Source organism: Dama dama, chromosome 5 (genome assembly GCF_033118175.1).
Source record: "Dama dama isolate Ldn47 chromosome 5, ASM3311817v1, whole genome shotgun sequence".
NCBI lineage: Eukaryota > Metazoa > Chordata > Mammalia > Artiodactyla > Cervidae > Dama > Dama dama.
Window position 1 is genome coordinate 84,421,662 of NC_083685.1, and position 72,089 is coordinate 84,493,750.

The window sequence follows — 72,089 nt, forward strand, 5'->3', positions numbered from 1 at the left end:
TTCTCCCGACCTACCAGGTGAGGAAACCGAGAGGCTAAGTTTCCTGCCCAAGTCACACAGCTCAACAGCTGCAAAGCCCGACTCCCGTGGTTCTGACGGTTTCCACCAGTGTGCTTCCCCTCAGCTTCCGCTGAAAATGCCTTTCCTTGCCTCCAGGCCCTGCCGCCCCTCCCCAGAGGACAGGCAACAGACACGGCCACCTGAGCGCCTTTGAGCAGAGGCGCGGTGCCTCGTGCATAAGCTCTGATGTTTGAGGCATATGTTGGTGGCTCAAGCATTTGAGAATGCTGGCAGTGGGAGTCTCTCTCCCCAAAATGCAAGATCGGCAGACACTGGGGACGTACCTGGTGTGTTAGTTTTTCACTCCAAGACCAGCTTGTTTGCAGCAGGCCCAAGCTCCACTGGCATGCCAGGACCCTGTTCTGATGGAGACTTAGAAAGTCAGCATACACATCTCTACTGAGGCTGCTCCTTCTTGGGCCTGAGAAATCCAGGGATCCCCTCTTTCCTGCTCTTGTCTCCTGGTTCCTCTGCTTCTGGTGACGAGGCAGGGACAGCTTGGAACAAAGGCCATCATCATTTCTGTTGTGAAACTGTCCCAAGATTTTGGCAACTGTGAATTGTTTTTTTTAATCAATATTCATTTCTCTAGTGAATTTCAACAAGGTTAACTCTAAGAAAAATAAAATTTAACATGTCCATTCCCTGTGAAGGGTGCTGGTGAATATGGAAAGAGAAGTTCTGAAGATGAAATTGCCTACCTCTGAAGGGCGCATGCAGGAGTCCTGACCAGGGTAAGGGTGAGGAGACCCACGTTGTGGTCCTGACTCCCTCCTGCTGCCTGTGCATCTTGGGCAAGCTGCTTGACCTGTCTGGGTCTCCATGCTTGCTAAGGACTCTTTCGGTGCAAATATGTTATTATTATAAATAGGGAAAGAATCCTCTCAATTCTGTAGTTCCTTTGTAGTGCTGACTTTCACACATTTGCCATGGACAATGGTACTTAAATTATTTCCAACAGCGACTCTACGTCTTCGGGTTTGGTAGGTCCATCAGGCTATAGCATGTGTGTTCAGTCACTTCAGCCATGTCCGACTTTTTGCCACCCATGGACTGTAGCCCGCCAGGCTCCTCTGCCCATGGGATTCTCCAGGCAAGAATATTGGAGTGGGTTGCCATTTACTCTTCCAGGGGATCTTCCCGACTCAGGGAATCAAACCCACGTCTTCTGAATCGCAAGTAGATTCTTTACTCACTGAGCCACCTAGAGCCGTATGCATTTTACATTGTAAAAATACTTCCCATTTGCTTAAATTAAAATACTGGACATAAAACATGGTGCACACAATTCATGGTCTAAAGATATTGAAATCATACAGAGTCTGTTCTCTTATCATTGTGGAATTACGTTAGACATCAATATCAAAAGATTGTTTTATGTCCCTGGCTATGTTCCAGTGTCTCCTAATTTATAGTCCATGGGAAATTGAATAGAATTTATATCCTACTGTTGTGTGAAAATTGTGTACATCTTAATTATGTTGGAAAAAAATAAAATCCTAGAGGTGAAATGGTATGTCCAAATTGCTCTGAATTGTAGCCTCAAAACTAGAGAACCAGACCATGTGGCCCTCCTCAGTTTATAGGTGTGAGGGCCCAGCATCAAGGAAAGAAGAACCCCAGGACTCAGAGAATTTAAACAGAAGTAAAGCTAGAACCTGGGTACCATCACGCCCAGTCGGGGGCTTCACTTGTGTCCTCTCTGTATGCCTAAAATCAAATAAAAGCCAACTGGAAGAGTAAGGGATCAAAAATATCAGACTGTAATCTTAAGAAAAACTTTAATCCAGGTAAATACAGGCCCAGAGATTTTTATTTATATTTTCAGTTTAACACGCATCAAAACACTGTCATCTTCAGACACCGCTATGGACATTCTATTTGCATTTCCTGAAGCCACCCCAGTGAGCAACTCTGAAATAAATTAAAAAGAGTGGTCAAGCCTGAATGCACACAGAGGTTTCCATGTGCTCAGCTCAGCAGATTCAGGTATGACCCCTACAGAGCTTGGACTCTGGACTGGCACTTACATTCTCTACGCTCAATGACCATTTCACACAATGAATTCATCTGTGTAATTGTGCTTAGCTGTCCCCAGATTAACTCCATGTTTGCATGAAGATCAAAATGCTTACTTTAAAAAGTTTGGTTTTCTTCCATTTCTGTCTTATCTGGGGAGGTATTCATGCTTGGAATTTCTTGGGCTTTTCTTTTTCAAATCTCTTCTAGGGATTGAGACTGTGAGGGTGTGTGTGTGTGTGTGTGTGTGTGTGTGTGTGGTAGAGGTGCTTTACCTTTTATTGTTCTTTTTTAGAACAACTGGCAATCATTCTTCACTATTTTGATGTCCTCTTGTCAAAGGCAAACCAGCACGTTGGGAGCTTAAAGTGGATGGCAGCACTCTTGATTGCTTCCACTCCTAGATCCTACATTAGTTAGGATTCTAGAATTCTGCTTTATTAAACGTTTTTACCCTGGGTTACAGTGTACGTAAAGAGAACGCACCGGAAGTGTGCCTTGTGGTACACTTTTATATGTGCCTGTACTTCTGCTTTGCTCATACCTTTAGTTACTGTTTGTCGCCACTTGGTAGTGAAATATCCATCCTGAGTTTTCCCAAAGACTGCCACATTGCAGGGGGTGGAGGCTGAGGTTTGGAGTTGCTGGGAGGGTGGTGGTATGATCGGAGTCAAGAGGATTTACTTACCACTGTTTCACCTCACTTGCACCCTAGGCACAAGTTCTGGGAGGAATCCTGGAAGGTGCACTGTGCTTTTGCTCGCCATGGGGATCAACAAGGAAGAGGGAGATGTTTGAAGGGGGAGGGGTGTTGCCACTTAATCATTACCACTGCTGACATCAATGAAAAGCAGGTACTGCGGATCGTCTGCCTGAACACCTACAATGAGTAGAAAGGAGGCTGGATTCTTATTAAGTGTTAGGATGAGGTAGGGATGGGCAGAACATAAAACTGAGAAGGGGAAGCAGAGTGACCTGTATTTCAGCTTCAGTGTACGGTTGATTTTTGTGGTCAAAGGGTCCAAATTGCCTTGGTTATTTCCAAACAATATCAGGAGAGGAGCAGTTGAGTTTCTCAGCACCCCATTGGGTGCCCAGGACACGAGGCAGCTTTGGAGATAAATATGTCCTTCCCTGAAATAGGAAGCCAACTATTTACTTATACAAATAACACTAGAAAAGGGCTTTATAAGCAGAGTTGCAGCACCTGAGCTTTGGACGAAACCCTAGATTTGTCTCAAAAGGTTCCTTCCGGAGGAAGGAAAGTCCTGAGACTCTTAGGTGGAGCACTGGCTCAAACAACAATTTAAATCAAGTATAGCCTCCACAGTCTCCAGGTTGAACCTGCCCGGACAAACACCCTCGAGACAGCTTCCGAGCAAAGATGACATTACCATTTCAACCCGAACGGGCATCAGAACTTGGTTTCAGTATTCCTTGTATGAGATTAAAAAAATCCTGTATATATCTATATAGTATAACAAATAAAATTCCCTTTTGAATCCTATGAATTTTCATCTTATTCACTTTCTCACCCCCTTCCTTCATCACACTCCTGTGGCAAAACCACAACCGTGGTTAGATCTGACTTTCTGCTCACTTAGCTCCTGACCTCCGTGTACTTGAATGAGGTTTGAAAAAAGTGCAGCAAAGCCAGGCTGGCCGCTCACACTGCGGATTCATGACCTCAAACCTCGACGGCCGCTAGTGCTGCTAGGCAACCACACGGGGATCCCCTAGTCAATGTATGCTGCTATATATCCCACTCAGTCCCACTGAGTGAGTGGATTAAATAAATAAACTTCATTTAGGGTCCTGTTGATGCTATAGTTATGCTTGTCTGAGTTTAAAAGTGAATTTTATTTTAGAAACATTTTTTAAAAGTGAGCACTGGCCTTGGCATATCACTGGGCCAAAGAGATGTGTAGCGAAAAATGCACTAAATCCAGAATCATGGGATAAAATTTCCATCATTTTGCCACTAGCTCTGGGTATCCATCTGGGCAAGCCACTGATCACTTCTGACACTTGTTTTCTTTCTTTTTTTAAATTGAGATGTGGTTGATTTACAACATTGTTATTCACATTGGTTTCAGATATGCAGCAAGGTGATTCAATTATATATATATATATATATATATATATAAAATTTTTTGGGTTCTCTTCCATTACAGGCTATTATAAGGTATTGAATATTAAAAAAATAATAAAGTGAGCACTGTTCTTGTACCCAGAAGACTTACATTCCAGGCCAAGCCCTGCCACTTCCTAGCTGGATGGCCCTAAGAGAGTCATGCTTCCTCTGTGGGACTCAGTCTCCTCTATGAGTGGGGCAGCTGGATAAGGACTCTTAAAGATGGAGTCTCTCTAGGTATCAGTTGTATGAATGAGATGAGGTCCCTACTTTCTGCCAGAGTTCACAGATCCATGATTCTTCTAGCCAAGCAAGCCCACAGCTGGGTGTCAATCAGGGGAGAGAGACAAGAGGTCACTGACATTTAAAGGAACCAAGGAGAAAAACCAGCAGGAGGACGTGTCTCATCTTTATTGGTCTCTGGTTTTGATTTCTGGTCCTGCAGCTGGAACAAGTTTCCAAAGTACGCAAACCTCTCACACTAAAAGCAAACAGTGACTTTAGAGATGACATTGGACTGGGGTTCAAGGACCCGGATTCTAACCCAACTCTGTCGCTGACTCTTGGCCCCACCCTCTTCTTGGGCCTCAGTTTCTTCATCTGTATAATGAATAAGTTTGTGTCCTACTGTTGTTGTTTAGCTGACAAGTTGTGTCCGACTCTTTGTGACCCCATGGACTGTAGCCCTCCAGGCTCCTCTGTCCATGAGATTTCCCAGGCAAGAATACTGGAGTGGGTTGCCATTTTCTCCTCCAGGGGATCTTCTTGACCCAGGAAGGGGACCCACGTCTTCTGCTTAGCAGGCGGATTCTTTACCACTGAGCCAAGAGGAAAGAGCCTAAGCATTCTAAGTTTTTTTTTTTTTTTTTAATATTTATTTATTTATATTTATTTATTTGGCTGCACCAGGTCTTAGTTGCAGCATGAAGGATTTTTGATTTTCGTTGCAGCAAGCAGACTCTTAGTTGCAGCATGTGGGGTCTAGCTCCCAGACCAGGCATCAAACGTGTTTCCCTTGCATTGGGAGTGCAGAGTCTTAGCCACTGGACCACCCCGCCAGGGAAGTCCCCGAGTGTCCTAAGCTTTTATCTGGCCTCTGCTATTTCCCAGCACCGGTGGCATCTTTTTGCCTGTTTAAACTTGCCTGTCCTGTGTCAAATCAGAATTGGCACCACATTAGCACATTTATGGTTTTACAAGCCCTAAAACATGCTTTGCAATTAAATGATGAAGTCATTGGAGTATTGCATGGAAACACCAAGGTCTTGATCAACGGTAGGACTTTGGAACTGTAAGAGGAATGGAAAGGCGTTCATGGTAGAAACACCTGTCCTTGATCTTGAAACCAGCTGGACCAGTGGCCACAGACCGAGGGAGACCCACTGTTTTAGGAATACTGTCTGGCACTTTCCCCTAGGATGTGGTATAGGGGGCAGTTTGGGTGCTACTTGGGCAAATCACTAAAAACAAATCAAAATCTCCAGGGAAAATATCATTTCAAATATCTTTCAGTCTTCCTGATTCTTTTAAGAGGCCTGTTGTGGGGCTCGGACATTTTAATAACCCTCAAACCTTTGCTATTCTGTCTCTCTATCCTCACTTTTTACTAAACAGAGAGAAAAGAAGGGCTTAGGCTCGGAATCTTTACCAATCTAGAATTTGATAATATTGTCTTGCTTTATTGCACTTATTTTGTGGTTACTTTCCATGAATGGAAATTGGTATTATTTTTCCATAATATTTTTCCGTTTATCTTAAAAGACATGTATTTAAGTTAAAAAAAAACCACAAATGAGCTGATTTCTATAAAATAATTAAGGAATAGCGTGTGTTCTACACAGATACTACAACACAGGGCCGGTGGTCCGTGGGGTTTGGTGCGTTACATTCCCCAGTCCAAACTGGCATCATGCAGATAGAGGAGGGTTCTCTGGACACAGGATAGTGCTTATAATGCCATTTAGATCTACTGGGTAACTCAGCTTTTGGTTGTTTTTTTTTTTTTTTCTTTTTAAATCAATGTTTACCTTTTCCTGATTAATTTGTATAAAACCTGGAACTACACAAAAACATGTAGAATAAAAGGAGAAAATACTTTAAAAAAATATATGGAATAGAATTAAAAATCATTCACTGTCTCTCTATTCAGAAATGAACACTCTGAGTACGTTGGAAAGTTTTTTTTCCTCAGAGCACCAATATAGCCATTATTATAATATATATGTTTTACTTTTGTAGCCTATTTTGCTGCCTTAACATATAACATAAATGCGACCTCACACCATTCAAGACTCTTTATAAACATCTTAAATGGCTGTAAGGTCTTTAACACAGAGAAGCCCCATAGTGGATTTAACCATTCCCCAGCTGCTGGACATCTGGTTATGTCCAATTTTGTCTATTAAAATGTGATGGATAGTTTTATGCAAGTGTTGCCTGCATTTGTGTTTCTTAAATTTTTTTTTTTTTTAGTTCTACCAACATTTTTTTATTAGAGTATAGTTGATTTACAATATGGTGTTAAAGTGTACAGCAAAGTGAATTGGATCAGTTACATATATACATACATCCACTGTTTTTTTAGATTCTTTTCCCATGTAAGTCATTACAGAGTATTAAGTAGAGTCCCCTGTGATATACGGTAGGTGTTGCTTCCACTTTAGGTGGTTTCTTAAAAATAATTCGAGAAGTGGCATTCCTAGGTGGGAAGATTTTTAAGACTTTTGGGATACATATTGCTAAGCTTTTTCCAAGAACGGGGAAACCTGAAGCTACTCTGCTCCGAACCGATGTGATTGAACACACTCAGGTTTGTGCATGTAAGGTGGCCTTGTTATTGGAAAGAGCTAATACTGGGCCACTTCGGGCCAGTTACCGAAACTCACCACCTCCTGCTAGTGCAGGTCTGACTAGCCCCTCCTCCATCCATAATTCAAGAGCAAGTTTTATTCACAGCTAGCTCTCAAGTGTTTGTATTTTGGCTCAAAAAGTACAAGTGTCATGAACTTCACCTTATGTGATTCTTCCTTCAGGTAAAGGGATCAGCAACTGTTTTTTTCTTTTTTTTTTGGCAGTGCCAGGTCTTAGCTGTGGCACGTGGGATCCTCCATCTTCATTCTAGCACATTGGATCTAGTTCCCTGACCGGAGAGAAACGTGGGCCCCTGCATTGGAGCGTGGACTCTTAGCCCCTGGACCACCAGAGAAGTTCTAGCAACCGTCGATTTTTTTTTGAGGAAACTCCGTACTATTTTCCATAGTGGTTGCACCAATTTACACTCCCACAAACAGGGACCAAGGGTTCCCTTTTCTTCATATCCTTGCCAACACTTGTTATTTGTTTCTCTTTGATGATAGCCACTGTAAGAGGTGTGAAAATGTATCTCATTGTGGTTCCAATCCCCTGATGATTAATGATGCTAAGCATCTTATCATGTGTTTATCGGCCTTGTATATCTTTCTTGGAAAAATGTCTGTTCAGGTCCTCTACACATTTTTAAACTGGGTGAAAGTGAAAGTCACTCAGTCATGTCCAACTCTTTGTGACCCCATGGACTGTAGCCTGCCAGGCTCCTCTGTCCATGGAATTCTCCAGGCAAGAATACTGGAGTGGGTTGCCAGCCATTCCCTTCTCCGGGGGATCTTCCCAACCCAGGGGTCGAACCCAGGTCTCCTGCATTGCAGGCGGATTCTTTACTGTCTGAGGCACCAGGGAAGCCCAATTCAGAGGGCCTCTGAGTTGGGCTTCAGGACCTCTGAACTGAGGTTGGGCTTCAGGTCTATTCAGGTCCTCTGCCCATTTTTAAATTCAGTAGGTGGTTTTTATGCTGTTGAATTATACGAGTTCTTTGTATATTTTGGATATTAACCCCTTGTTAAATATATCATTTGAAATATATCATGTTCTTGCGAATGGAAACATGCCCTCCCATTCAGGAGGACGTATTTTCATTTTGTCGACAGCTTCCTTTGCTATGTAAAAGCTTTTCAGTTTGATGCAGCCCCATTTGTTTACCTTTGCTCTTTTTTCCATTGCTTGAGGAGACATATCTAAAAAAAAACAAAAATACTGCCTTTGTTTTTTTCTAAAAATTTCATAGTTTCAGGTCTTACATTTGTCATTAATCTATTTTGAGCTTATTTTTGTGTATGATGTGAGAAAGTAGTCCAATGTGTCTATTTTGCAGGTAACTGTCCAGATTTTACTGTATCATCGGTCACCTCTGGGAGTTCATCTATCGACACCAGGTACCCCTTCTTGGGAGTCTCTGTGCCTGCCTTAGGGAGGGGTGTTTGTGCCTTGTAGGTAAGGTGGGGCACAGCAGCCTTCAAACCTAAGAATGAGATACATTTGGGATATGTTGGTCTTTTAACTTTCTTTCGTAAGTCGAAGTTCTCATTAGTTTCCTCCTCCGTGCCAAGAGAATAAAATGCAAAACCACTCGCCACCGTTAACAGAGCCCTCTCCTCTTCACCTGGCTGTGTCCTAGCCTCCCTGTGCTCTGTTCTGGAACACTTTTCCATTAAAATGAGCTCTGTGTTCTAAGAAAATGTCCTGTCCCCAAATTCCTGTCTGTCTTATCCCTTCCAAGCCTTGCCCAGGCAGTCACCTCTGCCTGCTCCATGTTACTGTCCCATTTCACCCCCACGCTGCCCGACAATCTCTGCAATGCTGAGCTCAAGTCCCACCTCCTCGAAGCTTCTGGAAGCCAGCATCCGGCTTTGGCATTAAACAGCCTGTGTTCAAACTCCAGTTCTATCCCGGACAGGACAACTGTAAATATGTTACTCAGTCTTTCTGAGCCTCAGTTTCCTGATCTGTTAAAAAAAAAAAAAATAGGAGGAAGGGGATATGTCCTTCACAGTTTTAAAGATTAAAGAAGACAACTTGAGTGAAACTGCCTGGTATGGAGGGGACAGTCCAGAACTATTTTGACTATTGATGGAATTCCCCTCCTGGACAAGTTGGATTTACTCTCCCTTTTCTGCAGTTCCAGAGCATTCTGTACCTCACGCCTGCCCTGACGGAGAGGGTTTAGTATTTGTGAGGTGGGATCGGAAGCTTATTTTACTCACCTTGGTATCTGTCCTGAGGCCTTTAGCATAATATTTGTGCTCAAAAAGTAAAATTAAATTGAACCAACTCTTCGGGTTTTGCTCTCTTTTTTCCTGTGACATTCATTCCAACAGCCTCTGAGTCTGAAGTCAGTGAAGCTGCCCTATTTTTGGGGGTTCTCCGGCCCCACCAGTCTGCTCAAGGGACATGTCCACATAACGGCCTCACAAGCCCCCACCCGCTTCCTCTGCACACTCCCCCCTACAGTTTGGAGCGGCGGTTCTCAGCTGGGGCGCTTTTGCTCCCCAGGGGATGTTTGGCAGCGGCTGGAGGTGTTTAGGGTTGTCCCACAAGAGTGGAGGGGGCTCCTCCTGGCGCCAGTAGAGATCAGGGATGCTGCGAAACATCCCACGCCCACAGGACAGTCGCCATTCGAGGAATTATCCTGCCCCGAATGTCGACAGCACTGAGGCTGAGGAGCCAGAACTGGAGGGGAGCTTGTGTAAGGTAGTGAGACCGTGACACCCCTCTGCTCAGCCCTCTCAAGGCTCCCATCTTCCCGGGGTAAAATCTGCAGGCCTCACACCCCCGCTTTCTCTCTCTCTCACAGCGTTATTGAGATCATAACCCACACAGAACCCGTCCTTCTAACGTGGAAAACCCAGTGGCTTTTAGTAGCCAGTCATGTTTCCGTCGCCACCACGGATTTCATTTTTTATTTGTGTATTTATTTAAAAAAATATTCTGTTCATTTATTTTTGGCTCTGCTGGGTTTTCGTTGCTGAGCGGGCTTTTCTGCGGTTGCAGCGAGCGGGGCTCCTCTCCAATCACGGTGCGCGGGCTTCTCAGGGCCGTGGCCTCTCTTGTAGTGGAGCGGGGGCTCTAGGTGCATGGGCTTCAGTCGTGGTGGCTCGTGGGTTCAGCAGCTGCAGCTCCCGAGCTCTATAGCACAGGCTCAGTAGTCGGCGCATGGGCTTAGTTGCTCCCCGGCATGTGGGATCTTCCCAAATCAAGGATCGAACCCATGACTCCTGCATTGGCAGGCAGGTTCTTTACCGCTGAGTGACCAGGGAAGCCTTCACCATGGATTTTGGAATACTCTTGATTATTCCTCCCAAGAAAACCCACCCACACCCCCCAAGCCATCAGTTTCCAGTCTCACCTTCCCCCTAAGTCCTAGGCAAGCACTGGTCTACTTTCTGTCTCTACAGAGTTGCCTGTTCTAGACATTTCATATAAGTGGAATCATACATGTGCGTATGGTTCCTTTGTCACTGACTTCTTTCACTCAGCATAAAGTTTTCAAGGGCCACTCATGCTGTAGCATGTACCGGTGTGGCATTCTTCTTTTCATGGAGTAACACTCTATTGTAATGATTTACCACATCTTATTTATCCCTCCAATAGTCAATGGGCATTTGGGTTGTTTCTACTTTTGGGCTATCCTGAAGAGTTCTGCATGAACATTTGTAGACACTTTTTTTTTTTGCAAACATGTTTTCATTTCTCTTGGGTGTGTGTCTAAGTGGTTGGGTGATCTGGGAACTCTATCTGTAACCTTTTGAGGAGTTGCCTGACTGCTTTCTCCTCCCTCTTCTCTAAGGACACACGTCTGACCAACCACTGCAGGCGTGTCTTCCTCTGTCTCCAGATTTCTCACCTGGATGGCCACAGTGCCTCCTAATGGGGACCCCTGGAGAAACAGGGACCCCAGAGCATTTACTGCACCCTCTCTGGAGGCTGGCCCGGGCATCAGCCTTTCTGATGCTCCCCAGCTGGTGTCGATGGACAGCCTAGTGGGAGAACCACAGGGCCTCCTCTCTAATCTGAGATCACCCTGCCACCTGAACGCTTTTTCTAAAGTAAATCTGATCATATCACCCATACTCTTCTCGAAACCCCTCTTTGGCTCCCCCACAATAAAATCTCAACACCCTGGGATGTGCACAGGTTTTTGTGATCTCCATCTGCCCACCTCCCTTCCTTTCCCTTCCTGATTCAGGGCTTGGGCACACCTGGCCATGCTGAGCCGCACACGCTTTCTTCCGTGTGCCTGCTTGCCACACATCTGTGCCCCTTCTCCACAGCCTTTTCATTTTCCCAGCCTCCTCCAGCAAGTCTTGCCTGACTGCTTCCCTGGGGACCTGGCTCCGCGCTGAGTGAGTCTCCCTTTGGGCAGCCTTCTCTCCCCACGCTGTCACGCTGTGTTCACTGGCCTCGCGTCTGTCAGGGCCAGGGCTGGTATGTCATCTTTCTCTGCCTACTCCACCTGCTGACACCCAGGTGGCGTTTGTCTGTCTGGGTTGGTGGGAAGGGTGAAGAGGTAAAAGCCTGTTTTTACCTACCCACGGGGGCAGGGACCAGGGAGGTGATCCTACCACCTGCCCAGGGGTCCACTCCCGAGACCCAACAGGAGCCCTGGGGCAGCCAGCAGGCTGCTCAGTGGCCTCCCTGCCTGGGCCCGTGAGTCCCCATGCCGTCCACCCTGCATCCGCATCCAGCTGCATCTCCCGCCCCGAGGCCTGCGTGTTTCACTTCTCCAGCCATGGGCCTCTGCCAGCAGGAAAGGGGGAGGGGGGCCGGGTGGGACAGTCCTTTTGCAGCTAAAGGCCAAGTACCCCAGCACAGAGATAAATCAGATGCTTCTACTTTCAAAGGGCCCCAGTGGGGTGGAACGTCCCTTCCCTCGTCTTTGGCCATAAACCTCCAGACTCAAGAAGTTAATTGCTCTCCACTGGAGAAGCTATAAAGAGCAGGGCTCATCAACGGTCAGCTGAGAACACAGGCTGGACCGACCCCCCGGGCGCGGCCCTGGCTGCAGGCGCTCCCGCCCGTTCACCCTCCCGGGCCTCCCCTCCTGGGGTGGGCTGCACCGTCTCTGCGGGGACCTGTTGGAGGCTGCAGGCCTTGACTGCTGGTGCTGGAGGCCCCCGGGGAGTTTGCGCCCTGTAAATCCTGGGCTCCTTTCTGTGGCTCCGTCTATGTGGACGCCGCTTCGCTTTCTGTGACTAAGAGGAGCACTGGAAAGGTGTCTGGTTCTGCTGTCGGCCACGTGACTGTGGGCAACTCCCTTTCCCTCTCGGGTTCGTGGTTCCCTCTGAGGTTCAGGGATGGGGTGGGGTGGACCAGGTGAACCTGAAGGCTGCTGTCAACTCCAATGTCACAGATCCGCAAAGCTGTGTGAAGTCTTCCTCTTAGGGCCTGAGTTGTTAGGAAAACTATAGTTGGGACAATCTGAGCCAAACACAGCAAAAAAAAATAGCAAACCTGAAAGTAACTCCTCTTTTTATTTTCACTTGTTCTACATCTGGCCTCTGCACACTCCAGGGAGAACAGCCCTGGGCGAAGCATCTCCCGGACCTGAGTTCTGCTCCTGCTCCGACAGGCAGTGCCCTCTGGGGCCAGTCACCTTCCCCTCCATAGGCCTCAGTTTTCTGCTTGGAAAATGGGGACATTCATATCTCTACCTGTCATTCAAGAGACACGTGCTGAGAGTCTCCTGTAGGCGTGGCCTAGCCCCAGATAAGGGAGGAGATAGAAGGTGGGTGAGATGCGACACGAACTCCCAAGGAACTCCAGGTCGAGCCAGGAGACAGCCACATAAACGATTGTGGTCCATGGTAGTGAGAGATGCAAGAATCGTAAAAAGAATGACAAGAGCTGGCATTCAGCTAGGGCTTCTCAGCGCTGGGCTCTCTGCCAGCAGCTTGCTTGCTGCATTCAGTCCTGAATCAACCCTAGGAGCTGACACCACAAACATCCTCGTTTCACAGGTGCTCAGGAAAGGTGCCCTAGAGGAAAGGGTGCGTGTGTCTGCTGAGACCTGTGGTGTGTGCAGGAGCTTGTAATGCGCAGTCTGAAGGGTGAACCAAGGCCTGGGCCCACAGGAGCCCATACAGCTGGAGCCCATGTGGGGCTGGGTGGGTTGGGGGGCTGGTGATGACAGGGAGTTGGGGGGCAGCCACGAAGGCTCTTGTAAGCCATGCGAAGGGGATGATGAAGGCCCCAGGGAACCAGCTTGGTGGCTGGTGGGTCAGAGAATAGGTTGAACAAGCTGAGAAAGGAGCCTGGAGCCCCACAGACCTGCCGGTGACTGAGGGCCCTCTTGGAGAATGTTGTCATAGTTTTCAGGAAGAGGTGAGGACCTGAGCTGAGGGCTGGAGGGCAGAGGGAACTGATGGCCTAAGCGGGTGACTGTGCGTCATGCAGGCAGAGGGTGGTCAAGGCCAGTGAGGTCATGTACCAGATGGGCTCCTGGAAAGCTGGAGCCCAGGTTCCGGCGTCAGGTTCATTGCCAGAACGACCACTGGCCCACCCGCCATCTCAGCTGTCAACACTTGGGGAAGGACCCAGAGGTGGAGAAGGATCAAGCCTTCCTGGCCTGGCAAGGATTCTGCAGAACAAAGATGGCAGGAGACCAGACCTTACAGAAAAAGTACTTTATGGACATTTGTTAAATGGAAAAATAAAAAACACCTTTTCTTCCTCTTACAGCTTATGTTCATTTCCTCTTAAATACGAAGTGTTTAAAAGTCAGTACTAAATGTTCAATAATGATTAGCTGCCTCTGAGACTCCCAAGCAAAAGGTGGAGTCAAGAGCCCTGTCTAGTCAAGAAAGCAAGGGCAGAACCAGGCTTGTTTGGTGGGTCATCTGGCTACTGAACTTCCTACTACAAAGTCCAAGAGTTAAAGAAGGTTGGGACTAGCATGAGGATAGAGGAGCAGTGGGATGAAGACCAGGGAAGATAAGAGTGTGGTAACTGGGCAAGGAGGCACGGCAGACCCGGGGGGAAGGATGGCATGATTACTGTTTCTATACATCAGTGGTTCAGCACCCCGCTGCCTGCTTGGGAAGGGATGGAGTTATATCTCTGCCTCACACCACACATCCCCCCAAAACTCTAACATCTAAGAAAGAGTGCATATAAAACAAATTGTTGAAGTCAGGTTTTAGAAGAATATTTAGTGCTCATGGTATATTATTAAGTGACAGGCTACAAGAAAGTATACAGGTTATAACCACAATTTTGTTGACTGTTTTCCCACAATATATCTGGAAGAGTGTTTATGTGCACATACACATAAAGTATATGTGAATCCATATGTATAGGGTATATCATACACGGACATGTACCATATGTCATGAAACATATAAAAATGGTAGTAGTGATTTTTTTAGACAGTTTTTTTCAAGTCTTTATTGAATTTGCAACACTGTTTTTTTTTTTTTGGCCACAAGGCATGTGGGGTCTTAGCTTGTGGACCAGGTATCGAGCCCTGTATCGGAGGGCGAAGTCTTAACACTGGACCACCAGGGAGGTCCTGATAACAGTGATAATTTCAAGACATTTTTACTTAGGTATTTGTTGTTGTTGTTCAGTTACCCAGTTGTGTCTAACTCTTTGTGACCCCATGGACTGCAGCAGGCCAGGCCTCCCTGCCCCTCATCATCTCCCAGAGTCTGCCCAAGTTCATGTCCATTGAATCAGTGGTGCCATCCAACCTCATCCTCTGTCACCCTCTTCTCCTTCTGCCTTCAATCCTACTTACATAGACTTACTGTTTTGTTTTTTCTTAAAGTTCCACAATGAAGATTCGTTACTTGGATAATATGGAAAATTGAGAAATGTTATTTAGAATATAAATCTAACACTAAAATGATTTAAATGCTTTGGTGAAGGAAAGTGGAAACATGTTGGGGGAGCCTGCCTCATGAAGGCTGGGCTGTAGTTGCCGGAGCAGCTCTACTTCTTCCTGATGTCCTGCGGTGGAATGACCAAACACGGCTGTAAACTTCTGGAACCTGACACCATGTGTAGGCTGGGTTTCTCTGGTGAGGGAACCTGCTGGCCCAGTCTAGGAACCTGCTCTTGTGTGACACCAGACAGTCGAGGGGTGACCCAGCCCACCTCTCTGTTTCCAGGGGGTAAATTAAGTTCATGGTTGGCATTTCCTCAATTAAAAATTTTCTCCTATAAAATGTCCTTAAACATTTGATGTCTGATGTTACTCTGATAAATCTGAATCCAGTTTTGAGACTGTACCAGATTTAGTCCTTTTTTTTTTAGCTGCACTGGGTCTTCCTTGCAGAGTGCAGGCCCTTCATTGCAGTGTGGGGCCTTATCTAGTTGTGGTGTAAGGGCTTTGTTTGTTGCGGAGCACCAACTCTAGAGCAGATGGGCTCAATAGTTACAGTGTGCAGGCTTCTCTAGGTGGGGCTGGCGGGCTTAGCTGCCCTGCAGCATGCGGGATCTTAGCACTCCAACCAGGGACTGAACCTGCACTGGAAGATAGATTCTTAACCACCAGACCACCAGGGAAATCCAAGATTTATTCTTGATTATATATGTAACTGTCTTAAGTTGATGGGCTTCCCTGGCAGCTCAGCTGGTAAAGAATCTGCCTGCAAGGCAGGAGACCCCAGTTTGATCCCTGGGTCTGGAAGATCCCCTGGAGAAGGGATAGGCTATCCACTCCAGTATTCGGGCCTGGAGAATCCCACGGACTATAATGAGTCACAAAGAGTTGGACATGACTGGGCAACTTTCGCTTTCACTTTTTCACTAAATTGATACCTCAACATTTTAGTATGCACTGGTTCTTGAAAGAATGAAGATACAACAGCCTGGGTGTCTGTTTTTCACAAGTTCCTCTACATGATTCTGAAACATACCAGCTTGAGACCTCCTGTTGGTGTGTGTTCTAAGTAGTTGGCCTCACAGGTTGCTATAATTAGAATCATTTGTGTGATTTTAAACCTCCCCATGGCAAACGTATACACCAGAAAATAGGGAAGAAAATGGAAACAGTGGCATATTTTATTTTCTTGGGCTCCAAAATTACTCCAGATGGTGACCACAGCCATGAAGTTAAAAGACGCTTGCTCCTTAGAAGAAAAGCTATGAAAAATCTAGACAGCATATTAAAAAGGAAAAACATAATTTTGCCAACAAAGGTCTGTATAGTCAAAGCTATGGTTTTTCCAGTAGTCATGTATGGATGTGAGAGGTGGACCATAAAGAAGACTGAGTGCCAAAGAATTGATGCTTTCAAACTGTGGTGTTGGAGAAGACTCTTGAGAGTCCCTTGGACAGCAAGGATTTCAAACCAGTCAATCCTAAAGGAAATTAACCTTGAATATTTATTGGAAGGACGGATGCTGAAGCTGAAGCTCCAATACTTTGGCCACCTGATATGAAGAGCCGACTCATTAGAAAAGACGCTGATGCTGGGAAAGACTGAGGGCAGGAGAAGAGGGTGACAAAGAATGAGATGGTTGGATGGCATCATTGACTCAATGAACATGAGTTTGAGCAAACTCCGGGAGAGAGTGGACAGGGAAGCCTGGCGTGCTGTAGTCCATGGGATCACAGAGTTGGACATGGCTTAGTGACAGACAACAACAGATCACTAAACTCAGAACTGGTATTTTTTTAAGTCCCCCAAGTAATTCCAATGTGCAGTCCAGTTTGAGAGCCATTGTTATTAATGAAAGCAACCTGAAATTCAGGTGCTGTAGCCTGAGAAACAGCCTTGGCGAAAGGCCTGCATCTGAATCATTTTGTGTCCTCTGTCTCCATCTGTTGGCCATTCTGCTACATTTTTTTGAGTTTCCAACTCAAACTCCAAACTCAGTTTGAGTTTCCAAGACACGCTGCTGCCTTTACTTTTAAGAATGTTTGTAGTAAGCCAGAAAGATAAACACCAATACAGTATACTAACACATGTATATAGAATTTAGAAAGATGGTAACGATAACCCTATATGCAAGACACAAAAAGAGACACAGATGTATAGAACAGACTTTTGGACCCTGTGGGAGAAGGCGAGGGTGGGCTGATCTGAGAGAACAGCATCGAAACATGTATCAAGTGTGAAACAGATCACCAGCCCAGGTTGGATGCATGAGACAAGTGCTCGGGGCTGGTACACTGGGATGACCCAGAGGGATGGGATGGGGAGGAAGGTGGGAGGGGGGGATCAGGATGGGGAACACATGTAAATCCATGGCTGATTCATGTCAATGTATGGCAAAAGCCACTACAATATTGTAGAGTAATTAGCCTCCAACTAATAAAAATAAATAAAAAAAAAATAAGAATGTTTGTCAACTAGTGAATAAAACAAAAAAAGGAAGCAGATTCACAGATACAGAGAACAAACTAGTGGCTATCAATCCAGAAAGTGACAGGGGAGGGGCAAACTAGGAGTAGGAGATTAAGAGGTACAAACTACTAGTATAAAATAAATAAGCCACAAGGATATGTTGTATATAGCTCAGGGTATATAGCCAATATTTTATAATACCTATAAATGGAGTATAACCTTTAAAGATTATGAGTCACTATGTTGTACACCTGAAACTTATTATATGTTTATTTATATATATATAACAATATGTTTTATATATTTATTTATATATATTATCATATATAATGCTATATATCAACAATATCTCAACTTTAAAAAAAAGAATATTTACTGAAAGAAATCAGAGAACCAAAAAAAAGTTAAAACTTTTAAGTAACAGAAATAGATGCAAAATATATTCTTATTTATAATAGGATTATTTAAGTGTTAGAAAAAGAAGTACTGTAATGCATCTAGGATCTTTTCTGTGCTTGGCAAATAAAAAGCAACCAATGGGGTAAAGAAACCACCTGCAATGCAGGAGATGTAGGAGATGCAGTTTCAATCCCTGAGTTGGAAATATCCCCTGGAGGAGCGCATGGCAACCCATTCCAGTATCCTTGCCTGGAGAACCCCGTGAACAGGGGAGCCTGGCGGAGCTACAGTCCATGGGGTCGAAAGAATCAGACACGACTGAGTGTTATAAATTTCCATCGAAGCCTTGCTTTAACTGTACCTATGCATTTTGATATGTCATATTTTCATTTTTGTTAACTTTCAAGTATTTCCTTATATGCTTTGAGACATCCCCCTTCGACCTATGGATTAATTAGAAGTATATTATTTAATTTCAAGTACTTAAGAGATTTCCTGGTGCTTAATTCCATTATGGTCAGAGATCATAGTTGGCATGATTTCGACTCTTTCAAATCTGTCCAGATCTGTTTCATGATGCAGAATATGGCCTGCTTGTCCTGTTGGTCACTGAGAAAGGAGTGAGTGCTGAAGTCAACAATGGTAATTGCTGACTCGCTGTTTCTCCTCTCAGTTCCATCAGTCTTTGTCTCATGTGTTTTGAAGTTATGTTGTTAAGTTCACAGCCATTTAGGATTGTTAGGCCTTGTCTGTGACCTGACACTGTTATCTTTATGCAATTTCCCTGTTTATTCCTGATGAGTTTCCTTGCTCCAAAGTCTATCGTGTCTGATAGTGTATAGCTACTCCAAATTTTTTTTGATTAGTACTATTTGCATGGTATAGTTTTCTTTTTTTCCTTTCAAACTTTACTAATTTTAAATGAGTTTCTTATAAATAGCATATAGGTGGATCTTGGATGGGCTTCCCAGGTGGCGGTAGTGGTAAAGAACCCGCTTGTTGGTGCAGGAGACATAAGAGATGTGAGTTCGATTCCTGGGTCGGGAAGATCCCCTAGAGAAGGAAATGGCAACCCACTTCAGTATTCTTGCCTAGAAAACCATGGACAGAGGAGCCTGACAGGCTACAGTCCACAGGATCGCACAGGGTCAGACACGACTGAATCAACTTAGCCTTAGCACAAATCTTGGGTATTTTTACATTCTAAGAATCTCTTTTAATTAGTATATTTAGACCTTTTAAGCTTAATGTAATTGTTGATAGGCTTGCATCTACTATTTTGGGTTTTCTATTTGTCCCTTATGTTTTTCATTCCTGCCTTCTTTTGGATTATTTGAATAACTTTTAATACTCCACCTTAATCACCTAGTGAGTTTCTGAATATATCTTTTGTGTAGTGTGTGTATGCGTGTGGTTTCTCTAGCGACTACAAAATACTTAACTTTTCATAAGTTGTTTGGAATTAACATTTTATTGTTCAAGTGACATGTAGAAATCTTAGTACCATATGGATCTCTTTACCCTTCCTCTTTAGATGGTGATTTTTACATGAATAATTGGGGCTTCCCAGGTGGCACAGTGGTAAAGTATCTGCCTGCCAACACAGGAGACATAAGAGATGAGGGTTCGATCCATGGGTTGGGAAGATCCCCTGAAATAGGAAATGGCAACCCACTCCAGTATTCTTGCCTGGAAAATTCCATAGACAGAAAAGCCTGGTGGGCTACAGTCCTAGGGGGTCACACATATTCAGACCCGACTGAGCACACACACACATACATACCTATATTCACTGAAGACCCCATCAGACAATATTACAAGTTTGTACATGTTATGAAAAGCTTAAGCCGAGAAAAAGTCTATTGATCCAAATATTTCCCACATCTATTACTCTTCCTTGATTTCCAAAGTTTCAAATTTCCCTCTGGTGTCATAGTTTTATCAACAAAATATTCCCACATCAAGAGATCAAGCAAGAAAAACGCAGAGAGCAAGAGAAAGCAATGGGCTTCACTCTCTTGCTGTTGGGACCACACTTCCTCTGGTCAGAGAAGGGTTCCCCTCCCTGAAGCTTTAGGCACCTGCCTGGCTGCGACAGCCATGGCTGCATCGGGATTGCCAAGGGGCAGGGGTGGGAGGGGAGAGAAGCCACAAACAGGGGTGTCCCCCTCTCTCCCTGACCCACACAGTCCCTCATGCCCCATCCGAGGACCAGAAATAGAGCCTGTCTCTGGGAGCTCTGTCTCCGTGGTGTGCGGGTCCAGGACTCTGTCTGTCTGGGGTCCAGGCCAGGAGATGCCCGGGGGCAATAACAGCAAACTTACTGTCCGCTGGGTGGTGCTGAGTTCCCCTTTCCTTCCCTGGCTCTCCTGTTACGCTCTCCTTTTCGAGACAACAGCTGCACGCATTGAGTCCCGGCACTCTAGCCGTGTTCAGTGGGAGGGAGAGGGTGGACTAGCACTGGAGTGAGAATGACAGATGGATTTTTATATCACAAACAGAGCCGTGGATTTACAAAGGCTGAAAAACGCGATGCACCCCTAGGGTACTCTGATTGAGGGATAAATTCTCTCCCTGCACACCCTCCCCCCTTACCCCCACCCTGCTCCACCCAGGCACGATGTGGTGGCTAAAAGTTGAATTCCTTGGTTTAAATTTTTACGTCTGTTTTTCCAGATGAAATTTAGAATCATTTTGCCATTAAAAGTATTTTTTTAAATCTTGATAGGAATTTAGCTAAATTTCTGGATTCAGAGAGACATAGTTTTTTTTTTTTTTTTTTTTTTAATAATTTTGGGTCCTTCTATCTAAGAACATGGTATATCTTCTCATTTTTTAAAAAAATGTCTTCTTCAATGACATTTAAAAAAATTCCAATTAAAAAATTTTTTTTCACAAAATCCTTGTGTTACAATTTGGTTAGATTACTCCTGATATTTTGTTACTACTGCGATGAGATCTTTTAAACATAAAATCTTATTAGTTATAGTTGCTATATAGAAGAGCTATTGATTTTGGCCTAATCTGTAACCAGCTACCTTACAAACCTTTTGTTATTTTTGGAGTTGATTTTCTTGATTTTTTACAAATAATGATTCGTGAATTCAGTCTCTCAGATTGGTGTTTTACAAATAATGCTAATTTGGAATCTTTGAAAAACTTCCGAAAAATTCTGCTTTTGGTTTATTTAATCATATTGACCATCAAATCTTACACAATGTTAGGTAACAGTGGTGATGATAGACTTGCTTGTCTTGGTTGTGGTTTTAGCAAAGTCACTCTTCAAGATAGAAATATTTTATGATGTTAATGAAATATCTTTAAATTCTCTTTTAAAGGAAATCTGATCAGAAAAGGACACTAAGTTTTATCAAATGCTCTTTCAGTATCCATAAAATGACCATGTGCATTTTCTTACTTGACCTATTAATGTGGTAATATTTTAATAGAACTTCTAAATTTAAAAAAACACCTGTGTTCCTACAGTCAATCCTAGTAGGTCACAGAATAGATTGCAGAGCAATTAATTCTCAAGGGAAGGGCTTTTCCCCAACACAGGTGCTTTTCGTTGAATTATGTCCCAGAGAGGCCACACCGCCACCACCTTCCCCCTGGCTACTGTTACTGCTGGCAGTGCAAGGGTCCTTGGGAGTGTTGGGCAGAAATGGCAAATGAATGCTGGTTTGCTGAGAATTTGGCCCAATCCTAATATAATAATACTTTGGCCACCTGATGCAAAGAACTGACTCATTTGAAGAGACCCTGATGCTGGGAAAGATTGAAGGCAGGAGGAGAAGGGGATGACAGAGGATGAGATGGTATGATGGCATCACCGACTAAATGGACATGAGTTTGAGTAAACTCTGGGAGTTGGTGATGGACAGGGAGGCCTGGCGTGCTGCAGTCCACGGGGTTGCAAAAAGTCGGACACGACTGAGCGACTGAACTGAACTGACTGAATATAACATCCTCACCCACTAGAGTGGAGCTTTAGTTTAGACCCGAGGACTCAAGGACTGTACTAGTAGATTAGTAGCTCCTTCCCCAAGATCCCCTCCAGAGATCTCACCCTAACGAGGAGAAAGTCAAGCCCAGGGAGGAAACTAAAGAAAAGGGTAATGAGGGCAGCGTCTGCTCTGTGCCGGCTCCAGTACAATGCTTTACATGTATTATGCGACTGACTCCTGAAACTCTACAAGGTAGGTATCCCCTTTTTAACGATTAGAGGTCTAGAAACTTGCCCAAGCACATAATTACTAAGAAGAGTTGTTCTTTAAAAAACGGGTGTAATTCCGAAGTTTGTGTAAACTGGATCTGTAATTTCTCAAGACTGGCCCTCAGGGATGGGTCATGAGGCAGAACTCACTTGCAGTCCTTTCCCATGCCCATTAGGGATCTGTGGGGACCAATAGGGGGCTGTTTCTGGCTGGCCACAGAGGTCCTGGGGGAGTGCCCATCCCACCCTGCAGGATCCAGGTTCACTACCTAGAAGTGCAGTCAGGGGATTCCAGCTGTTCAACCGGCATCATAAAAGCACATGGTGTGTTGACACTGTTTTTGCCTGGTGCTCTGAAAATTCAAGGAAAACAAATACTGGATTTTATTGAGTACCAAAAGTTGTTTTAAGAACTTTCCATGTACAAACAAATTTCACTGTTATAACATCCTTATGAGGCAGGCACCATTATCCCCATATCACAGATGAGAAAACCGGGCATGAGAGGTTAAGTAACATTCACAGATGGAGGGCAGAGCCAGGATTTAAGCCTAGGCTCTTAACCACTGCACTCTGCTAATGACATGAAGGCCGAATGAACTGGAGTAACTAGAACTCACTTAGTTGGTGAGGTCCTGCTCCTGGTCTGGATTCACGTACAAATATCAAAAATCAGGGAAGTTGTTGCCCTGGTGTTCTCAACGAGGTTTCTAACCTCTCATCACCTTAGGGCACTGGCTCTACCATTAACTAAATCTGCAAGAGGTTACAGTGTGCATCTTCCTTGGGTTCCAGAAGCGGGTTTATTATTAGTGAGTTTCACAGGAACAGCTGGAAGGTAAGTGATGTTTCCTAATGCTCTTGATTCAACGAATTCGCTCTAGACTTCTGTGCCAAGCTGACTCCTCCTCCAAATTTTTTCTTTTAAATATCAAGAGAAATATCAGTATCATGTATCAAAAGAAAGTTCAGAATTGAATTTGGCATTCTGAATCAGAGCCAGACTTCCTACTGTTTCTGCAGCAAATCAATCCTGCCCCTTTATTCTCTGGGTGGCTGCCTTCCATGATGGCAGCTTTACTGAGCCCTCGGCCTGGGTGTACAGCCACAAAGCCACAGGGCGAAGAGAAGTAGCATCCGATCCTGACAGAAGCCCTCAGTCCACACTTAGGGAATTTCTGGAAGTGCTTATTAGCCTTGGTTTCTCCCTGAATACAAACACTAACATCTGTTTTCAGAAACCTGGAAACCTTAAAGACAGTCAAAGGTTTAGAAAGAAAAAAATTTTATTCAAAGTAAGCAAATAGTAAGAGTGAATCAGCAAGGGAAACCATTCAAAATCATTTCACAGATGTTTTATCAAGAAACCCACCAGTGAAAGCTCAAAGAACCAGGAGTAAGTTATATATGGCATATTTTTACTTTTATGAAAACAGCAAGTAAACAAGCTGCTACTAAGAATATATTCCTTCAAGAGAAGGAAGTTCTAAGTTTCAAGACAGGGTCTGAACAGGTTCAACTCAGTTCCATGGGCTCTGTAACAACTGTTGCCCAGAATCCTCCAAAGAAAAGCAAGTCTAGAGAATGTTCTATATGGTAGTTTTTACTGTGCTGGTCGTCTCAAGCTTTGGAAATTGGTATTCTACCAAAAAAAAGTGAGACTTCAGCTATTTGAATACTCTGCTCCCTGGTCTCTGCCTAAACCTTTTTTTCTAAACAAACAGCAACATAGAAAGGAAAGAGTAAAGGAGAAGAAAGAAGGGACACATGGATGCTCTGAAATGTATTTTTTAAGATAAATAACTGCAGTTAAATAATATACTGCCAACTACTGTTAGTCACTCAGTCATGTCTGACTCTTTGCGACCCCAGGGACCCACCAGGCTCTTCTGTCTGCGGAGTTCTCCAATAATACTGCTGTGGGTAACCATTCTCTCCTCCAGAGGATCTTCCCAACTCAGGGATCAAACCTGGTCTCCAGGATTGCAGGTGGATTCTTTACCGTCTGAGCCGTAATATTCTGCCAAAACTCACTCTATGTACCCTGATTCTTATTTATTCCACATCAAGTTGAAGTGTGGGATCTTTTATTATATATCTCTATGATTGAAATTACTTACAATAAAGAGTTGATGGTCAAAAGCCATATGCAAAATTTAAATATAAATAATGTTTCAGTGAGAAACTACTTTTTTAACTGCTTGGGCATTATCAAAACATAATCTAAAAACCTCTCCTTGTAATCATGTAAATTAAATAGATAATCCTTTTTAAGGCACAAATCCAAAGATGGCAAAATTACCAAAAGTTCAGCATAGGGGACCACATTCTCCTAAGGGGTGTTAGGAAATTCAGACAGAGGCTGATGTTATGGCCAGGCTGAAATGGACATGGGCCTCAGCCAGAGGGCCCTGAAAGCCAGTTCATCTTTACAGGGCTGTAGGAAGGCTTGGACGGGGCTTCCAGGGGTGCCACTCGGGGAGCTCAGTGCAACAGCTATTTATCAACCTGAAAGGAACCGATTCAATATTTTAGCAACCGATGCAGCTGAACCAGCACAAACTGGCTAAACACCAGCTCTGCCTGCAGCTTTCTGTAACTGCAACTTGATAAAAACGGTCGACTATGGGCACACTGCTTTACATTAGTTTATTACAAAAGAAAAACAATCCCCAGAGACTCGATATACAACATTCTAACTCTTAAATCCTTTTGCTGTTTCCTTTCTTAAAAATACTCTTCTGAGTCCACTCTTTGGAACCCAAGCCTGCTCAGTCCACAGGACAACCCAACTCCTTGGCTCCCAGACGCACAAGTCAGAGGTTCCAGCAGTCACAGCCACAGCCAAGGCAGTGAAAACACTCTCCAACGTGGATGAACCCTCTGAGAAAAATTTCAATAGCTGCTAACTCGTTCTAAATAAACAGTGAAAGGACTGTTTCTGCCCCTAAGACTAAACCCCACACATCTGATGCTCAAGCTCAGGTCTTCCTTTTTCCACCTGACACCTGGAAAGTATGATAGAATATTCACCGATGGGTTAATCCTAAGAGTGCTACTTGAGATCCAGATGAGTCAAAATAAATGGTCAGGGTATCTTCTAAAAAGCTCACGATGGCCTTTTTGGCTGGGTCACCAGCCAGTGCCTGGACATTGTTTATGTGCCCCAGGGCCGTTCTGACCATCTGGTCTCTCTCCTGCGGGTGGTGGGGTGCTCCGGCGTCATCTCTCTCTGTTCCTGACTTTAAAAACTGTAGGATGAAAGACTGGACCATGTCCCCATGCAGTTCGAGGGTTTCCCTGATGCAGGACAGGTCTGAGGGGCTGGCCAAGCTCAAGAGGTGAATCAGTGCCTGGCAGATTTGGGTCCGCAGGCTGGCACAGTACTTGAACTCCAAAAAGTCTGTGGTGTCTTCGCTTTTCTGCAAGGCAGTGACCAGGGCATTCCAGATCTCAGCGTACTGCTCAACCGACCCATAGTGCTCCCTCTTGCGGGGGACGGCCAGGGCAGCGGCTGATCTGATGCGTACTTTGAAGTTCTTGCATGACGTCACAACTGATGTCAGGGCGTTGTAGGCCTGGGAGGTCCACGGGGCTGTTTCTAAAAAGAATCCATAGTCATTAGAGCAAATGAAAGTTTAAATATAAGTGGGGGGAGAGAGAGGGGGGCTGAAGGAAACAGATACACTAGTGCTCGTTAGTCCTTCCATGTTTTCACTTAATCCTCCCTTAAAAAGCGGGTCCTGCATTTTACTGCAAAGGAAAAGAAAACACTGTCTAGGCAGTGACTGGGGGACAGAGCACTCAAGAGTAACTGGAGGCTCGTTTCCTAATACTGAGAAGATGATGCCCAGATTCCTGTCTTTGCTCCCTTCCTGCTGGCCCCCGAAAGTCAGCCAGCTCTATTCCTCGTCAGAGCTACCACTGCCCGCTCTGTTTCGGGAGCTCTTATTCCTCCAGATGGGCAGCAGAGTGAAATGCAGCTTCCTTAACGCTCCCAGCCCTTCCCAACTCCTCTGCTGCCTCTGAAGACAGGCGGCAGATACACACTTCAGTGAGCACCAATGCCAAAGGCCACTTCAGGCTGCTTCCTCGGTGGATGGAGCCGCGAGGCTCCCAGCTGACTGGCCTGCCTGGATGCTTCTGGCAGTACATGGAGCAGAGACAGACCTCCCTAACGTGATGCAGGCTCTGCTGGTCCAGAAGAAAGTTACCTCTCCAGGAAGACACCCCTGTGTTTCAGAAATGCTGGCAATTCAAGTGAGTGGGATCTGAAGGCTGTGATTCAGACCTCAGAGCAGCTGTCAGCCGCTGATGATGTACCGAGGTGCAGGGCCTGTCATCCTCAGAGGCAGATCCCTCCTTGCCTGCAGCATTCCACCCCAGTGCCAACATCTCCTGTGGGATTTCCAGTTAAACCCTCTTTCTCCCATGTCTGTTTTCCCCTTTAACTTTTTTTCTGATTGCTAAAACAATGCATGCTCACTGCAGAAAATTTTGAAAAATAAAAGCAGAAAAGAATCCTACTTATCATCCCATCGAGAGACAATCACTGTCAATATTCAGGTTAATTTCCTTTCAGTCTTTTTTCTACCCATTTATTGAGATCATACTGTAGAAACAATTTCCATATCTCATTTTCATTTGCTTAACTTCAGAACTATCTTCCCAGATTATCAAAAACTTTCTATAAATGTAATTTTAAGTGGCTACACAATACCCCTTTAAATATATAGATCGTGATTTACCTCACCTTTCCCTTAAATTGGGTGTTCAGTAAAATATCATGAATAACAGTGTGGTTTTATTAATAATGGAGACTGGCGTGTATTATCCAAAGAAGTCCTCCATCAGAGAGAAGGAGGAGACATTCTTACCGAGGGAAAGAGCAGGATTTTTAAATACATTTCCCAACGCATAACAGGCATTCCATCGGACTTTCATGGCAGCCTCAATCAGAACAGTAGAAATCAGGGCCTGGATAGCCTCCTCAATGATTTCAGCAAATCTGGGTTTTTCTATATGAGAAGGTTGCAGAAAATGAAGCAAATTTCCAAGGGCTCGGACTGCATTGCTTTTTACCTGGAGTAAGATGTAAAAGTATTAGAAGTCTGTTTTGCCAAAGATATGTGTCAGAAAGTCTAATTTTAGTTTAAAAAAAACAAACAGAAGGCCCAAAACATCTTAAAGCAACGAGATAATGAAAAATGTAACCTATAAAGGTGCAAGTTCTTAGAACTCTGCAAGGTCTCGTGGGGCCGACATTCTGAGCCATCAGAGAGGTGAGGCTCTACAGTTCCTTGCCCTGATTTTTTAATGTCAGATGGGACTTCAGAGAGGTCCATCTTCTTTGTTTTACAGAGATGGTGTGTAAGGCCCAGGGGCAAAAGGACATGGCTGGTTTGCAGCAAGGCTTGGAAAAGCTAGGTTTCATAATTCCAGTCCAATACTTTTCTGCCTAAAGTCTCAAACTTTGCAGCATACTAGAATCATCTGGGGAGCTTTTTCTAGGAAAACAAAACCCAATTCTGATGGAATTAACTTGTGGTAGGGCTTCCCAGGTCTTTAGAACCACTGACTAAGTCAAGCACTTGGTTTGGGCCTGGCGCTATGCTAGGTGCTGTAATAAAAGGCATCTTGGAGTCCAAGGTGGTACATGAAATGATTTTCAGGTCACAGATGAGGAAAGTCACCTTCAGAGAAGTTAAATAATGCACCAAAGGTCACTCAGCTACTAAGGGCAAGCCAAGATTTGAACTTGGCTGATGTCTGCTGCCCCTAAAGTGCACGTCTACACTTTAAAACTGAATCGTGTAACAGGGAATATTCAAAGCCACGCTGCTCATCTCTCTGACTTGTCAATTCTACCAAGAGATTTTGGGGAAAAACAAGCATGGAATAGTCTAACAGATGGCACTGATATTTTTCATGAGATTGGAAAGAACTGTACAAGTATGGAGTACAGTGTACACTATACACCCTGAGTACACTCAATCTCCTCTGAGCAGGGTTAAGTTTGGTGAGGTAAAACTAACACGCTAAGCGCCCAACTGAGAAACACGAGGCTGTGCGCTCAGTCTACCTTGTCTTTATCCTTGGAAGCATCTATAGCTGACTGCAGCATCTTCAAGAGCAGGAGGCCTGAGAACTCTTCCTGGAAACTTGGGTCTGGTGTTTCCCTGTCCCACCCAAAGCAAGCAAAACATGTTAACTGTAAAACCCACCTAAACATACACATCTACAAATATACTCACTCAGTGTAATTACAGAAACAGCTCCACAAATCTGCTCAGATTATACTGAGAACTTATTTAGGCTTTACATCTTTTGATTTAGTAGGTCTACATCTAGGGATGTAACCAAAAAAGGTATCTCACAATGGAGATTTCACACACAAAAATGTTCAATGCATATAAAAGCCTCCACTAACACGAATGTTCAGTTACAGGGGAATGGCGAAATAATCAGCACATAGTGACGACTGTATAATAACAAGTAACAATTTATAAAAAGTCTGTAGAAGTCAGCAGAATGCTTATACATGTTACATGTATACAGTGAAGGAACAAAAAGCAAGATGCTTGTGTATGCATAAGAGCAGTGGCCTCTGGAGAGGGAAATTAGGGGATAAAGCTGTGAATATATTCCTTAAAAAAATATACAAATACAATATTTAAAAATAGGGCAACCATTACTAAGGTTTTGATTTTCTACTTTTAGAGTTTTCACATTTTCTATAATGTGGATATATTACTTGCATCAGCATATAGTATTTTTTATACATATATATTAAAAATAGGTTACTAATAGTACTTGAAGGAATATAAAACAAAACAAAGCAGCAAGACTGACACATAATGTAAGGGAATTACTGCTACTTCCTTTCTAGTGGGATCAAAGATGTCCTCTTGGGACCTTGGCCTTGGAAGTCAACCGAGACAATGAGCTGCGTCACCTACATGTTGACAATCAGAGTGTCGGTCAGGTTGCCAAGGGACCAGGCTGCTTTGGCCCGGACATTAAGAGACTTGTCCTGAAGTGACATCAATACTGCATTGGCTGTGTCTGCAACAAATATGACATCCTGTAAGGTAAACAAACCAAAACGCTGTAGTTACTTTAGGAGTTCACACTGCTACCTTCAAAGTTCTCAAATTTGTTTTCAGAAAAAGCTATATAAGACTTTACCACAAACTTGTATTTGTAAATCAAAATTCATTTAATCAATTTACTGTTTTCTTATATGACAATTTAGACACTCATTAAAATTCCAGGGGAAGGTATCCCATGATTCTGATACGTGCCATAAACATTCAAGGAGACTACAGATTTTGCTCTTGCAAACATCTTATAACCGGGCCTGTGACAGTTATCTCTGAATTCTGCGCTTGGGCTTGATGTCCACCTTGGGAAGAGATGTGGGCAATGAAACACACTTCTGAGCACATCCTGTTCACTTACATACTTCTCAGTGAGATAAAGGTCACAAATAACAGTGAAGGAGAAATTTCTTTCTTCATGCTAAAACTTCTATTAACTTTCTAAGTTATCATTATTGTATGGTAATGTCCCATTTCACTTCTTTTTCTCATTGTCCATTAATTTAAACATTCACTGGCCTAGGGTCCTGGGCAGTGTGAAAAATAGTTAAATGAACTACAGACATTAGCATATTTTAGTACCAATTAAGGTAACCAGATTACAAAGCAAGTTAATCACCTTTACTGTCCACTTCAGGAGCTCTGTATCACCACAAACAGTAACAAAATGACTATAAAGCGGCAAGGTGGAGCTATGTGGGCTCACTGACCTGTCTGAGACAAGGAAAAAGCACATAGACCCCGAGGGCCCGTGAGGTGGCAGCTTTCACTAAACGGTTCTTGCTGTCGTTCAGCCCCAGCAGCATCGTGATGCACAGGATCTGCCTGTCGCTCTGCAATGAAAAAGGGAGGCCAAGCAAAAGTGAGTGAAATAGTTGTGAGGTACTGCCTTCGACAAATGACTGTGACACGTCTGTGTTGAATCCACAGTCAGGGAGGTGAACACAACTGAGTCTTTGAGGCTAACTTGGCAGAGAACAATGGTTCAACTCAGATCCAGTTAACACCAGAGGACCCACTCAAGGCAGGGCTTACACAGCCTCGTGACTACGTGTAACCTCTACCACTGTGGGAATCAGGTCATTTTGTTCTACTTTAATCATGCTGCCTTCCTTATAAAAACTAATTTATACAAATAAGAATGGATACAAATGCCATTAAGGGCTAAAGGAAGCAGCAGTCTAGACACACGTGTGTTAGGCACCAAACTAGGCATTTTCACATGCTTCACATTATCACGCACATCATTTCCATCTTACAGGTGATAAAACTAAGTTTTAGAGAAGTTAAGATAACCAAAGAGCTAGAAGGCAGAAGAGCTACTAGGATTTAAACCAGCTAGGATTCAAATCCAAAGAGCTAGGATTTTCTAACTTTTAGATTTGAAATCCTAAAATGTGACTTCAAAGCCTCTGCTACTTTCCCTTCTCCCCCCTCCTTCTTAGCACAGGGAGGTAAAGCTCCCCTGAGACATTAAGATTTCAGTGCTGCTCCCCACTGCTCTCACCCTACACTCAGGCAGAACATGCACCTTTTGCTCAGAGATGATGTTGAATACTGGTTCAAAAGAGTCAATATCAAACTCAAGCTCTCATGCTCAGCATCACAAATTAAAGATGAGAAAACACCCCGAAGGTTACCGGCAGACTGCTGAAGGCTTCCGGCAAGATGGAAGACAGGGCGTCACAGGCGCTGGCCTGCAGTGTCGGATGCTCTGCGTTCTGCAGGGCTCTGGGTAAAGGTCCATTGAGCATCATGGTCCAGAACGTCACCACCTGGAACGGGCACAGTTATAAGTGCAGCCCGAGAGATGACAGTGGGGCCAGCACGCTGCTCACACTACCGCCAGGGGCCAGAGTGTTTTCCTTAAAGCAGTCGCTCACTGTAAACGTTTTCACTAGTACTTCCTAAGCAGCAACGAAAGGAACTTTAGAAAGCAACTAATTAGATGCTTCCACAGTCTGGTACAGGGAAGCAGCAACAGTGACAGTAGTAGTGGGGACAAGAAGAAGAGGACAGCAACAGCTCTTAGTTGAGGCACCTGGGATCTTCTCTTGCTTGCGGCATGTGAACTCTTAGTTGCGGCATGTGGGATCAAGTGCTCTGACCAGGGATCAAACCCAGACCCCCCGCACTGGGAGCATGGAGTCTTAGCCACTGGATCACCAGGGAAGTCCCCCCATCAACTCTTTTTAATTTCAGCCCAACTAAATGAAGAATATATCATTATCTCCATTTTCACACAAGGAAACTGAGGCACGAAGTGGTAACCTGCTAGTGGGCAGCAGGGCTGGACTAGAATCAGATCAACTGAGCCCCAGCCAGGTGCTCTTTCAACCTGCCCCACGGTGGGCACAGGGGCCGGAGTTCCAGGGTGGCCCAGAGGCTGTGTTGGATCCAAAGACGCAGAGCTGGGGCTGAGGCCTCCAGCTGCTGCTTCCAGTTTCTGCAGCCTCGGGTGGTCGCTGAAACTAAGGTTTGGTACCTCTTCAGTAAAGCAGGGCAAAGACATCTACTTGGCAGAGTTTCTGTGATAATAACATGTAAGACTGTGTGTAAAGTCTCTAGCAGAGCGCTGGGTGCACATAGTGGGGATTCTTCAACTGAACAGTAGACTTGTTTTGAGTACTTTGAAGAATTTTCTTACTTCAGTGCCCCTCAAGGGAGACATCTGCAAGTGCCTTTAACAGTTTCCTTCTTATGCTTTTAAAAACCCTGAAGAATCACGCCCCACATGCAAATCTGTCTGGGGTTTTGGTGTCTCCATTTTCTCCCCATGGACTTAGTCCTAAATTTTGCCATGTACCAGTGCCAGTTCTTTCACCGTCACAATCCTATCACCCAGTCCCCCAGTCTGGGCCCTCTCGCCCCAAACCAGAAGACAACAGACAGGTGTGGTTGCCAGCCTGCAAGCTGGCCCCAAGGATTCTCACCCCTAATGTTTAGGAGGCCATGCCCGCCCATACTGACTTGGGCTGATCAGTGATCATAAAAACCCTATAGTTCTATCTTGCTCTCTCAATTAAATTGCTATAATGATGGCCAGGGCATTCCCTGTGGCTTGGTAGTGAAGAACCCGCTGCAGGAGATGCAGCAAATGTGGGTTCAATCCCTGGGTCAGGAAGATCCCCTGGAAGAGGAAATGGCAACCCACTCCAGTACTCTTGCTTGAGAAACCCCACGGACAGAGGAGCCTGGTGGGCTACAGTCCTTGGGGTCACAAAGAGTGAGACACGACTTAGCAACTGAGCAAGGGTGGCCAGCTGCCTCGTGCAGCTCTCTGGGGAGGTCCTCAGGGGACGGAGCGAGTGAGTGCCTGGCGTACTGCAAGGTATGTGGGTGAGTGAGACACCGCAAAAGAGGTGCCTCCCACCCTTGTCAAATTCGGCTGACTGCAGCCCCTGCCAGCATCCTGGCTGTAGTCTCATGAGACCTCAGCCAGAACCATCAGGTAAGCTGCCCCCAATTCCTGGCCCACAGAAACTATGTGAGAGAATAAATGTAAGATGTGGCTTTAAGCTGCTAAGTGTTTAGGGTAATTTATCAGTCAACAGTAAGGCAGTAACACAGAAAGTATATCCCTTTTTGACATATGAAATAATACCGAAGTGCGAGCAGTTAAGAGTCTTGCCCAAAGTCTCATGGAGCAAGAGAACAAGTCTGGATTAAATCCAGGTCTGTCTGATGGCGAAGCTCAACACAACTCCCTGCAAATGGTGACACTTCAATTTTAATGACTGTCTAGGGAAGGACTAGGGCTAGACATTCTTAATTCCCTGCAAGGATGATGGAAACTGTGAAGAGAAAAAGAACAGGCAGGCTGAGGAGGGCAGAGGGAGAAAACCTCACTCATGTTGAGCTGACTTTGCTTTTGGCACTAAGTAGAAGGTTTCTTTGGTAGGCTCATGTGTTCCTCCTCCAGAGAATAACTGGCACAGTGTGGGGGCAACACAAATAATCTAAGATCACAAAATCTAACGGAAATAATGGGGAGAGGGGGCTGGCAGTGAAGGGGTTAAGGAAATTAAGATTCACTGAACATCTATTTGCCAGTTTTCACACCTCATTCAATCTTCCAAAAGTCTAGTGAGTCAAGGATTTTTATTGCTCTTTATAACAAGGAAATTATACTCATAATGTTCATTAAGTGGTTTAATCTCATGACTTTGTATTCCAAATCCTGGGCTCTTCCCAGCATTCTAGTCTGTCTCTTGGACATACTGAGTAATAGAATTAGCTTTTGTGCAACAAAACTGGTTCTTCCATTGCTGGCTCTATGTTACACATTACCACATATTGAACTGCAAATAAAATGAAATGCAAATAAAACCTACTCCTCCTAAATTATAAACCATAATTTCCAATACTGAAAGAAACCAAACTCTCTGATACTTTCTGATACTGAAAGAAACCATCACTGAACCTCAAAATAAAACTGACTGAAGCACTAAGGAAAGAGAAAACCATGAATACACATTACTTACCAAGGGGACTGGAACTCTCTGATCAGGTGTTACGGAAGAATCTGGTTTATACTGGTGTATTAAGCTGGTACCCAGTTCTTCCAGAAGCTGCCAAGATAAAAAGAAACAGATTATCAGAGATGAATATTAGAACCATAGAGGTAAAAAGCAACTTCAATTTACAGATTACCTCAAATCAAGGGGAAAAATAATTTCCAATTGCTTTTCTTTCTTTCCTCAGCAACTTCTATCTCAGAGGCATTCTCAATAGGAGCAAAATCACCAGGTATATTTTGTTAATTTATTACCAAATCAATTTTTTGGGTTTATATGTAGAGCTGAAAATAGAAGAATGCATCACTTCCCTACCTGAAATATCCTAAAGAAATTCAGAACTCATGGACATGTGGCAAAGAACCCAAAAGGAGGAAAAGAAAAAAGAAAAAAGCACCTTTGCTCCATGAAGCTGGACAGACGGATCTGCCTCCCCCAGGCACTTGCAGATCACCTCTCCAAGCTCCATCAAGTAGACCTGCGTCATCGAAAAGTAGCCCCTTGCCAGATGAGCCAACACCTGCAAAGAAAATGGGATTAACCCTGAGAATGGAATACAGGACTGCAAGATCCAAAAGTGTTCCAGTATTTCAGAAATCACTCACACTCAACAAGGGGCTTAAATCTGATGTTGAATAAAACAAAACACAACCATAATCTTTATTTTATAACTAAAATCAACTAAGCATTATCATATAATTTTATGGTGCTTTATAATCTACAAAATGTGTTTAAGATTACCATTATTGTCTCACTTAAGCCCGGGAACAATTTTTCAAAGGAGATATTAACTAAATATTCTAGCTGAAGAAACTATGACTGAAAAAGTTTAAGAGATTAAAGTGTTGTGCATTAGTCGCTCAGTTGTGTCCAACTCTTTGTGACCCCATGGACTGTAGCCCACCAGACTCCTCTGTCCATGGAATTCTCCAGACAAGAATACTGGAGTGGTTGCCATTCCCTTCTCCATGGGATCTTCCTGACCCAGAGATCGAACCTGGGTATCCGGGCAGATCCGGGCAGAATTTCTTTAGGACATTTCAAGTAGGGAAGTGATGCATTCTTCTATTTTCAGCTCTACATATAAACCCAAATACAGGCAGATTCTTTACCAACTGAACCACTAGGGAAGCCCTAAGAGATTAAAGGACATGTGTAATATCAACCAGATAATTAGCAGCAGACCCCAAGACCAAACCTGTGTCTTAGGTCATGCCTGAATACAGAAAAAACAAATACTTTAATCTAGGGTGGTTCTCTTCCTTTGAAGGAATAAATATTTTGTTGTCTCTAAGCAGATATAAGACCAAAGAGAAGTAAACATTTATTTTAATCTTCAGTTGCAGATATCAAAGATTATAATTTCTTTCAGAATTATTATATAATCTATAACACCTATTGGCCATATAGTACCTGAGATGACTAAAATGGCTTGCAACAAAACGGATGAATCTGACATTTTACAACCAAGCCCCTCCACCTACCCCTCAAAACAAGACAACAAAGCATTCACACTTAAAATGCGAATTCACGCACAACTCCCACTAATACCAATGACACATGGCTTGGTTTTACATTATTTTCACAGACTTACTCCTCATGAAGTAATCACCGTGTGAAGAAAGAATGTGTATGTTTGTGTGTGTGTGCTAGGTCACTTCAGTTGTGTCTGACTCTTTGTGACTGGCTCCTCTGTCCAAGGGATTCTCCAGGTGAGAATACTAGAGTGGGTTGTCATTCCAGGGAATCTTCCCAACCTAGGGATCAAACCTGTGTCTCCTGCGACTCCTGCACTGCAGGCAGATTCTTTACTGCTGAGCCACCAGGTAAGCCCCGTGAAGAAAGAATGATTACTTCCATTTCAGAGAAGAGGAAATGAAACCTCCTACCTGCAAGGCCTCCAACCGCATGGGGAATGGCTCATAGATGCTTCCTCCTGCAGAACCAGCATCGCTACCTGAACAGGAATCCTCCCTGGGCAGAACAACAATGGAAATGCAAAGTCGAATGAGCCAGCAGGGCTCTGAAGATGACTGTGGTGAGCTAACTGCCCCTTCTTCTACAAAGGGTCCTGAAGGGGCCTTCTTCCACCATTCAGGAGGACTCAGGTGAGGAGTGGCTGAGCTGCTGCTGCCGAGTCCAGAAGAACAGGGCTGTTGTAGAAGTAGCTGGACTTCAGGTAGAGGTGCGTGAGTGGACACTATGGCTCCCAACAGTGTGAGACTCGACACACGAACATTAACGTCTGTCAAAGGAACAGTAAGAACCTGTCACCATGGGAACGGTGCCCACAGAGATCATAATTATCCCTGTAGGCAATTAAGAGTTATGACTTTCTTGTTTAACCTGAATCTAATTAAACCTCTAGACAGAACTTCCAGTTTACAGGAAACACATGTATAAGTTAAACAACATCATAAGGAAAATATCCTACAAATTGAGGGTGAAACATACTATAAAGACAACTGGTAGGACTTCCCTGGTGTTCCAGTGGTTAAGAATCCACCTTCCAACGTAAGGGACACGGGTTAGATCCCTGGTTGGGGAACTAAGATCCCATGTGACTCGAGCAACGAGGGAGATGCCCCCGCACACCACAAAGAAGACCCAGTGCAGCCAAAAAAAAAAAGAAGACAACTGGCTTAGACCCTTCCAAAAGCATCATGAAAGAAAGAAAAAGAGTGGCGGGCCGCTATAGAGTCCAAAAGGTAAAAGTGAGGGGACAGGACAAGATGGCACAGTAGGAAGATGCTAGGCTCTCCTCTCATAGAGAGGAAAATTATAATCACGTAGAGCCACCATCTCGGAGAACGACCTGATGACCAGCAGGAAAAATTTTCCACAACTAAACTTTTTTTTTTAATAGCCATACTGAGACAAGTAGGAGGGGCAGAGACATGGTCTGTGAGGGACTTACACCCCCTCAGTGCTACAAACCACAGGCAGGAGGGATTTCACAGCCTTAGAGGTTCTCCTGAGGAGTGAGGGTTCTGAGCCCAATGTTGGGCTCCCCAGCCCAGGGGACCTGCACCAAGAAGATGACTCCCCCATAAAGCCGGGCTTTCAAAACCAGGGGGGCTTACACCTGAGAGAGAGAGTCGGAGGGCTGTAGAGAATTGTGAATCCACTCCAAAAGGCTGTGCACAGAAGCTCACTGGCTCCAGGTTATGGCCCACAGACAGTTTGAAAAGAAGCTGATCTGAGGAGATTCACTGACTCATAACAAAGCATGCGCCTGAGGGTTACTGAGAAGCTAGTTAAGTGCCACTTAAAAAAAATTTCTTCTTCTTCATCTCTCTCTCTCTCTACTTAGTCAGCCAGGCACTGGCAGGCACCAGCTCTGACTCTCGCCATCTAGTTCACTAGCATGCATCTGTGGATCCCACCCAACACAGGCTAATCTAACTCAGTTCCCAGTCACAGCCAGCTGCGCTGGGAGCCAACGCTATACACTAAGACACCTGCAGGAAGTGCGGCCCAGGAACAACAGAAGCGCGGCTGCCACTCACACAGGGGACATTCCTGGCGCACTTGGCTCTGGTGCCCCGGGGGAGCCATGCTACGGGGCCTCAGAGTTTACCTTCCAGAGTTTACCTAACCCCTCTATCAAGAACAGGAGATGCAGCTGATCTACCTGACACATACAAACAAACAGAGGGCTAGGCAAAATAAGACAAGCCTCAATAAATTTAATAAGACTGAAATCATATCACACATCTTTTCAGGCTAAAATCCTATGAGACAAGAAATCAACTACCAGAAAAAAACACAAATAAGTGGAGTCTAAACAACACGCCACTAAACAACCAAATGGTCATTGAAAAAAATAAAAAAGGAATACCTTGAGACAAATGAAAATGGAAACACAGTGTTTCAAAATCTACTGCATAAAGCAAAGGCTGTTCTAAAAGAGAAGTTCATAGCAATACAGGCCTACCTCAGAAAGTAAGAAAAATCTCAAATAAACCACTTAACCTCATACCTAAAGGAACTAAAAAAAGAAAAACAAAACTCAAACGGAAAATAAAGATGAGAGTGGAAATATATAAAATGATACTCATACACACATACACAAGATAGAAAAGATCTATGAAACCAAAAACTGGTTCTCAAAAAGATAAAATTGAAAAACCTTTAGCCAGACTCATCAAGAAAAACAGAGAGGGCCCAAATCAATAAAAGAGCCCAAATAAAAGAGCCCAAATTGCAAAGAGTCAGACATGACTGAGTGACTGAACTGAACTGAAATCAATAAAATCAGAAATGAAAGAGAAGATACAACCAAAACCACAAAGGATTATAAGAGATTGCTATAAACAGTTACATGCCAACAAATTGGACAACCAAGAAGAAATGGATAAATTTCTAAAAACATTCAATGACCAATTACTAGTAATGAAATCAAATCATTGATCAAAAAATTCCCCCCAAAACAAAAGCCCAGGACCAGATGGCTTCAAGGGTGAGGTAAATTATACCAAACATTTAAAGAAGACTTAATACCAATCCTTCTTAAACTATTCTAAAAAACTGAAGAGGAAGGAATGCTTCCACATTCACTGTATCAGGCCAACATTACCCTGATAGCAAAACTAGGTTTTATATTCCACTTCTTTCCCAAAAGAGGAAGATGTCTATCTGTCTACCCATTTTCTACTTATATCTAAAGACTATGAATTATTATATACCAGAGCAGAAGCGAAGAAGTGAAGTCAAAGTCGCTCAGTTGTGTCAGACTCTCTGTGACCTCCAGGGACTATACAGTCCATGGAATTCTCCAGGCCAGGATACTGGAATGGGTTGCCTTTCCCTTCTCCAGGGGATCTTCCCAACCCAGGGATCAAACCCAGGTATCCCACAATGTGGGTGGATTCTTTACCAGCTGAGCCACGAGGGAAGCCCCACTAGAGCAGAACCCCTAGGATTTGCTCGGTCTTCATTCTAAAGGGATACTCCAGCCACTGCACTGATGCATTGAAAAGGCATTGAACTTTACAGCTGATTCTCCAAGTTATTTCTTTCCAGTGGTGCCTACGGGGGCTTCAGGGATCAAAAGTAGGGTTCTGGGGATAGTTGGCTCCCCTCAAAGTTTGAGGATAATAAATAGAATTATCTTAGTGTTATAAAAATATTCTGAATATTTTAAACTAGTAATCTAGATTTTATTGATATAAAGAAGCAATCAATTTCAAACTACCACCAACCTTTGTGGCGGATATAAGGCTTTATCTGGTTCCAGACTTTGGTCAGCAGGCTGAGTTTCAGACGGTTATAAGGTGAATTTGATACCAAGTTTGCAAGACACTAGAAAACACAAAGAGTAGCTCATTAATGGGCCTGATTAAGCCGCAGCACAGAGACAAAATTTAAAGCATTTAATTAAAAAACAAAAGTCTTTACAATCATTTGAAAATCAGTCTTTTTTTTCTTTTCCTTTTTTAAAGGGAAAAGGGCACTTGGTACAACTTAAAGGAATTGCCTTAGTAAATCATTTATTTGGACATACAAAGAGTGTAGCTGTGATCAGACAAGTAGGAAGAACAGACTTCCAATCAGGTTATCTGTAATAAAATTACTTATATTCTTAAGTCAATTTATTTGTGGGCAATATAAACATTACACAGAAATAGAAAAGCTGCTTCTGCCAGCTCACTGATATCTTGGCACATTTACCTTAATTATCTGAGTGAGGGTCTGTGAGGATGATTCCGCCACCAAAGCTAACAAAAGACATCTGTGCAACTCTTTAATGCTGGAAGCGATCATTACGGAAAAGGGAGTGAAAGCCCTTTTGTGGTCACTGGTATCTTCAGCAATGGAAAGAAACTGCTTTGAGCCTTCCAAGATGGCAGATAAAACTTGCAGGGCACAGGCACGTGTCTGAAATTTCAGGAGGATTCACATCAGTGAGTTAAAAATCAGGAGTCAAATCCCCTTCTTCCTATATATACACTTTTCATTTTCAAAGTATTTAGATCATTTTAATTAGATGAATAAAGGCAATGCAATTTCTATCAGGTCCTAAAAGTGGCTGTGGACTAAGGCACTTGCACTCTCATTCCCTACCCTCACTTAAAAAAAAAAAACAAAGAACTTTAAATCACATTGCTGTTAGGTTTTCTTACTGTAGGGAATAAATCTAAGCTATACCATAGTATAAAAACCTGAAATCATGAGCATGAAAATAACTTAAGGACGAGAAGCCTAGTTTAGTCAAGTATAAAGCCAACGAACAAGAGATAAGTCAACAACCTGTGGGGTGGAAAAAGACAGACCCATCTATGATCTGTTTCATATCAAAGTTCCTGAGGACGTTCTGCTTTACATTCTACCCTAAATCATCCATGAGCGCTCAATGTTAATTAAATAGGATATTTGGAACTCCATGCATACTCAGCTTGGCAGACACTATTCGTGACCAACTTTCAGGAGTATTCTTAGGTACAGAAAATAACACTACCTACAATAAAAACCTTTGATACTCAAAGAAATACTATTAAATGTAACCTTATGGATGGAAAGGAAAATACGTGCACCTCTGTCAGTGGACTGCTGTTATCTGTCAGGAATAGTGCCTTTGCATCAAGATTTTCTTTATAAAGTTAATTACTTTTAATTGGTACTCTGACGATTCTGCAGTATTAAAAATCAGAAAGGAAAAAAATAAATAGAAAGAAAGCCAAATTTAACCAAAATGGAATGTAGGTGATAAATGCAGGACTACTAATGAAACAGTACTGTACCCTCTTTGGCCAGCTCACCCCAAAATGCCAATTAAAAAGACTTTTAAAAAGCAAGGAATCAACATTATAACTTTAGGATCTAATCTAAATATTTACTCAATAAGAAGCACATCGGAGTTTGGTGTGAAAAAGGTTTTCCAGAAAATCTTCAACTATGTTATCTCCAAATTGCTGTTGTTGTTCAGGAGTTAAGTCGAAATAAATCATTTCTACATGCCTTTTACAGAGTAGAATCATAAACAAAAAACCAAAGTTTTGTTGCTGTGAGAACAAATTTACAGTACAGCAGTATGAGCCTTTGAATAATCACAAGCAAGTTAGGAAGTTGACAATGTAATGAGGACAGTGGTGTGTGTGTGTGTGTGTGTGTGTGTGTAGCTGGGGGAGAGAGAAGGAGATCTCAAGCACAAGTCAGCTGATCCAAGAACTCAGATAAGGGGCTACCAAAATTTTTCTGTAAAGGGCCAGTAGTACAAATTTTATATTCTAGATTTTGCACACCACAGAGTCTTTGTTGCAACCACTCAACTCTGCTATGGCAGCACAGACACTGTATAAATAAATAAATGTGGCTGTTTTCAAATAAAATTTTTCTTTTGGACAGTGAAATCTAAATTTCACACAATTTTTGCATGTCACAAAATATTCCTTGTATTAAAAAAAAATTAAACCATTAAAAACCACTTAGCTCACAGATCATACAAAATCTGGCAGTGAGCCAGATTCAATCCATTGGCCATAGTCTGCCAACCCTCTGATTAGACGACTGGCTGGTCTTAACTGAAAAAGGTAGATGTTGTGCTAAAGAAACTGCCATTTCTTTAAAATGTAATTAAAATCTACAATTTCAAGAGCTCGCCAACCAAACAAAATTAAAAGCCAAGCTGTAAAAAGAAACTAATATTCAAGATAAAAAGTTTTCAGCTCAATTAACTTTGCTTCCTAACTGGGAAAAAGCATTCGTAACTATCACCGATGAAAACCAAAGAATGTCAATGAGGGGCTTCCCTGGTGGCTCAGTGGTAAAGAAGCCGCCCGCCAATGCAGGAGACAGTTTGGTCCACATCCTGGTCCCGTATGATCCCACGGGCCTGTGCACCACATTGTCGAGCCTGCACCCTAGAGCCCACGCTCTGCAACAAGAGATGCCACCTGTGCACCGCAACTAGAGAATAGCCCCCACTCACTGCAACTAGAGAAAAGTCCACAAAGCAAAGAAGACTCAGTAGAGCCAAAATAAATAAATAAAACTATACATAAAAAATTTCTCATTATGTCAGTGACAACTGTGCTACCACAGGTTTAGATCAGAGCTGCCATGAACTCCAAACCATCATCAGTGTGGACTTCAGGAGAAGATATGATACTAACTCTCCTGTCATGCTTCATCCTGGCTAAGAGAAACTTCAGTCTATGCTCTCCAACTCTATACTCAACAAGCACCCGAGAAGATGACCACTCAGCTTTTATACATGGCTGCACCTTTAAACCTAGCTCTGATCAATCCAGAATGCTGTTCCATTCCAATGACATGAACTAGTACTTTTAATTTTCACACATAACTTTCTAGCAGTCTTTCCAAAAAGCCTCTCCCACCGATAAAACACTTCTTACTATCATTAAACATTTCAAAAATGATAAAGATATAAATATCATGAAAATTATGTCAACCTACTTTCTTCTCCATATTCTCAGCTATTTGCTGCAGTTCCCTTCAGCTGGAGGGTCTTCAAAAATACATATAAATTTTTTCAATTTTTAAAGCAGTTTTCCTTCCAATTACTAGAATGCCTCATTAGTTATTTATTTGCCACCACCATTTTCCATTTTCCTCCCAGATTCTCATTTGTTAATGACTCAGTCAGTCAGAAACATTTTTACTAGTTTAACCATTTAGTATATAGAGCATTTGAAATTACCCTATAAAACATTTTTCTGTGTTCATAATTGAGGCTAGTTTATTTTTCTTCACCCTATAAAAAATGTCAAAGGGTCATTTAGAAGTTTTCTTATATAGTAATTAGCTAATCAAGGAGATGATCAAAGGGAGTTCCAATGTATTATGAATTGCTAGCCCTCCTCCTTGCTTTTAAGGGAAAAATTCTAAAAACAGAAAAGAAATAATACTATTGACCTCATTAAAACTATTTACTTTGAAAAAGTAGGTTGGTTACCTGAGGACATGAGATACCATTCAGCATGACTTTTTAATGTTCATTATCATAAGGGGAATCTAAACAGCAGATTACTTTCCTTATTTGGGTAAAAAGCTAACTTCCGGAGAAGAGTTAACATATCCAAGAAGAGGCAAGTATCTGATCAGCCATAGCTACCTTGCTGTAGTTATCCACAACTGCCAAATTATATTTTCTTCTTTTTTAAAAACAAGTTTTTCTTATTAAACTATGTATTACTATTTATTACATATGATTTGAAAAATACGGAAAAGTTGGAAGAAAAAAAACCACGTTGGGAATCATAAAATTCTCTATCCAATACTTTCATAAAACATCATCCACATTCCCCAGCTTTACATCTTTCATAACCACTATATATCATGATATTCCAGTGGGTATTTAAGCCATTTTGAATTTTTTTTCTATTGTAAACACCATGGCAGCATTTTCATAAAAGAAACTGAAGCATAGCTGCTTCAGTGCAGTTCAGAGACAACACTGAAGCAGTAACTCAGCGTCTCATGCTTCAAGCCAGTCCTGGGGCAGGAGACCTCAGCATGGTCTCCCTCAACCCGACAGTCACGTAAGCCCTGTCCTCCTATACCCCTGCCCATCGTGTGGTTCTCAAGTCAGGACTTGGGTCAGTATTAGTAAGAGCCTTGTTCTGTGATACGATTAGATGGGGCAGAGGGAACAAAGACTTGTGAAGTCTTCCTAGTTGTAACACTTAGAATTTAAATGCTCTTACCTTTGGAGAAGGATCTTTTAACGTAAGAGTCATCAGGGACACAGACTGTGGGCTTCCAAGCTCTGGTGTATCAGGAACAAAGGCTGACCAGTAGCCATATAGAACTTTTTTTTCTATTGATTTTATAGTAGAAAGAAAACATGCTAATGCTCCTTGGCGAACTTTGGCTTGGTAAGACCTTTAACAATCAAAAGAAGGAAGAAAAGTCTTTTAATTGCTTTTAAAAACAGGAGCATGAAATGCTATTTTTTATAGGCAACTCAAATGACACAGTGAGAAATTCAGCATTCCACGTAAGTCTGAAAGATGCCAACATATTTTTTAAATTATTTCAAAATGTGGTCACAACATGTTAAAGCAGTTTGTTTACATAACAAGTTAATAAGGTCGATAATTTAAAAAAAACTACTAGCTAGCGAGTAAGCGGGCAACATTTTGATATTAGGAATTAGTATACAATATGAGATACTGCAGAGTACCCACTCATCCAACAGACAGGCACTGAGGATACCTAAGCATGTGCCAGGCACTGTGCTGAGGCTGGCAGACAGAATCAAAGCTCCTACCCTTGACGAGCTTATCATGGCAAAGACAGTTAAAGAGACTACAGCACAGTAATCAGAGACAGTCACAGAAGGGAGTGACTGGAATAGGGAGTCAGAAAAGGCTTCTCAGAGCGTGACTCTGAGCTCACATAGAAAATGAGTAGTGGTTAATAAGGCAAGAGGCAAAACAAGTAAGAGAAAGAATAAACCCAGGCAGAGGAACCATACGGACAAAGCTGGAGGAGAGAACAATGCAAACTGCAGAGTAATGCAAAATCCCACACAGATGAGAATCGTCAAGCTACAGCACATGCGACAGACTTTAAAGTAAGGTTATGAGCTTATACACTCAACTCAGAATATAAAGCATAAAAATATAACAAAATACTACTACCTCACTTTACTCTGCATGCCTCCTTCAGCATCAGAATAGTCTGACTCACTACTGCTGACCCTCCTCCAACTGGAAGAGCTGAAGGGTGAAGAGACCCGGTCTTTTCCTGCAGCTCCACTTCCAGCTAACGGCAGACTCTGAGCACCTGGGGAGGAGGGGCCCTGAGCGTCCCCTCTGTGCAGGTTCAGTCTGCCTGGGCCAGTGACTGGGGCTACTTCTCTTTCACCACTGGACTCCTCCTCCTCCTCCTCCTTCTCTCCTTGCTGGATTTTCTTCGCTTTTACTTTTGATTTTTTCTTTTTACTCTGATTTTAGGAGCAAATGAAAACATATACATGATAGCTATTGGTAACTTCTCATTTGATAATTACTAAGTATGCCCCCAACATGTAGTGTGGATAAAGAAGAGGAGAAGAGAACAAAGCGGCACTTCCTCAACAGTCTCTGCGTCAGGCACTACGCTAAGTGCTGACATACCTGGACCTTACTGGACTGTAAGAAACAAGGCATGAAATGCATGGGACAGAGCAAAACGTGGCACCTGGGTTTAAATTCTCTCTGTGACCCTGGGCAAATCATTTAGCCTCGCAGAGCTCGCCCGTCCTCATCTGTTTAAGTACAGGCTAACGCCACCTTCCTTGCACGGCTGTGAAAGCATTCAGGCTTCTCAACAGAGGTTCTGCAAGAGACTGAGGTCTACACAAAATGACGTGGGTGACTGTCTTCTCAGTTCTCCCAAACAGGATACACAGCTAGTATCACTCTAGACGCCTAGGAGAAACGTGATTCCATTACATACAGTCCATGTTTTAGGGCACTGGGGCTTTGTAAATACAATGTAAACACCGATTTCTTCCTTCCTTCTACTTCCTTCTTTCAGACATCCAAAGGTCTTTGGGATCTGTGCCCTCCTCTGCATGCTCAAGATCCCTAACCTCATCACTTCTACCTTGGATTATTACTGTGGCTCCAGACTTCTTACCCTTTTGCTCGCTACCACAAAGATTTTTCTGAAATGCAAATCTGATCGTATCACTCCCCTATATAAGATTCTTAATTTCCACCACCTATAAGATAAAAACCCGACCTCCTTAGCACATGGTTGAAAGACCCTTATGATTTGGCCTCTGCTACATACCTGCCCCACCTTCCCCTCTGCATACCTGACACTCTAGCCCACTGGTTAATAAATAGGCTGCATGCATTCACACTCCCCATGGTTGTTACCCATTGCTCTCTCGGGGAAAAAACAACTCTCCTTCCTTCCCTGTACTCATTCCTGAGGCTCAGGAGAGCCACTCTGTTTTTTAAAAAAGCACTCCTTACTCATCTATTGGTTGCCCTGAATGTGCCCCTGGAATACCCTGTGGATATTCTGATGAAAGAAATCAGAAGACTGCAATATGGTTATTTACTTACCCACCTTCACCTTCTCCCTCAAATTCCTAAAACCAGAGTCAATGTTCCTAATGCTTAGATATAACAGTAAATGTTGAGTAAGTGAATGAGTGAAAGAATTTCTAATTACAAGCATTTCTCAGGTATTACACTTTTAGGTGCAACACCTAGGCCATGTATCTGTACGGTTCTCCAACAGAAACATGAGGGAGATGGCAGCTGTCTGGAAAGACTGAGAAATCTGACAGTGGCAACAGAGGCCTATAATGGTTTCCAGCCAGCCTTTTAGAGAAAACATCTGCTGAGCTGTGGTCCTCAGAACTTGAGGGATAAGGATGACTGGCTATGGGTATAAAGTGAATGCCCGTTTTTATAGCTGTTATACTGCCTAAACCACTTAGAAGTATTAAGATGCTCTAACTGGTATTTTTAGCCATTGGATGAATTTAAACTTACTATGCTAAACATCCTAAGCTGAAATAAAATTCAAGGTGAGCCTTGGCACAGCAGTGATGCAAATCATAGAAAACACATAGAGCAAGCAATTAAAAACAATCCATAGCTTAAATCTAAATAGACATAAGTGTACCACAGCCGGGCGAGAAGTGCTGGACTCTGACTGCTGAGGCTGGATGGGCGGTCGTCCATCGTACTGAGGAAGTGGAGTGGGGTACAGCACAGTGGGCATCTCTATGTTTAGTCCAGGGAGTCCATGGAACATGGATTTCTAATAAAGATTAAGGAGACACACACACAAAATGAATCATAAAACAAGGTTATTCACCATATTTTGAATCACACAGATGAACAGATTGATGTTTAAAAGCTTTACAAAGGAAACTAAAATAGATAACAGAAAATAGATAACCTGAAGGTTCAGAGCTTAAAGAGGAGTTTAATCTCATCTAGTCCAGAAGGATCTGGTTTGGCTAGGTTTAACTTTAAATTTTCGTTTATTATCACTTTTATTTATTAATTTAAAAAACTTATCAGTTTTACCTAATTATTTTATCTGTAATTTTTTAAACCCATCTCTCATATCCATATCCAAATCTAGCTCTCTATGTATTTGGAAGCCAGGGAGATGGCACAGGAAAAAAATCAAAATTTCAGTCATGATAAAGCTAAGTTACCATACACTAAAACCACCACAAAGTTCTTACTATTTCCCAGATGAAATGAAGACAGCTGGATCCTCAGAGACACTGACCTGACCTAATCACTGACTGGCAGGCTCAGAAGCCAAAGGAAGACAGCCTAATGATACACGTCTTTTTCTTTTTGGCAGCACCTCACGGCATGTGGGATCTTAGTTTCCCAGCCAGGAATGGAATTCGGGACCCCTGCATTTGAAGTGTGGAGTCCTAACTGCTCTGCTACCAGGGAAGTCCCCCTAATGAAAGACATCTTGACTGGCCTGACTACTACACGGGAGCTAAAGGTAAGGAGAATATCTGGATCTTCTTCCAAGTCCAAACAGATTCAAGATAATCTGAAATAATCTACAGATCATACCTCATAACTATTCCTGATAAAATTTTAGAATTTTGATAAACCTACTAAAGCAAGATTTATTCTTTTCAGTTTTTAATTTTAAATATGTTTGAATACAAACATTTTATTTTTCTTTCTTAAAATATGATATTCTAAGCTAGCCCTGGAGTGATGATGTAAAGTGGTCCTTATGCCTGAGGTGTAAACAGGAGAGACACTAACCACAGTGAGGACCTGGGGTTTAAGGAGGCAACGCCTTACCTTCAGCACAGCTAGAAGAGCTCCCAGCTCATCAGTCTGGGTCAGTTTCATCTTCCCACCATTTAGGAGAGACTGTATACCTTTTAAGGCGTTTTGTAACAACTAGGGGGGTAAAGGAGAAAAAGTTAAAAAGTAAATGAAATTTGGTTGTCCAGGGATCAACTTTCTAGCACTTTGTAGGATGGAAAAGGAGCAGAGTGCTTTTATTATGAGTGGTCTTTTTGTACATGCTCCTAAGCCAGCATATACTAATGGTGAGCGAGGAAAAAAGAAAGATGTTTAGTGGGAAGAATATGATAGAAATAAAAATGTGGCGGCAGAGATCACAAACAGGAAATTTCTTTTATCATGTGGTAACCATGGGAGCTTTTATCTTATTTTTTTTAACAGCAGCTTTTAAAAGCAAAGGAATGCATGTGGGAACAGGATTCTGAAGTGCAATTCTGATCAGGATTAACTTTTTGGCCAGTAATCTCATTTATAGAATTCTGTACTTAAGAAAAACTCTCTAGAGGGAGAGGATATGAACTGTACCCTTGTTTAAAGTTGTAGAAACGCTGAAAAAAACTTTCATTCCCATCAGTTATGACAATTATTACTTAAGAAGCTAACCCTCTGCTACATATGAAACTTAACAATAACAGCAAGCACTTTCCCAAGCATTTTAAATGCTTTTAGATCATATAGACCTCATAAGACCTCTGCAAGGTAGCTATAACGTTTGTCCCATTCCAGAGATGAAGAACACACAGGCTCAAGATCTTGCCAAGGTCTCCCAGCCATAGCAGTTGCAAAGCATGAGATACATCAACAGGTACCAAAAAGATGTTCAAGAGTAACTTTAAAAAGGAGAGCTGCAAAACAGCACACTAAATATGATCCCATTAAAAAATTTTAAATATGCTCATTTTTTAGAAATATAGGAAAAAAAAAAAACAAACAAACCTGGGGGCATGGAGAACAAATTGCTCCCAGTAGTTATATCTAAGCAGACTTTATGTAAGAAAATTTTCACCATCTTTGATCTATAATTTTTGAAGTGTTACTGAATTTAAATCACGTTAATAAACTATCATCTTTGCATCAGACTTTTTAAAAAAGAAATAAATTATTGCAGATTTTGTTGAAATCCACCCCTTTCCCTTCTACCTAAAAGATAGTCACTAGTCTGAAACTGTACAGCTTTTAAAGTCAGGAGTGGAAAAGTAGTTTTAAGAACTTAGAATTGCAAAACAAAAAACAATGGCAAAACAAAACAAACAAAACCAATTTCTTGTGATTTAAATCTGAAAGATGATTTCAGTCTTTTTAGGTTATAAACATTCCCCTTATGCATATATCTCTAGACAAAACTAATATAGCAACCAAATTAAACTCTTAATAGCAGTTTTCATCCACTGCTACTTCTAGACACATCAGTAACCGTCACAGGATTAGAGGTAGTCTCACCCACCATGCAGAACGTGATGTCATCCATGTCAGACGATTTTGGAGACTGTAAAGTGGTCAAGAAAACTTGGAAGCAGATATTTTGGTAGGGCTCCTCCAAGTACGGCTGTCCGGGCACACTAGAACACACAGAGGAAGCAACTCAAAAGGCAGCTGCCTCTGAAACAGGGCTTGCAAAAGAGTAACAGTAACAGTACCACCGACTAACGGAACTGGGATATACCCTGAATCAACCTGTGTTACAGACGACTATGCACTGTGGTTAACTACTGCAGTGGACAGGGACAAGGCTGGAATGAACAGGAAGAAGAATGGTTTCCATGGGGAAAAGTTACAGAAGTCTGTAGTGAAACAAGTATGTAGAAAGATAAATCTTTTTTATTCTGCTTTTCAGTTCTTAGAGGGAAATAGTACAGATGTCCAGCTAGAATCACACTGCTGGACCTGCCTGAGCCACTGGACAATACGGCAACATGGAGACAAGATATTACATATCAGTTCAAGCTTGGGTCGCTCACTTTCTATTGCATGAATCCAGAACTGGGCAGCTGGTATCGGTTCTATTTTCTTTGAATAAATTGGCCGTGACAGATATATCTCACCAAAGCTTAAATTCATATGAATATATCCTAAAAGATTTAATACTGTTACAATTTATGCCAACAGAAAAACAAAACCTTGACACACTGCATGTATTATCACTTTCACCATATTTTAGAAACAAGGCCCTAGTCTATTTTTTCCTTTACTTCCTTATGAGCTTTCTTTACAAGCAATGTTAAAACCAAAAATAAACAACATAAGATGATCTTATTAGCAAAGAGCATGAGAAATGCAATGTAGATTATTTTTCTAAGTTGGCTCTGGCTTCAGACAGATTGAACCACCTACAAAGGGCCCATGAGAAGCCCTATCTTATCACAGTTTGGGAAATCTGATTGAATCCACATACCTGAGACATAAGTTTGCCATACAATGCACTGCAGCTCTCCTAACTTCAGGGTCTGACTGAGCCAAGTCGCTCAACTTCATCAAGAGTCCACTCTTGCCAAGCAAGTCTGGAAGGTACTGAAACAAAATCACAGCCAATGTTGGCCAAAGAAAAGCTGCCAGGAAAATATTATTTTTTAAACATATTTCATTTTTTTTTCAACTAAAGGAAATTTAAGTACCAAAAGACTAGTTGCTAGGTAAATTCTTCAGACAGGCATACAAAAATACGCCAAAAAACACCAGTAAGGATTAGTACTCTCAGCCAAGGTTGCTGCTGAAGCTCTCTCGTCTTGGCTTGGCTGAAGAGATGAAAGGTAATGATAATAACGATTGATATGTACCAAGTCCCAAGCACTTTACAAGTGAGACGTCATCCTCAGAGGAACTATTTTACACATGGGGAAACAAGGCTCAGAGTGACTGAGTAAGGGTTACTCAAGGTTACACATTTAAGTGATGGCAGGAGAGAAATCTGAACACATGCCTGTGGGTTTAGAGCCTGTGCCCCCAACCTTTCAAGGAAAGACAGAACACAGGTCACCTTCTGACACTTTGAGCCATTGCCGTACACCAGGGCTGCCAGAGCTTGGAGAATCTGCATGTGTGTCCAGGAACTGCACTGCTGAATAGCAGAAATAGTATATGCCAACAGAAAATCCAAGTTCTGCTCGTCAACAATCACCTATCAAGAGGAAAAAATACATATGATCTAACTTCTAAAAAATATTCCTTTTCAAACATGAATGCTCACCTGAATCAAGCTGTGTAAGAGAGACAGAGCAAGTGTATGTCCATATTTTTTGTCAGAAAGATCAGCTTTAAAGACCTTGAAAGTCTGATCGAGAGAACCTTCTCCTTGCCCCAGTGCCTGCTCCTTTATTCCCCTTTACTCCTTCCACTCCAAGTAGAACTTGGCAAAGTCCTTGTAACCTTTCCTTGAACTAACCAGACACTGGCAGTTGTAAATACACAGATGTTAAGTCTTGATCCACTGAAAAGAAATTTTTAAAAATTTTATTTATTTTTTAATTTTTACAATGTTGTATTGGTTTCAACTATGTTTCTTTATACCTGGTAAATGCTTGAAAAACACACTGTGACTAAATATGCCTGTTAAATAGCCATTATGTCTGCTATGACGTGGGGAATATTAACAGGAAGAAATGGCATATTTCTGTCCTTAGGGAGTTTATGATTTTATTGGATAAAGTACACTAATCCAAGTATCAATTCATGGACAACTGAAATAAACTGTCTTCAAATGACAGAAACTTGTTCAGGGCTGTGGGTGCCATGTGTGATCAGGAACTTTTCTAACTGCCAGTGTTAAAAAGATGATATAGCTAAGAATGTGGGCTTCCCAGGTGGTCCTAGGGGTAAAGAAACCAACTGCCAATGCAGGAGATACAAGGGACGCAGGTTCGATCCCTGGGTTGGAAGGATCCCCTGGAGAAGGAAATGGCAAGCCACTGCAGAATTCTTGTCTGGAGAATCCCAAGGACAAAGGAGTCTGGCAGGCTACAATCCATGGGGTCACAGTCCATAGAGTAGGACACGACTGAAGCGGCTTATTAGCACACATAGCTAAGGACAGCCAAAGTTCAGACGCCACCACATTAGTCTGAAAAATTCTAAAGTCTAAAACCATCTTATTTCATTTAGAAAGTCACGTGTAGCAGACACAGTTGGCCACCTGCAGCACTCATCTCCTCTTTCCTTGCTGGCAGAGGACTGATCTTATTTGGATGTCCACCTTTCCCACAGGAGACCTGAAGGTAGATCCCAATTCTGCTAAGAGAGTGGTTTTCCATCAGTGGCAATTCTGTCCCCCAGGGAACACCCGGCAATGTCTGTAGACACTTGACTGGCACAGCTGGAGGGATGCTACCAGCATCTGGTGAGTAGAGGCCAGGATGCCGCTAAACATCTTCCAATGCACAGGACAATCCCTCATAACACAGATTTATCCAACCCAAAACATCAACAGTGCTGAAGATGAGAAACCCTGATCGAAGGATTGAGCTGCATGCTGTTAAGTCATTTAGGGAGCAGAAGTCCTCCAGGTGATTCTAATGAGCAGCCAAGGTTGAAATCCCTGGTTTAAGCCATTCATGGTAATTCCATTCCCTGATTAAACTGCTACAGAGGGGTCCTAATACGACCTAGGTCTCTCCAGCCTGGTATCAGGGAAAATCTGCTGGAGAGTCTGGGGCATAAGCTTCCTAATTCTTAAATAAAAGAGACAGAAAATAAATAGTTCTTTTGCTTCTGCTGGGTGTTATTTACTTATTATCCACGGGATTCCTGGATTTTAGGCATCTTATGTGTGTGAGAAATGTTAGCTCAGGACAACCCATCCACTTAGCATGGGAGAATGGAAAGATGCCAGAAAGCTTCTTAATTATTAAGTGCCCTTAGCTGCATTCCTTGGGGGGTGTGATGTGAGATAATTAAAAAAAAAAAAAAATTTTAGCTATTCTGGGTTGGCATTTCTGTTTCTTGCAACCAGAAGCACCTCAGATTACATAATGTTAGTTAATAAGTTTTGTGCTAACTACATTCAAATACTCATGTAGTAGGTAACAGCCTAAATTTTTGAATTGTTCCTAAAAAAGATACCAGGGATCTTTTTATCTAGGGCCCCACCCCTGCTAAGCAACTTCTTAGGTTAGATGACAAAAATGATAGCTTTGGGAGAGGGAAAAAAAATATTGATAGGAAAGAGGTTGGGGATATTTTGATTTATTCTTAGATATACCTTTAGTCAAATATTAATACATCTTTCCTGAAAAATTCTAAGGTCTGAGGGCTTGAATTATATTGGTTTCCTGAAACAGACAGACAGGAATCCATCCCTCTGATGGGCAAACTGGCAGAATATTTTTTTTTTTTGTCAGTTATATTTGTTTTGATATAATTCTTAGTAAGGCAATTGTTTCTCATATTTGCACAGCTTTTGAAAAGACCAGTCTATCATTCCTACTACAGATGAAGTAACTCAAAGACAGTTACTTATTCTCAAAATTCATGATCTGAATTCTAAAGTTACCTACATTTACCTGTAATGTGTTAAGTAAATGGTGGATAAGCTGAGACAGTTTGCTGACAAGATGATTCTGATTAAGAGGCACGAGTCGGCACGCCTGGACAAGAAGAGTACTGACATCCTACAAAAAACAAAAAAAAGACAATGAAAAGGTGCTACACCTATTAGTCAAGGGAAGACCAGCGCCCCAACAGCCAAATGAGAAACTAAAAGTGACATTCACACTCAAAATGAGTTAAGGTGAAATTTGAGGCAGAGAGTAGGATGACAGCATAAAAATAGCATGTGCTAAAAAAGAAGGAAAAAAATCAATGATTTTTATACGGTCAAGGACTCCACAGAGTCTCTGCATATGTAGAGACAGTACAAATAAATAACCTAAGAAAGGATTCCATAATATAATAGCACACACCAAAATTAAAAATAGCAAAGGTAAGCAAACTGAATTTGCAATGCCACTGGGAAAATCAGAAATGACACTTCCGTGAATTTAATGCAGTTAGAAAATCTATTTTTCTTTTTAAAAAAAGGAAACTATCTGGAAATCACATCATTCATTCATCTCTTGATGTTTATTGAACTAAAAGGCTCTAAGCACCTGCTTTGTGCCAGGTAGTGTGCCAGGTCTTTGGGCTCCAAATGTGAACATATTCCTGAACCACAAAGAGCTCACAATCTAGTGAGGGAAACAGAAATACTGCTTACAAAAAATTAAAGTGAATTGGGTGCTGAAAGAATTAACTGCAAATTCTGTGGGGAAACAGTAATTAGGGAAGTCCTGTAGAGACAATTTTTAAACAGAACCTAGAATGATCTGAAGGATGAGGACAACTGCCAGACAAGGCCGAAAAGACAATGCAAACAAACAGAATGCAGTGGGCAGGTCTGGAACACCTGTAGGTGTGGAACACCAGTACCTGCCTGAGGGACGGCAAGTTTCAAATGACTGCATACAGGGCACAAAAAGAGTGACAGAAGACTGGAAAGGCACAAATGATACAAATAAAGCAAAAGTCTCGACTCCTCCCTTAATTCCACTCCGCTCCCTGGTGACACAAACTGCATTGTTATTACTGCACTGTAAACTCTCCTTTTGAACTCTTTGCATCTATAAATGTATATTTATTTACAAGCCCTCCCCACCCTATACTGGTCTCATACTGTAACTTTGCTTTGGCCAGTCACCAATATGCACTGAAGATCTTCCCAGGTCAGGCTTTTACTTTTCTAATGAAATTCTCTTCCCACTAAAGAAAAGACCACGCTCGCAGGAGAGCAAATACTGGTTTGCAGAAGGGCTGCAGACCATAAGTTAGAGGAGACTGGTGAACAGTTCAGGAGAGTCATCTTGCCAAAGGCATTGGCAATGCAAATAGAGAGGAGGGGATGGAACTGAGAAACATTTCCTAGACAGATTCTGAAGAATCCAGATTGGAAGGATCTGGAAGGAAGGAAAGGTGAAACACTAGTGTCTGCACCTGTGCCCTATGTGACTGGGCACACTCTATATGTTTGTATGCGTTGGGGCATTCGACAGATTGGGGATGGAACGGGTGTATGGAGATACTGAACTAATTTTTGAGAACTGTCAAGTTTGAGATGCCTTGTGAGCACCAGAAGACAGCTTATGACTGGGTTTAAAGAATTTAGTTATTAGTATCCAAGGCCTGATGAGTGTGAATGATACATACGAAAAGTACTTCTAAACAGGCAGAAGAGGGTGGAACTAACATGGAGGAACAGAAAATGGCCAAAAACTCTGAGACTTAGTTCTCATTCTAGTTCTGCCTTTTGCCAGCAATATTAGAGTGGACCCTTGTGAGCGTCCGTATGTTTATCAATAAAATAGATCTAGTAACAACCATGTTCCAAAATCCCTGGAACTGTGCACGGTGACGTGAAGAACGTGGTAGTAGGGAATTTTATACACACAGAATTCCGGATGCGGGGAGCGGAGGGACGGGAACGCGGCACCAGAGATGACACCTGCGATGTTATCAGAGCACAAGTCAGCAAGCTGGAATTTTAAAGAAGCGACTTGACCAGACACCGCAGTGTCTTCCAAAAAGAGGAGGCTAGAGACTGTACCACGGTCGGAGGGGGCAAACAAGCCTGAGACTAAGCACCGAGAAGCAAAGGTGGGAAGAGGCCACAGACAGAGGTCCCTGAAGGGCGGGGCCCAGGCCAGCGGGCCTACCTCCGGGGCCACGCCGCTGCCCTCGCTGTAGGTCTCGGAGATGAGCTGGTCGAAGAGCAGGTGGATCTCCGTGCGGCCGGAACTGCTATCATCCGGGCGAAGGGCGCAGAGCCTGGCCGACAAACAGCGAAACCCACGCCCCGGCTCGAAGGGTGGCTCCCCCGGCGTCTCTGGCGGCGGCCCGCCTGGCAGGGAACCCGCAACTTGCGCCGCCGCCATCTTTCCTACGTAGGACAACAGACAAACACTTCCGGGGCAGCCCCCCGCCTCCACGCGCCAGTTCCGGAAATGCCTGTCGCGGATTGGAATCTGAGGTGGGAGGGGTTCTGAGACTACAGACAGGATCTTTCCTTGGACTAGTAGTTTGTGAAAGCGTATCAGAAATTCTCTGGGAGACTGTTTCGGCGACCGCCTCTCCTTGAACCCTGACTAAAAAGCGAGGACTGTATTTGTGTCCCTACCCCCCAGAGGGTTTGTTATGGGGTGGGGCTGACATTCTCTTTTAGTACTAAGCGTTTCAGATTCGGCCTAGGATTGCAGAGGGGCCGCTGTGGATAGGAGTGGCGGAAACTGCTAGTTCGACCTTCTTCTCTTCTTACATCGTATTGGGGCTCCTAGTTTTTTTTCTCTAGACACAAAACCACCCTGAATTAAGATTGTGTTCCCCAGAAGTCTTTGCAGCTGACCGTGAATCCTGTAGATCTTAAAGCAGCCTCACCACACAAAAGTAACTTGGGAGTTCAAACTGAACCATCTAAAATGTAACTTGCCTAAGGGTGACCTGGTTGAGATTGGACGCCCCAAGATTTCCTGAAACGTTGAAAGGAAGAAAAAGAAAATAGCCATTTAAAAAGAGACGAACAAAATAAACATTTAAAAGCGGTGAAGAGTTTCAGTCACCGGACAGGTGAAGGCTTGAAATTTGTATTTGGGCAGATTGGGAAAACCAACTCTAGGGATTTGAGTTATGCAAATACAAAACAAATTCTCACCCATGACTCTTAGAGAAACCCCTGAAGTCAGCTAAATATACATGTTTTAATAAAACACGTATGTTTAGCAATGAAAATAGGGGCATTGCTTTAGAAGAGGTAGTTGTGGGACTTCCTGGTGGCCCAGTGACTAAGACTCCGTACTCCTAATGCTTGGAGCCTGGGTTCCATTCCTGGTCAGGGAACTAGATTCCCACGTGTTGAAACTAAAGTTTCCACATGCCACAACTGAAGAAAATCCTACATCTCCCTAAGAAGACTGAAGATCCCGAGTGCTGTAACTAAGACTTGGCACAGCCAAAGGAATAAATATATATATTTTAAAAGCTAGTTCTCTGAAGACTTTGGTTTATTTGGGGAGAAATACACATTTTACATTTGAATTTGGATTTCATTATGCTCATCTATTACTGTTTCTTCTTGGGGTTTGTGTATACTTATGTATGTGTGATAATATGTATCACACATACATATTATGTATGATATTCAAACATCTGCTCAGAGATCAGGAGCTGAGAACCAGTCACTGATGTTTTAGTTTAAATTCTAAAGCAGAGCCTCAAGCGAGGTTGATATGTGAGTGATTTACTCAGGAATGAACAGGAAAGGAGAATCTATACATATATGTGCTATCAAGTTGATTATTGCAAGGGGTGAATGATTGCTGAATCTTTGGGATGTTATAAGAAGCCTTATGGAATGCCCTCAGAAACCCTGTCCTGAGCAATGGAAGTGGGGAGCTTATGTCTGCCAGCCTTTGACCTCTATTGTCAAGTGTTTCCCCACTAAGCATTAATTCTGCAGAGCTTCTGGGTTGAGCATACATCTGTGTGTGGCAGTTCTTGCAGGAGTCTGCTGTTGCAAAGACAAAGAAGTCCTGAGGCAAAAGTGAGAGGTGTGAGCCAGTAGGGTCAGAAGTCTGACAGTTTAGCTTGTGTTGAGCTGGTAGATGCAGCAGATAAGCTGGTTGTGATCCCTGGGTTGGGAAGATCCCCTGGAATAGGGCACGGCAACCCACTCTGATATTCTTTCCTGGAGAATCCCCGTGGACAGAGGAGTCTGGCAGGCTACAGTCCCAGTCCATGGGGTCGCAGAGTCGGGCACAACTGAGCGACTAAGCACAGCACATAGCAACAATTAGGATGAGACTGTAAGGTCAAGAATATTTGAAGCAGTGCATAAGAGATGTCCAACACACTGGGCTGGAAGGACGTGAGGCCTGGTCATCACCATAGAGAAGGTGGAGGGAAAGAAACCATGGAAACAACCGAGGTTTGATGTGGCTCATGTTAGGTTGACACGTGGGCAACCCACAATTTGTGTTATTCAAGACTGAACAACTCAGATATTGTAAACCATACCAGTCTGTTGATTTCTGATGGAACATATCCTTGTGAACGGCAGTGTGGTTTCTCAAAGGAAGTGAACATTCCTACTCCATGGTGATGAAACATATATCAAACTCTCAGGGAGGGTTTTGAAACTTTTTGGAATTGATTTGTATTTAGACAGTAACCTCCAGACTATGGAGCTCACAGCTTGACAAAAGCTCTCCTAAGAAAATCTCACACATCCTCACCTGTCCTCACCCTCAATAGTTTTACAATCTTAGAGTGACTGTGAGCCTTTAAAGGGTGCTAAGTTCACAGACATTTCCTTTTATAAATTCTGCATAAAGTGATCTGGAGTCTTATTCTGGAACTTAACTTTTTTTTTTTAAGTTAAAGGTTTTTTTTTATGCAAACCTTCTTTTAAAGCATTTAAAAAAATATTTCTTTCTGGTTTTGGCTGCACTGAGTCTTCACTGCTGCATGCAGGCTCTCTCTAGTTGTGGTGAGCAGGGGCTACTCTTTGTCGTGGTGCACAGGCTTCTCATTGCAGTGGCGTCTCTTGTTGCAGAGCACAGGCTATAGAGTACAGGCTCAGTAATTGTGGCACATGGGCTTACTTGCTCCAAGGCATGTGGAATCTTCCTGGACTGCAAATCGAACTCATGTTCCCTGTATTGGCAGGCAGATTCTTTACAACTGGACCACCAGGGAAATCCTGATGTGACCATTTTTTAAAGTCTTTATTGAATTTGTTACAAGATTGCTTCTGTTTTATCTATATCTATATCTATATCTATATCTATATATATAGATATTTTTTTTACTCAGAGGCATGTAGGATTGTAGCTCCCCGACCAGGGATGGAATCTGCACCCCTGCATTGGAAGGTGAAGTTTTAACCACTGAGCTGCCAAGGAAGTCCTTCACTTGTTTCACATTTTGGAACCCTGTTAAAACTTCATTTTTATCACTGCATTAGGGTCTAGATCATTCTAATGGAAGTAGGCTTTATTTTATCCCCTTCCCCCATTTCTAATTTATATCCTTACTTCCTTCAGAACATTGACCATAATATGTAGTTATCTTCTTCATTTACTTGTTTATTACCTGTTTCTTCTTCTAGAATGTGAGCTTTATGAAAGCACAGATACCACCTGCCTGGTTCACTACTGTATCCTCATTGCTCGTGTAGCACCTGGGATGTAACAGGCAACCCACAGTACCTGTTGACAGAATGAATGGATTCACTATTATTTATTCAGAGCCCCTATTTGCCATCTGTTGGTTAATGTGAAAATCAAATGTTCTGTATACTGTAAAGTCCTATAAACCTTAGGGTTAAAATGAGGTAGATATTATTATTTCTCCCTTTTACACCTAAAGAAAGTTTAAGTGGTTTGAAGGAAAATTTAAATGATTTGTCAGGGGCTACGAAGGCAGTAAATAAGTCAACATCAGACTACAAACAACCTAGGCCAGTTGAATCTATTTTTTATCATATTTACTTTTATTTATGTATTGACTTGGCTGTGCTGAGTCAGTTGTAACACATGGGATCTTCTGTCTTTGTTGTAGCGTGAGGGACCTTGTTCCCTGACCAGGACTGAACCCAGGCCCCCTGCATTGGGAGCACAGAGTGTTAGCCACTGGATGGCCGGGAATGTCCCAGGACCAGTTGAATCTTAAGTCTGTGACTGTGAAAAACATAGATAAGAAATTTTAAGTCGATTTTAACCTCCCACATTTTGTAATGGGGAAAACAGGAGGTGGGGAGGGCTGTTTTTTTAATATTGAGATGAACTAGGAGAGGCTGGGAAGGAGAATTAGCCTTGGGTTCTGTTATGGAGTCTTAAAAAATTAGGACTAAGAGTCATCAGCCCATCAATTTGATAATAATAATGATCATTTACTTAACATTTATTGGATGTTTCCCATGTGTCAGGCACTATTCAATGCACTTTACATGAACTCACTGCTTTTATCCTTGCAGCTCTATGAAGTATATACTGTTATATAGTGGAGGAAACTGAAGCACAGAAAGGCTAGGACATTTGCTAAAGGGCACACAGTTGTGTGGTGGGCCTAGGTTTGAAATTCAAAGTTGGATCTCCTAACCACTATGCCATATTGTATAGGACTTAAAGTTTGACGTGGAAATATACTTAAAGCCCTGACACTTGTCTGTTAGATGACTTTGAGCAAATTAATTTCTCCAGACTTCAGTGTCCTTATATGTAAAGTGGTAGTGATAATAAGCATAGTCACAAGGTTGTTGTAGGATAAATTAGATGATACTTGTGGGGCGTATAACACAGTCCTTATTGAATAACAAGTGCTCAACAAATGTCATCTATTCCCCATTGCCTCATCTTCTTCCTTATCATCCCTCACCAAACAAATCAAGTACTGTGGGTACTTTTAATGATGATGATTTATTAAAAGAAACAATTATTTTCTCTCCCCAACCGCATCCTTTGTCCACTCCATCCATAGGTCCCTGTCTTCATCTGTCTTCCTGAGCAAGGACCTTCGAATAGTCACATCTTTGAAAACAGGAACTCTAGGAAGGAATGAACAATTCCTAGAGAAAGGGGACCCTTAGGGTAAGTCTTCATCCTGTGAAATGTACAAAACAATTAGGCATGAGACCTGCTGTTTGGGGACCTGGATCCACAGAATACAATTGAGAGAGAAGATTTTCCAGTTACGGGACTCAGTAAGAACCTGCCAGGAACCAACAAGGCCATAAATGCCCTAGGGGTTGTGGGTGGATAAGACAAATAATACATTCTGAACACAAGCACATTATCTTAAAAGTCTGTGTTGATTCTGTTGGGTTTAACACAATTTGTAATCAAAACTGAATCCTGGTAGCTTTTTTATTTTGCATTGTTTTCAATTGATAGCTACTGACAGTAAAGGATTTATCATGTGAAGCCTCTGAAATATTTTTATAGGAAAGGGGCTCTTATCATTTACTATGGCAATGTCATCCAAGGCTTAAAATTAGCATACTCCTTGGTCATCAATTATACACCTTAGAATTTATTCCAAATAAATTAGTGTGTACACCAATCAGTATTCACTACAGCCATATTAATGATATTAAAAATAAGAAATATGTTAAATGTGTCTTATGGAGCTTGCTAACTATATGAGCATACATGGTGGACACACATATGGAACATACATGAAGAGCATTAAAGATGATGGGATAGAAGCATCAGTGTTGATATTAAAAGTTGTTTACTAGCTATTTCTTCTTTTTTTTAAATGGCTGTAGTGTACCACATGTGGAATCTTAATTATCCAGCCAGGGATCAAACCTGTGTCCTCTGCATTGGAACCATGGAATCTTAACCACTGGACTGCCAGGGAATTCTCTCACTAGCTATCTCTAAGTGAAATAATCAAGAAATCAAAATAGGTACATGATTATCTTGTTTTCACATAGATATTATACATGTGTGTTACGTGTTTAAAATATGCACCGAAGTGTTAAGCAAACATCATTTGAGGGTGGGTGATTTTTATCTTTTTTTTTTCTCTCAAATGAATAGTCTTGATTTTTCTCTAGGATATACCGGGTAATGAAATCATTTTAAAGATTTGGAAACCACCATCCTGGGAGAGGTGCTTCTTTTTCTTGGGAAGGATGGGTGAAGAGGGAGAGGTCATAAGAGATAGGCTTCTGTCTCATCTACTTCTGGGAAGTTCCATTAGGGCCACGTGTACTGTCTGCCTGGCTTCAACATGGAATGAGGAAGCAGGGAAGGACCTGATGTTTTTACCTGAAGCACAGACGTGGCCACAGCCATTGCTGACACAGCGCTCTTCTGGACCACAGTCCCAGTCACCACTGCAGAGCTCAACACAGGTGCCTGCATTAGAACAGACCAGCTGAAAACTGCTGTTCTCTAGACACAGGTGTTAGGGAGGCCAGCCCGCGATTAAGGAGCCAGTTCCATCTTCTTCGAGTTCAATACACAACATAATTTATAAATGATTAATCACAGAATAATACTCATTAACATCTTATATATTTCAGTGAAAAGCAATGCATTCACACAATCTCAACAAAGCAAGGTCTACTTTAAAGAACAGAATAATTAGTTACTCCTGGCACATACCCAGAGAAAAAGTGAAAAAAAGTGAAGTCTCTCAGTCATGTCTGACTCTTTGCGACCTCATGGCCTGTAGCCTACCAGGCTCCTCCATCCATGGGATTTTCCAGGCCAGGGCACTGGAATGGGTTGCCATTTCCTTCTCCAACCCAGAGAAAACCGTGATTCAAAAAGATCTATGCACCCCAGTGTTCATTGCCACATTGTTTACAATAGCCAGGACATGGAAACAGCCTAAATGTCCATCCACAGAGGAATGGATAAAGAAGATATGGCACATATATACAATGGAGTATTACTCAGCAATAAAAAAGAATAAAATAATGCCATTTGCAGCAACATGGATGGACTGAGAGATTATCATACTGAGTGAAGTAAGTCAGACACAGAAAGACAAATATCGTATGAAATCACTTATGTGTGGAATCTAAAAAAACAAGGGTACCAATGAACTCATTTACAAAACAGAATGGATGTAGAAAACAAACTTATGGTTACCAGAGAATAGGGGGGCAGGGATAGATTGGGAGACTGGGATTCGCATATACACACTGTTATGTATAAAATAGATAGCAAGAACCTGCTTATAGCCCGGGGAACTCTACTCAATACTCTGTAATGGCCTATATGGGAAAAGAATCTAAAAAAAGAGTGTCTATATGTACACGCATAACTAATTCACTTTGTTGTGCACTTGAAATTAACACAACATTGTAAATCAACTACACTCAAATTTTTTTTTGAAAAGGAGGATAATTGCATCTGTGGAGGGGAAGTGCAGAGAAGCCCACTTCAATGCCCCTCACTTCTCTCTGCAAGGAAAGGGGCAGAGAAGGGAAGACTTACACTTAGCTGAATGTCATCAAGGGTGCCCTGCAGTCGCTCTGCGCAATGAGTCTGACTGGCCCCTTTTTACAGGCATGGCAGCTGGGTGCACTGAGGTGACTTTCCTACTAGTCAGTACAGAAATCAGATCCAACCCAGACTCTCTGGCCCCTAGGCCAAGCTCCCTCTGCCATCTCAGAGGGTGAAACTGACCTTGGCATGAAAAATCCATCTCCAGATTTCAAGGAGTCACTTCTGACCCAAGTGGAGGCTCCCCACACTCCCAGAGCCTCAAGGTTAGTCTTTGAGGACCAATGAAATAGGTCCAGGGAGCTGGTTAAGACCCTGCAAGGGTTTCTAACAAAATGTGTGCAGAGCTGTGGATGAATGTGTGCCGTGCTTGGGTGGGTGGCTCAGCTGTGATCAGAAGATTCTCTACCCGATTCTGTCTCTGAACATCTCTGGGCCTTTGTTTTTTCAAAGGTAAAATGAAATCCTTGGATCCAGGAGGGCTGGATGAAGCTCACCCTCCAGTGTCGCTCCAGTCAATGGAGGTGACTGTTCTGATGCTGTGTGGAGAAGGCTGAGCCTCCTTGTCCAGACTCAAAGAGAAAGAGTGCTATAATTGATTAGCAATGTCTGATGATGTAAGATGGGAGCCTGGTGGGATGTCTACAATGTACTTGCAGACCTCAGAGAAAATCAATACAGTCCCTCCATGCTTTTATTAGTTGTTGTTGATTTATGGTGAGAGAATGGGAGAATTCTTGTCTATACTCATAGCAGTTTGGTCACTCATTAATAACTGTTGATTTCTTACTATGTTCAAAGCACAGAGGTTAAGTTATACAGAAAGTATGGATAAGTGGATTGGATTGGTCTGTTTAGTCGCTAAGTCATGTCTGACTCTTTGCAACCTCTCGGACTGTAGCCTGCTAGGCTCCTCCGTCCATGGGGATTTCCCAGGCAGGAGTACTGGAGTGGGTTGCCATTTCCTTTTCCAGGGGATCTTCCCAACCCAGGGATCAAATACGAGTCTCCTGCATTGGCAGGCAGATTCTTTACCACTTGAGCCTCCTGCAAAGCCCATGGAGATGTAAGATTAGGTTATTACTTTCTAGCAGCTTAGAGCCTCACAGTGGAGACAAGGTTTATGTTTAAAGTATTAAAAGCAAAGCAGTATGTGACCGAGAGAGGCTTATCCAAAGGACTAAGGGGGCTCACAAAAGAGAGGACATCACTTCCAGTGAATCAGGAAGGGTGAGTCTTGAAGTATGGGAATCTTTTAAAGGCAGAATTGAGAGGGAGGGTGGAGAAGAGAAAAGAATTACTAGCAAAAGTTCACAAGCGGAAAATGCAACCGGGTGGGACCAGGGAAAGGTGCATGAGGCACCTGGGACACAACATTTAAGGAGGCCCTTGAACAACCCTGAGAGTGAACACCTCCTTTAATTGTGCACCCTAGGTGCCTCATCTCCTCACTCTTCACCCTGAAATACAAGGGATACAGGAAGAGTAGCAAATGGAAGGCTGGATAAGTACTAGGGAATAGTTGGAAGTCAAGGCACATAAGTAGGCAGCGCCTTCCTTCCCCATCACTCAGTCATGTCTGACTCTTTGCAACCCCATGGACTGTAGCCCACCAGGCTCCGCTGTTCATGGGATTCTCCAGGCAAGAATACTGGAGTGGGTTGTCATTTCCTTCTCCAGGGGATCTTCCTGATCCAGGGATCGAACCCAGGTCTTCCACATTGTAGGCAGATTCTTTACTGTCTAAGCTTCCAGGGAAGCCCACGGCAGGCAGTGGACGAAATTAGAGATTTCACTTGGTAGGTCAAGAGAGAGATGCGATGGAAGTTTACTTACAAAGATTATCTGGTGTGAGAGCATAGCATGGACCAGGATTCACCAAGCAGGCAACCTTCAGAAGAAAGAGGGGCAGGGAGAGCTGTCAGGAAGCCATTGCACTGGGCTGGGCATGGAGTAATCAGGGCTGAAAAGTCAGTGTGACAATGAGAGTCAGAAAGGAAGGAACATGTGTAAGAACCAGTTTCAAAGAATGACTGGTATTTGGCAACCGATGTAAGGGAAGGAGAACAAAGAAGAGAGGGCAAGAGTTTCCAGTGACATTTAGGGGGAAGAAGATACGGTGACGATAATCTAAGAGAGAAAAAAGCTGGAGATTTGACGGAGTGGCAAGCAAAAAGATGCTGCAGAGCTTAAAGACTTTTAACCTTTAACTGGTTCCTCAAGACAGTTGTGAGGTTTATTAAGAAGATCTGGGAGATGGACTTCCCTTGCGGTCCAGTGGCCAAGACATTACGATCCCATTGTAGGGAACCTGGGCTCAATCCCTGGTCAGGGAACTAGATTTAACATGGTGTAACTAAAGATGCTCCATGTTGCAATGAAGATGGAAGATCTTGTGTGCAGCAGCTAAGACCTGGCACAGTCAAGTAAATAAGTAAACACGTGTGTGCTAAGTCACGTCAGTCATGTCTGACTCTTTGCAACCCTATGAACTGTAGCCCGCCAGGCTCCTCTGTCCATGGGATTTTCCAGGGAAGAATACTGAAGAGGGTTGCCCTGCCCTTCTCCAGGGGATCTTCCCAATCCAGGGATCGAACCTGAGTCTTTTATGTTTCCTGCATTGACAGGCAGGTTCTTTACCACTAGCACCACCTGGGAAGCACAAATAAGTAGATTTTTTTTAAAAAGTTTTTTTTTTTTTTTTAAAGAAAAAAAAGGTGAAGGAGAAGATCTGGGAGAGTGGTAGGGGCAAGCAATAGAGACTATAATCAGCCTTCACGGGATTAAGGGATGAGTCATGGGGAAGAAAAGGCAGAGAATGAAGATTACTCCTTTGAGAATGTTGGCAGTAAAAGGAAAAGATGAGTCGTGTTTCACATATTTAAGAAAATATTTTCTGTAAGCAATCCAACTTGTTTGTAGCAAGAAACTAGTGGGGAGAGGGAGAGGCTGGGGAAATGGACAGAGGCCAATGAGAGGGCAAAAGGCTTCCCTTTTGGAGAGTCCAGGCGGAGGGATGCCTGGAGGAAAGGAGGGGAGAAAGGAAAAGCAGAAGCACAGAGATCCTGCAGTCAAGGTGGGTCCCTGCAGTCACTCCTTGCCTGGAATACCTTCCCCTCTCTCTTTTCTTCCCCTCCTTCCCGTGCACCTACTGGCCGCCATTGGCTTACATTCTGGCTCCTTCATTCCAAAAAGGACAGGGCTGCCTTCTGCATGGACTCACCAAAAAGTCTAAACGGTCTCACCGCCGCCTGAAGATCCTGCACCACTGAGCTGAGGGTGACTAGGGTCACAAGCAGGAGGAAGCCTCCCAACTTCATGCTGCTGTCGGAGGTCTTCGGATTAAAACCCAACAAGGCTGAGAAGAGCAGCAATTTATCCTCTTCCACCCTCTGAGCTGGAATGAAGGGCCGGGGGTGGGACTAGGAGCTGCGGGAGTCTAAGCCCTGCCCAGAAGCTGACATTTCCTGAGAAATGTGACACACACACTATGTGTACCTTGGGTAATGCCACGTTGTTTACCTAAGTCTCTGAGCCAAGGGAACACCCTCCTCTGACCGACATGTAAGACTCCTAAACCAGGAAAGCAGTGAGTGGCTGAGAAAGGGGGTGAACTGGAGTCGGGGCACTTTCATCCACTCCTTCCTTTTTGAACACAAGTATCAGATGTCTTCTCTGGGCCAGGCAAGTGCTGGGCATGAGGAATAGGTCCTGGCAGTGATTAATTACAACGTAGGAGCGGGGTGCTAGCTGGGGAAGCTACAGCCTGCTCTTTCCCTTCACCCCGCTTTGCTCTGGGCCCTGGTGTCTCTGGTATTGAGGGCAGGGAGGAGCGGTAAGACAGCCAGTGGGGTGCTCCTCAGTCACCTGCTGGTGGTAGGAGGTGACTCTAGTCTCCTTTGGGCGGGGTCTGCTTCTATTTTCTGCTGAGGACCCAAGTAAAGGTGGTATGGTATGGTAGCCTTTGTCTGTATGATCAGTGTCATTTGCCTGGGAAGGCGTTCCACCTCATCTTGTCGACCTTCATTTCTGAGAACCCAAATTCCCGATACACGTGTTAAACTCTTCCAGAATGTCTCTCATCATGAAGCACTGGGGTGAGGAGGGGCTGCAGTAACCAACCAGCTAGGAAGTGAATTTCATTCCCCACTCCTCATCTAGAGGAGTGATTCTCTGAAACACATACTCCCCTTGGGTTTTGGAGGAATGGGCCCTCTTCCCTCCCCAGTGGCAGTGGGAATAAGGGGAGGCATGTATGAATTTTGGTCATCAATCCTGTGTCCTGTATGATCGCTATCGTAATGTGAGATGAGGTTGACTGGACTGGTTGTTCATGGCAGGACCAGTTCATAGTCTCTTAGTATGGCCTCTGGAGAAGGAAATGGCAACCCACCCCCCAGTATTCTTGCCTGGAAAATCCCGTGGACGGAGGAGCCTGGTAGGCTACAGTCCATGGGGTCACGAAGAGTCGGACACGACTGAGCGACTTAACTTTCACTTTTCACTTTCATGAGTTGGAGATGGAAATGGCAACCCACTCCAGTGTTCTTGCCTGGAGAATCGCCATCCCATAGATGGTGGGCTGCCATCTATGGGATCGCACAGAGTCAGACAAGACTGCAGCAACTTAGCAGCAGCAGCAGTATGGCCTGACTTCCCTTTAGAGAGTGCAGTACTCGACGTTTCACCAGGGGCCCTGGTTCCTAATTCTGGGGCTATAGGAAGAGATCTGCCCTGTTATACTCCATTTGTCACAGTTCTTGAAATACACCTGTCAGAGGTCCTTTGGGCAAACCATTGACCTCATTCATTGCGAATACCCCTAGGTGGGTTAAGGGCTACATTTATGGGTTATTCATCAAGCAATTTGGCAAATTACCTGAATTCAATCCTACCTATCCCAAAGGTAAGTTTGGTTGCTGTCTAATTTCTGTAATAGTTCACAGCCAAAAACTTTTAGAGATGCTAAACAGTGAAAAGAATACCACTCTATATGCAATTTCAAATTTTTAAAAAGGCTAAAAAATTTTAAAAACTGCCCTAAATTCAAAAGTATGTTGAAATTAAATTCATTTCTTTTTAGATGTTCTCTTTTCTGATTTTATTTTGGGTTCTTTGTTTTGCTGGTGCTGAAAGTACAATGCTTAGCTTGCCTTCTAGATTCCTTAGAGCCAAGCAGGGCCTTTGGAGCTTGGCAATGAGGCCTTAGTCTTCCCTGGATTTGCCTTGGTGTTCAACTGTTTGGTGCTGTGAGCTAAATAGACATTTAAGCCTTATAGGTCTACAAAGTCAAAAAATTTTTTGCTTTGTCACAAAAAAAATGTCAACAAAACCTATGTCTGAATAGAAGTCCACCGCAGATGTAAGCAAAGGGCATAACAACTTCTACATACTATTTAGTGAGCACTGGTTTTATTCCTGGCTTGGCTCCTTAAAGACCTCCTTGTATTTAATTCTGTGAGGTGGTTTGTTGGTTAGGAGTCTGATTGCTAAAAGAGGAAATTAAGAATGAAAATGCAAAGGAGCCATCTCTGCTTCATTTTCACATCTGTTTCATCACTTTTTTCTCTGCTGACCATTGCTCTCAGCTTGTCAAACCATATGGTAGGGGAATATGACCGCCTCTGAGCCCTCAAGTTCAAGATGAGTCCAGAAAGCACTAGATTTTTCCCAATCCTAAATCTAAAATGCCAGGGGAGAGAATTTCCTTGGCCTGGTTTGAGTCAGGTGTCACATCCATCCCCTCAAACTAACAATACAAACAAAGTTGCTGAGGGCTCTGTGTGTGTTTGTGTGTGTGAGTGAGTGTGTGTGTTGGAGAGGGATTCAGGAAGCGGACGACACACGGTATGTTTTCCAATACAGACAGGATTATTGCCATTTTACAGAGGAGCAAACTGCAGAGGTTTAGTAACATCCCTCAAACAGCATTTCCATGCAGAACCAAACTTAAACTCCAAAGATAGTGCTCTTCTCTAGAACTCATTACCATCAGGTTAAGTCCAAATTCTTAGAAAATTTCCTCTATGTGGCACAGATAAATGAGCTTTTGAGGACACAGAATTCTACTTCGCCTAGTAGGCACTAATTGTCAAGCTTTCATTGGCACAGCACAACAGCTCTGAGCTAGAGAAGATTCTGAGCACACAGTCAGATCAAAGGGAGGGTTCATCCACCTAAAACTGTAACTTTGATTTTAGCAGAGTTAAGGAACAACAGATGGCCCTTATTCCTGGCTGTTCACTAGGTCATTCAGAGGTTGTGAAAATAAGACCAAGGCTTATATAGTACTGTAGGTAAGAATGAGGACTCTAGAGTATGACAGATCCAATTTATATGTGGCTCCACTACTTGCTAGCTGTGTGACCTTGGGAAAATTGCCTTCCTTTTCTGGGTTTTGCTTCCTCATCTGATAAACAGGCATAGGCAACAACTCATCATAGGGTTGTTGGACAGCCTGATGTATATGGATTTATATGTATACAATCTTCAGAACTGGCAGCTACTATTATTAATTTCTGTAAAAGAGAATGTATGCCTTTCTATTTCCTATATTAGGGCACCTGCAGACAACCCAAGCCAAAGTGTATCAGTTCATTAAGGAAATACCACTAAAGAAAGAGGAATCAGAATCTTTCCATATTTCATTATGCCGGAAATTATAGACTGAATCACGAAGAGACTCCAGAGCTTAAGCTGGTATTACTGTCAGCTCAGTGACTATCTGTGAGTTCATGATTCTGGTATGGAGGTCAGGAAGCTTAGCAGGTGACTAATTTCTGTCTAAAGAGTCATTAGCTAGAGGAGGGTCAGTTAAGTCACAGACAATCATCATTTTTCCAAAACATGCTCAAGAGCCTGGCCAGTGTCTGGAAGGATTTGTCCCCACCCAAAGAGTTCCCGCTCCCAATAAGAGTTTTCGTAACATTACAATCAGCAACAATAGCGGCTTCTTATCAGCAATGACTGTTCCACATACCAGATCTGTTTTTCCCTGTGTTCTGCAATTATTGCCTGCCCTACACTGTTGAGGTGAGAATTCAATTGAATAATGATATTCAGAGCAGTGCCTGGGAGATAGCAAACACCCGTTAAATGTTGCTGTTTTCAAGGATTTGAAAGAATTTTATTTTAAAAAGGAATCTTGCTTGTAACTCAAGGAACCCAGGCTTAATTGTCAGAGTTACCTTGGATTAAGTCATGCCCTCACGATGGCTCACGATTCCTCATCTCTAAGAAGGTTGTTAGCTTAAGCCTCCACAGACGTGAGAGCCTTTCTGTTTATTTTTTCATTTATTTTAAAAATTTTGGCCTCATGGTATGTGGGATCTTAGTTCCTGATCAGGGATTGAGCCTGCAGCCCCTATACTGGAAGCATGGCGTCTTAACCACTGGACCACCAGGGAAGTCCCCAGCAGCTTTTCGTTTTAAAGGATGCTTCTCCTTTAAATGAAAGGAACTCTGTGTTATTGGTATTACTGGGCATTCATTACGTGCCCAGCAAGACAGCTTGGTGAATACAGATGTGTGCAGCAGCAGCGAAGCAGGCTTGTGGGGAGGGTGAGGAGTGCATTTGGAGGGCAAGAGTGTGAGCAGGCACAGAGCTGGCACTTGAGATGTCCCCCTGCACTTTTTCTTCCTATACAATGTGCCCCTTGATTTTCCCACTCCTTTCCCCTTCCTGCCTTTGTCCTGGGCCCCTGACTTCCTCCTCCCGATGGTAATAGGTAGTTGCTGCTGTAACAGGAGGGAAAGGGGCATGGCACAACTTATGAAAGAATGACACAGCCCAAGGACACAACAGTGTGAAAAGGCAAGAAGTTATGACACTGAAAGATGAACTCCCCAGGTCGGTAGGTGCCCAATATGCTACTGGAGATCAGTGGAGAAATAACTCCAGAAAGAATGAAGAGACAGAGCCAAAGCTAAAAAAAAATGTCCAGTTGTGGCTGTGACTGGTGATGGAAGTAAAGTCCAATGTTGTAAAGAACAATATTGCATAGGAACCTGAAATGTTAGGTCCACGAATCAAGGTAAATTGGGAGTTGTCAAACAGGAGATGGTAAGAGGAAACATTGACATTCTAGGAATCAATGAACTGACATCAACTGGAATGGGTGAATTTAATTCAGATGACCATTACATCTACTACTGTGGGCAAGAATCCCTTAGAAGAAACGGAGTAACTCTCATAGTCAACAAAAGAGTCCAAAGTGCAGTACTTGGGTATAATCTCAAAAACGACAGAATGATCTCTTTGTTTCCAAGGCAAACCATTCAATATCATGATAATCCAAGTCTGTGCCCAAAGCACTAATGCCGAAGAAGCTGATGTTGAATGGTTCTATGAAGATGTATAAGACCTAGAAATAATACCAAAAAAAGATGTCCTTTTCATCATAGGGGACTGGAGTGCAAAAGTAGGAGTAATAGGCAAGGTTGGCCTTGGAGTACAAAATGAAGCAGGGCAAAGGCTAACAGAGTTTTGCCAAGAGAACACACTGGTCATAGCAAGCACTCCCTTCCAACAACACAAGGGACGACTTTACACATGGACATCACCAGATGGTCAATACCGAAATCAGATTGACTATATTCTTGGCAGTCAAAGATGGAGAAGCTCTATACAGTCAGCAAAAACAAGACTGGGAGCTGACTATGGCACAGATCATGAACTCCTTATGGCCAAATTCAGACTTAAATTGAAGGAAGTAGGGAAAACCACTAGACCATTCAGGCATGACCTAACTCAAATCCCTTATGCTTATACAGTGGAAGTGACAAATAGATTCAAGGTATTAGATCTGATAGACAGAGTGCCTGAAGAACTATAGTTGGAGGTTTGTGACATTGTACAGGAGGCAGTGATCAAGACCATCCCCAAGAAAAAGAAATGCAAAAAGGCAAAATGGTTGTCTGAGGAGGCCTTACAAATAGCTGAGAAAATAAGAGAAGTGAAAGGCAAAGGAGAAAAGGAAAGATATACCCATTTGAGTGCAGAGTTCCAATGAATAGCAAGGAGAGATAAGAAAGCCTTCCCCAGTGATCAATGCAAAGAAAAAGAGGAAAGCAATAGAATGGGAAAGACTGAAAGGTTGTTGCTGAAACACGCAAAGACGCCAGGATTCTTGGCCTCCGGAGGAGAAGATTTCAATCCGGGGTCAGAGACAAGGCTTGATTGCTCAGAACTTTTGTGAAATAAAGTTTTATTAAAGTATAAAGGAGGTAGAGAAAGCTTCTGATATAGACATCAGAAGGGGGCAGAAAGAGTACCCACTTGCTAGTGTTGAAGGAGGAAACAGAACAGGCTCCAACTTGAAAGCAGGACTCCATCTTGGGCCGAACTGTGGCCTTTGAGCTATATGCCCAGTATCTATGGAAATGACATACCAACTGGAAAACCAGGCCCTCTGGATGGAAGAACCCCAGGGCTCATGCCTAGACTCTCTGTTGCCTAAAAGAATACCCTAATTATCTGTGTAACCAAAGATAATCATAAATTCTATTATGCTTATTGGGGTATGACCACAGGCCTATTGATAATTGCCCACTGTTAACTACCTAGGCTTAAGGCATATGAATCACGGGTTAACTTTGACTGTATCTTTCTTTTCCTTTGTTCAGACTAGTTTCAGGGAATTTGGGGAGGTGGGTTTGGGCACGTACACTTAGGGTATATAAGGTTTTCAGAAAAACTAGTCAGGGTCCTTGGCTAAGAGGAGACTCTGCCTTGGG

At 43.0% G+C, this 72,089-nt stretch overlaps 1 protein-coding gene across 2 annotated transcripts; it reads right to left on the minus strand.

Moving 5' to 3' along the window:
- Window positions 1-24,622: 24,622 nt before the first annotated feature.
- HEATR6 (HEAT repeat containing 6) lies at window positions 24,623-55,278 on the minus strand. 2 transcript variants are annotated; one of them, XM_061142751.1, is made up of 20 exons: window positions 55,053-55,278; window positions 52,869-52,976; window positions 50,351-50,491; window positions 49,769-49,884; window positions 48,821-48,935; window positions 47,368-47,469; window positions 46,202-46,339; window positions 44,215-44,519; window positions 43,276-43,453; window positions 39,281-39,487; window positions 38,812-38,911; window positions 35,497-35,852; window positions 34,005-34,127; window positions 33,575-33,661; window positions 30,731-30,865; window positions 29,801-29,923; window positions 28,950-29,074; window positions 28,073-28,169; window positions 26,868-27,072; window positions 24,623-25,591 (listed from the first exon to the last, which is right to left on the minus strand). In XM_061142751.1, exons 1-20 carry the CDS (start codon window positions 55,269-55,271, stop codon window positions 25,020-25,022), a joined length of 3,552 nt encoding a protein of 1,183 aa, XP_060998734.1. In that variant the 5' UTR covers window positions 55,272-55,278; the 3' UTR covers window positions 24,623-25,019. The 2 variants fall into 2 exon arrangements, with proteins under 2 accessions (XP_060998734.1, XP_060998735.1); XM_061142752.1 differs by lacking the exon at window positions 52,869-52,976.
- Window positions 55,279-72,089: the final 16,811 nt, after the last annotated feature.

What these genes read in the sequence shown, in the direction of transcription:
- HEATR6 (XM_061142751.1), bottom strand. Translation starts at nt 55,271, where the DNA reads ATGGCGGCGGCGCAAGTTGCGGGTTCCCTGCCAGGCGGGCCGCCGCCA. An exon ending in ATTTACTTAACACATTACAG is followed by an intron (nt 50,492 to 52,868) that starts GTAAATGTAGGT and finishes TCCTCTTGATAG; the next exon opens with GTGATTGTTGACGAGCAGAA. An exon ending in TCCAGCTTCATGGAGCAAAG is followed by an intron (nt 33,662 to 34,004) that starts GTGCTTTTTTCT and finishes TTATCTTGGCAG; the next exon opens with CTTCTGGAAGAACTGGGTAC.